This window comes from Mustelus asterias, chromosome 17 (assembly GCF_964213995.1).
Source record: "Mustelus asterias chromosome 17, sMusAst1.hap1.1, whole genome shotgun sequence".
NCBI classification, from domain to species: Eukaryota; Metazoa; Chordata; class Chondrichthyes; order Carcharhiniformes; family Triakidae; genus Mustelus; species Mustelus asterias.
The window spans coordinates 50,824,198-50,895,255 of record NC_135817.1 but is presented as its reverse complement, the minus strand read 5'-3'; the positions used below and the strand labels follow the sequence as shown (position 1 = coordinate 50,895,255).

The following is a 71,058-nucleotide window of genomic DNA, read 5'->3' as shown; positions in this document are numbered from 1 at the left end:
GGAGTGAGGAGTGGCTTGATTGAAGCATGTAAGATCCTGAATGGTCTTGACAATAGGTGGCTGGAGTTGTGATAGATTGCAACACAGCTCCAAGATACAGCACTGTGGTTAGTTCCAACAGTTGAAGGTGCCTACAGCAATGTGATTATCGTCAAAAATTAATAACTGCCATGTTATAGGCATAGTGCTTAGATTTTAATATGAGGCAAAAACTATAGCCACTTAAAAAGTCCTCTGAAAATTCAGTCTATTAGAAAATTAGACCCAAATTCTGTTTTTATACAAATTATATAAATTTTGTGTACCCTTTTTCTTAGGTGGTTTCTTGCAATCGAGAATGAGTTGCTTCCACCCTGGGTTCGGTGAGTTCTGAGATGGTCGTATGTCCAATGTGCAGTTAGAGACTGCCATATGTGGGGAAGCTGGTGCTTGAAGAATCAGACAGATGAGGTGCTTGGAAGTTTGTATGCTCTCTCCAGTGGCTTGACTTCACCTCTGCATGTTCCTGACAAAGTCTTTTGATGTGTTCAGTGCCTTTCCAAATGGACCTTCTCCATTTTGATTGGTCGCAAGCCAGGAGCTGCCATGAGTTGGCAGGAATGTCTGACTTCTTCTGGGATGCATCCCTAAAGTATGTCTGCTGTCCTGTTGGGGGTCTCCAGCCGCAACCAAGTTCCGAGTAGAAAAGTTATTCTGGGAGTCTTGTGACAGCAAAGAAATAACATACCCCACCCAGTGGAGCTGATTTTGAGTAATGAGCACCTCGATGCTGGGATGTTGGCACAGGAGAGGATGCTGCTGTTGGACCATCTTTCTTACCATTGAATTTGGAGAATCTTATGAAGGCACCACTGATGGTAGTTCTTCAGTGCCTTGAGTTCTTGCTGTAGGCCACCCAAGTCTGTGAAGCATATGGGAGTGTGGGGATCACTGCTACCCAGCAAACCATAACCCTCACCTCAAATTTGAGATCCTGGTCCTGAAATACTCTTTTCCTTAGTCAGCCAAAGCCTAAGTTGGCATATTGAAGGCAATGATGAAGTGCCATGTACAAATGTAAAGGCTGACCTGACATTCCAGTGAGTTAATATTCTGTCTGCTCGCAGGAATTACACCATACTGGTCTGGGTTTAGCCAAGTTTTGGTCCCTGATGTGTACTCTCAGTTGTCATGGTGATAGAGATCCAAAAATTGGCTTCAGTGCTTTTGGCTGGAAAGAGGAAATCAAGTAAAATTCCCACTCCTACCCATTATCAGTTAATCTGTTGGAAAATACAAAGATAAGATCAATCTTGGCTGTAATGGCCTATTGATTGATGAGGCTCGCACACTAAAATGGAGTGAAGTAGAGACAAGCTGCCAGTGCTCATGATATCAGAAACAATCACTGTTTTAATCACCAGGCCACAGAATAATTGCCATATGTTAATGTTTTACTCTGCCAAATGCAAATTATATACCAGGAAAATGCTGGAAACACTGAGCAAGTCAGGCAGCATTTAATAGAAGGGAACATACAAGGTGATATTTTCAGATATGGATTTTGTTTCTTTTTATCTTTTGAAGGCATGATAACCTGCTGGTTTTTCATTCTTTCCAATCACCCTGCAGCATGTTCCCCAACCTTTTAGCTCTTCAGCCATAAATTTTAATTTCTTTGATTTTACTCATTGTGGCCTGGTCTTTGATCTTTAAGGCAGGTAGCAGGAGTAGGAAAAGTTCCCAATTCAACCTTCCCATCTTGGAAAAATGTATCTGCAAAGGCAGGATCCTCATTGCCAGGAAGTGGGTGTGGGCTGCAATTGGGTCAGCTGATCCGGGAAAGAGGTTTGAGGCAGGCAAAGTCACTCTAACCTGGCCAGTTCCATTGCGGGGACAGTCATGCCCTGGTCCTCAGCAATATTTTTGGAGTTGCACCACGGAGTCATGGTCCCCAGCATCTCAGAGGTGTCAAGAACTATAGATTGCATGAAGAGAACTTTTAAAAGATAAGTTCAAAAGGTCCCCCTCATGCCAAGCTATGGTCCTCCAGCCACCCCACCCCAGCCCTCCTTTCCAAGCCTCATTAAGTGACCTCGCCAGAGTCCATACATCCATTTTCTGATGAAACACCTGGGTTCGGAGAAAACATTGCTTGATTGTCAGATTTGGCTCTCTGATCTCGGCTGTGAATTACAGAAGGTTTATAAAAACAAGTTTAAGAGGTTTAAAGTGCTTGAAATTTCTGTCACTGGTACTTTAAAGGATCCGAATGATTGACAATGTTGTTGCATTGATGTGAAAGGGTGTTTTTTTAAACATAGAGAAAAATAATAAATAAATGGCTTTTTTTTACACATCCTATTGCCACTGTTCATTGCTTTTGCATAGTGGGTAAATGAGCTTGGAAGCACGATAGTTTGACATAGGGGCATGAGAGGCCATGGGAGGCGGGTGGTGGGGGGGGGGGAATTAATTTGGCATGGGGGGCATGAGGAGGACTTTTTGAACTTACCTTTTAAAAGGGCTCATGCAGACTCTGAGGAGCCGAAAACCAAGTCTCCTTAAAAACCTGGTCCAACTCCATGAAAATTGTGGAGATCTATGCCTATCCCCACAATGCAACCAGCTAGGTCAGGAGTGCCATGTGCAGGTTTTTGACCCCAACCAGTCTGCATCCTTGCAATGCATTCCTGACAATTGCACAGGCTAGGAATGGAGCCAGGAATTCCAGACTGGGACATACCATTTTCAAAGGGATTCCAAATTATACCGACTTAGTGAAAATCCAGTCCTATGTCTCCTTTGTTTCATATTTACATCATTTTGCCAATTGACATAGTAACATAGAAACTAGAAGCAGGAGTAGGCCATTTGGCCCTTTGAGCCTGCTCCGCCATTCATCTTGACAATGTCTGATCATCTAATTCAATAGCCTGATTTTCCCCCTTCCTCCCATATCCCTTGATCCCTTTAGCCCCAAGAGCTATATCTAATTTCTTCTTGAAATCAGACAACGTTTTGGCATCAACTACATTCTGTGGTAGTGAATTCTACACATTCACCACCATCTGGGTGAAGAAATTTCTCCTCACCTCAGTTCTAAAATATTTACCTCTTATCCTTAAACAATGATCCCTAGACTCTCCCACCATTAGGAACATTTTTTCTGAATCTATCCTGTCTAACCCTGTTAGAATTTTATAAGTTTCTATGAAATCTCACTCTTCTAATAAACTCCAGTGAATATAGCCCTAACCGACTTAGTCTCTCCTCATATGACAGACCTGCCATCCCAGGAATCAGCCTGGTAAACCTTAGCTATACTCCCTCTATAGCAAGGACATTCTTCCTCAGATAAAGATGCCAAAACTGCACACAATACTCCTGGTGTGGCCTCACCAACGCCCTATGCAATTGCAGCAAATATCCCTATACTTAAACCCTCTCACTATGAAGGCCAACATACCATTTGCCTTCTTTACTGCCTGCTGTACCTGCATGCTTACTTTCAGCAACTGATGCACAAGGACTCCAAGGTCTCGTTGAATATTCACCTGCCTCAATTTACACCCATTCAAGTAATGATCTGTCTTCCTATTATTGCTACCAAAGTGGATAACCTCACATTTATCCACATTATACGGCATCTGTACTGCAGATGCCCACCCACTCAGCCTGTCCAAATCATGCCAAAGCATCCTTGCATCCTCCTCACAGCTCACACTCCCACCCAACTTTGAAGCATCTGTAAATTTGGAGATAATACATTCAGTTCCCTCTTCCAAATCATTAATATATAATGTGAACAGTTGGGGTCCCCTAGCACAGAATCCTTGCAGAACCCCCCTTAGCCACTGACTGCCAATCAGAAAAAGACCCATTTATGCCAACTCTTTGCTTCCTATCTGCCAACCAGCTTTCTATCCATCTCAAGGCATTACCTGAAATCCCATGTGTGTTAACTTTACATAGTAGTCTGTTATGTGAGACCTTGTTGAAAGCCTTCTGAAAGTCTAAATAAACCACAACCACTGGTTCCCCTCGGTCAACTCTACTAGTTACATCCTCAAAAAAATCCAATAAATTCATTAAGCATGATTTCCCTTTTGTAAATCCATGCTTACTTTGTCTGATTATACCATTGCCTTCTAAATGCTTATGAAGTCCTTGATAACTGACTCTAGCAACTTCCCCAGAACCAACGTTAGGTCTATAGTTCCCTGTTTTCTCTCTACCTCACTTTTTGAATAGCAGGCTTATATTAGCTACCCTCCAATCTGTAGGAGTTAATCCAGAGTTCAAAGAATTTAGGAAAATAACCACCAATGGATCTACTATTTCCAGGGCCACTTCCTTAAGTACTCTGGGATGAAGATTATCAGGACCTGGAGATTTATCCACCTTCAATCCCATCAATTTCCCAAAAACCATTTCTCCACTGATGCTGATTTCCTTCAGCTCCTCACTAAAACATGTTCCTCTCAGCACTTGTGGCACATTATTCATCTCCTCCTTTGTGAAGACAGAAGCAAAGTACAAATGTAATTCCTCAGCCATTTCTTTATTCCCCGTTATGAATTCTCCTGTTTCTGACTATAAGGGGCCTACATTCATTTTTTCAATCTGTTTCTCTTTACATATCTATAGAAACTTTTACAGTCAGTTTTTATGTTCCCCACTTGCTTACTTTCGTACTCTATTTTTCCCTTCTTAATCAATCGCTTGGTCCTCCTTTGCTGAATTTTAAACTGCTCCCAATTCTCAGGCCTATTGCTTTTTCTTGCCAAATTGTATGCTTCTTCCTTGAATCTGATACAATCTCTAATTTCTCTTGTAAGCTATGATTTGGCCACAATTTCCTTACTACTCTTGTGCCAAACAGGAATAAACAACTTCTGGAGTTTACCTATTCGTTTTTAAAATGCCTGCCATTACCTGTCCACTGTCTTTCCTTTCAGTAATGTTTCCCAGTCCATCATGGCCAATTCATGCCTCATACCATTATTGTTGCCTTTATTGAGATTCAGGATCCTGGTTTCAGAATGAACTATGTCACTATCCACCTTGACAAAGAATTCTACCATATTATGGTCACTTATCCCCAAGGGTTCTCTCACAACTAGATTGCCAACTAATCCTTTCTCATTGCACAACACACAGTGCAAAAAGGCCTGCTCCCTTGTTGGTTCCTCAACGTATTGCTCAAGAAAACCATCCCGAATGCACTCCAGAAATTCCTCCTCCGTTGTACTGTGACTAATTTGACTCTCCCAATCTATATGCAGATTAAAGTCGCCCATAATCACAGATGTTCCTTGAACACATGCATCACTGATTTCCTGTCTAATGCTTTTCCCAACGTTACCACTACAGTTTGGTGGTCTGTATACCACCCCCACCAATGTTTTTTGCCTCTTGTTGTTTCTTGATTCACCCCATACAGATTCCACATCATCTATGCTGATATCTTTCCTCAGTATCATATGAACCATGTCCTGTTTACCACTGAAGCACTTTGCAAGTCATTATATTACAAGTCACCTTGGTCCATTCTTCCGTCACCCCCAACACGGCAAATGGGGGTCTAAATTGGGTTTTGTTGCACTTGTTTTTGGCTGCTATATGGCCAGCTAAACTCAAAAATGGGGCACCTGATACTTGATAACGTATGATAGAAGTGCACAAGACACTATTTTGGTATAGATGCCTGCACGTATGCTGGCAACATGCAGAGCAGGGATATGATGGCATGAATGAGTGTGCTGATTTGAAACCATGACTGCCATTTTTCAACATCACACTTCAGCTAGTGCTCTGTTTTAACCTTGTACAGGTGAAAACATTGTTAAATGATATGAAGGATCCCCTACCAGCTCTATTTAAAGGGATCATGAAGTGCTTAAAGGTTAATTGCTGAAATACATCTTTGGCTGGCTGCTGGTTAAACGTTATGCATTTTTGGAAGTTTCCTATACTTATTAAAGTAGATACTCTACAGGGAGGAATGTGCAGTACTTCATGCCATTTAAATATTGTGCTGAAAAAATGGTTTCCAAACATAGACAGTAGGATAAAGGTTCCCCTGGGAATTGAAATGACTGGGAAAATGAAGGAAGCCTTATCCAAAGCAGGTCAAACTGCCAGAAGAGGAGGCGGAGGAGGAAAAGGAGTAAGGCATTTAGCCGGAGGCCACCTGAATGGGTCTTCAGGGGACAATTCTTAGGCCTCAAATTCAGCGACAACCAGTTCATGAGATGTCTTCAATTTGCAAAAGAGATTGTAACAAAATCAATCTACTGCAGCCACAAAGCAGGGCAAAGGCAGCATTGCCTGTGGCTGTCAAGATGATGATGATTCTTAATTTGTACGCCTCTAGTTCAGGCTGCTGTTGGAGATATAGGATGAAATTGTACGACCACGTTGCGCCCGTTTTGAGGTGGGAAAATGTCTTAAAATTGGGTGTGATGTGATAGCGGAAATGGCGCCTGTTTTGGTGCCCATTCCCATTTTACCAAGAAAATAACATTGACACGAAAAGGAGCTCACCCAAAAGAGACGAAACGTCAATTTACATGTTTGTTTGCATTCATCACAATGTCATTAGTGAGCTTCACTCCCAATCGTCCCAGCTCACCCACCTTAACCACCTCGTTCACTGCAGCCGGATCGGTCAGGAAAACACCTCCACTATAAAGGTTGGATTCAGATGCTTGATCAGTGAGAGTGAGCGAGGAGGTAAGTCTCTGCCTTCAAACAGCTCCTGCTGCTCAGAGGGGGTTGTTTCCTGGTGGCCATGTTGCATTTTGGGTTGGGGAGAGCCTGCAAGTGTATGGTGGGGGGCCGGGGGGGGCTGTTGTTGCTCATGAGGGCACGGACCCAGCTCAGAGCGCTGACCTCAAGTCTTGGCGCTGACTCTGGGTCCTAGTACATGCAGCAGCAAGCATTGTTTGCAGGTGGGGGATGGGCTGGAAACTCACTGAAGAATGCTTTGGCCTCAGGACTTGCCAAGCGGCACTGTCTGTGGCCACTACTGCATGGGTTATGGGTGTGTGTTTGTGAGGGGGGAGGGAATGGAGGGGGGTGGTATTCCCATTTTGGGAACTGTGGAGGCTTTGGGGAGTATGTGTTACTGGGGGTCTGTGGGGGGGTATGGGGAGTGTGTTTTGCTCTGGGCCTGTGGGTGGGTATGGGGAATGTGTGTTGCTAGGAGTCTATGGGGAGTATGGGGTGTGTGTGGTGCTGGGAGTCTATGGGGAGTTTGGGGAGTGTGTGTTGCTGGGAGTCTATGGGGAGTTTGGAGAGTGTGTGGTGCTGGGAGTCTATGGGGGGGTATGGGGAGTGTTTGTAGCTGGGCGTCTGTGGGGGGGCTATGGGGTATGTGTGGTGCTGGGGGTCTGTAGGGGATATGGGGAATGTGTGGTGCTGAGGGTCTGTGGGAGGGGTATGGGGAGTGTGAGTTGCTGGGAGTCAGTGGGGGGGTATGGGGTGTGTGATGCTGGAGGTCTGTGGGGGGGGTATGTGGAGTGTGTGAGGCTGTGGGTCTGTGGGAGGATGTGGGGAATGTGTGTCGCTGCGGGTTTGTGGGGGGTTGTGGGGGATGTGTGATGCTGGGGATCTGTGGGGGGTTGTGGGGGGGTGTGTGTTGCTGGGGGCCTGTGAGGAGTATGGGGAGTGTGTGATGCTGTGGGTCTGTGGGGTGGGGGGTGGGGGGGGTATGTTGTGTGTGTGCTGCTGGGGGTCTGTGGGAGGTATGGGGAGTTTATGGTTCTGGAGGTCTGTGGGGGGTATGGGGAGTTTGTGGTGCTGGGGATCTATGAGGGATTGTGGGGACTGTGTGTTGCTGGGGGTCTGTGGGGGGTATGGGGAGTGTGTGTTGCTGGGGTACCGTGGGGGGAGGGGGGGTGTATGGGGAGTATGTGTTGCTGTGGGTCTGTGGGAGGTGTGGGGAGTGTGTGTTGCTGGGGGTCTGTGGGGGGGTATGTTGAGTATGTGTTGCTGGGGGTCTGTGTGGAGGGGTATGGGGAGTGTGTGTTGCTGGGGTACTGTGGGGGGTATGGGGAGTATGTGATGCTGTGGGTCTTTGGGGGGTTTGGGGAGTGTGTGTTGCTGGGGTACTGTGTGGAGGGGTATGTTGAGTGTGTGTTGCTGGGGGTCTGTGTGGAGGGGTATGGGGAGTGTGTGTTGCTGGGGTACTGTGGGGGGTATGGGGAGTATGTGGTGCTCTGGGTCTGTGGGGGGGTGTGGGGAGTGTGTGTTGCTGGGGGTCTGTGGGGGAGTATGTTGAGTGTGTGTTGCTGGGGGTCTGTGTGGAGGGGTATGGGGAGTGTGTGTTGCTGGGGTACTGTGGGGGGTATGGGGAGTATGTGGTGCTGTGGGTCTGTGGGGGGGGGGGTGTGGGGAGTGTGAGTTGCTGGGGGTCTGTGGGGGAGTATGTTGAGTGTGTGTTGCTGGGGGTCTGTGTGGGGGGGGTGTGGGGAGTGTGTGTTGCTGGGGCACTGTGGGGGAGTATGTTGAGTGTGTGTTGCTGCGGGTCTGTGTGGAGGGGTATGGGGAGTGTGTGTTGCTGGGGTACTGTGGGGGAGTATGTTGAGTGTGTGTTGCTGGGGGTCTGTGTGGGGGGGGTGTGGGGAGTGTGTGTTGCTGGGGCACTGTGGGGGGTATGTTGAGTGTGTGTTGCTGCGGGTCTGTGTGGAGGGGTATGGGGAGTGTGTGTTGCTGGGGTACTGTGGCGGGCTATGGGGATGGCAGTTCCACACGTGAATGTCCTTTGAGCAACTATCAGATATCACGTGCCGTCAACGGCTTCAGCTCCAAAAGGCACATGTGCCATTTGTTGCAGGACCTGGCATCTCGGGGCATGGAGGGGTGAGGGGGGGAGGGGGTGCACCCACTCCCGGTGGCTGTGAAGGTGATGGCCGTCTTAAACTTTTACGCCACTGGGTCCTTCCAGACTGCTAATGGAAACCTCTGTGGCATTTCCCAACCATTCATCCAAAAGTGTGTCAAGGAGGTTACGGATGCCCTGTATGCCCGGGCTGGCCATTATATTAAGTTTGACCTGGACCAGGCCCAGCAGGATGCCCAGGCTGCAGAAATCGTGGCCATCACGTCGATGCCAAATGTGTAGGGGGCTACAGACTGCACCCACGTCACAATCAAGGGCCAGAAGAAGAATCCAGGAAGGCTCATGAACAGAAAGAGCTTCCACTCAATAAATGTGCAATTGGTGTGTGACTATCAGCTGAATATCATGCAAGCCTGTGCCAGACACCCTGGCAGCATGCATGACAACTTTATATTGAGGAGTTCTGATGTCCCAGAGGTCTTTGAGGAGGAGCCCAGGGTGCAGGGATGGCTCCTGGGGGACATGGGGTACACCCTTCGGACTTGGCTGATGATGCCTGTGCGAAGGCCTGAGACTGATTCGGAAACCCGATATAATGAGGCCCACATTGCCACCAGTTCAATAGTGGAGCAGTGCATAGGGCTCCTCAAAATGCCTGGCCCACTCTGGCCTGGATCTTGAGGGCCCTGGCCGGCTTCCAGGTTCCAGGAACGTATTCACAACACCCTCTTCATCCCACTGCCCCTGAGATGCCCCGCTGTCAGGAAGGGGGGAGTCAGAAGGTGTAGCCACAGCCACAGTCTCCTGGCTGAAAGGCCCCGGTATGGGCTCAAGACCTTCCTCCTCCCTTGGGGTTCCTGTGGGCCCCTGGGTCACTTCATGGGACGGTGCTGCTTCTGCAGTGAGCTCCAGAAGCTCCGGGTCACCTGGCCCTGCCAGTCCTGGAGGACCACCTGCATTCTTGCCATGGTGGTCGAGCGCTTTGCGATGGCCCTCTGAGCCGGGGGGCCACCTATCAATGGCAGCAGCAAGTGCTCTCTGAGACTGGGCCACGCTCTGCAGCCCCTCACTCATGACCCTCTGTGACTGGGCTACATTCTCAAAGGTTCCTGCTGTAGCCCACTGTGTCTCGACGCTGTCCCGCTGGGTCGTCGGCAAGATCCGCAGCCTCTCAGCCATGACCTTCTGTGAGTGGGCCACGTTCTCAAAGGCTGCAGCCATAGCCCGCTGTGTCTCAGCACAGTCCCGCTGAGTCTCCTACAAGCTCTCGAGCCTCTCAGCCATTCTCGCAGAATCTCGAGAAGTCTGTTGAGGCCCTCAGCTGTGGCTGACTGTGACTCGGCTATGGCCCTCTGGGACTCTGCCATGGCCTACTGTGACTCAGCCATCGTTTGGAGCCTGCCACTCATGGTGAGGATTTCCTGCCTCAGGCTTTCCATCGCAGACGCCACTCTTGCAGTGTTGGCCTGGGAATCACTCAAGACAGGCAATAGCTGGTCCACCTGAAAGCTTCGGTCTCCACCCAACAGCCTCGCAGTTGGTCCAGTGTTGTTGTCAGCCCCTCCTGCATTCCCTGGCTCTGGTGCTACATTACCAGCAGCCGAGGGAGAAGTGATCGCAGAGGCCCAGCATGTAGCCTGGGGCCAGCTGAGTCCCTGCCTCCAGCAGGCCCCCACGTCCCAGAGGCCTCGGACGTTCCCTCCTCCGCCCGATGTACATCAGCAGATGTGTTGTGTGCGCCAGAGAGTGACCCAGATGTCTCACCACTAACTTGACCCACCGATGTGGGAGTCTCTGGGATTGTGAGTTGAGAGGTGGAAGCTGATGCAAAACTGGTGCCGGTCTCGGAGATCCCTTCAACCGCTTCCTCCAAGGAGTCTTCCGAGCTGTTGGGGCATGATGGGTGGGAGCAGCAGTGGGGACCATGATGCCAGATGGCCCAAGTGTGTCAAAGTCCCTTCCTGCAACACAGGACACAAGGTTAAGTGCAAGGGAGGGAGAGGAATCTGGGCTGCATGCAACTCACTTGAGATTTCTCCAACAAATGGAGGATTGGCAGGTGCTCACTTCTATGCTCCACCCTGACCATGCTGTCACTCATGGTCCACATGTCTTCCTCTACCGCAAGCTCCAGTGCCCACTCCTCAAAGGGAGTGAGGACCCGGATCTCAGGCACACCATCCCCTGTCTTCGCCTCTCCCGGCGATTATGGATACTCTTCTCCTGTGGGGACAGAAGGAGCCATGTAAAATCTGATGGCATGAGTTCTGCAGGATTTCAGGTGTTGGCCCTCAGAGGGCAAGGGTTGTGATATTCTTGGGTGGGAGAAGGGAGATGCTTGGGGGTCACAGGCTGAAAGCATGCAGGGTGCTGGGGGTGGGGGATCTGGTGGTCATTTAGGGGAAAGATGCTGGATGAGGTAAAACACTCTCCCTTGCTGCCTGAATGAGGTCATTCAGTTTCTTGTGGCACTGCTTCCCAGTTCTTCTGGCCAGTGCCCTGGCACTAACATGTGCTGCCACCAGCTCCCAGGCTGCGTTTCCATCCCTTCCTCTGGGGTGGCGTTCTGCTGGGGGGGAAGAGGGTGTCCCGGCTTACCTTCACTGCCTCCAGTAGCCTGGCAAGATCAACATTGGAAAATCGGGGGGCGGGGGGGATGTCTTCCTCGAGGCCATCTTCCTACACTGCCTGCCTGTAGATTTTTAAGGAACTATCACTTGTTAGGGCAGATCAACTGTAGGCTGTTTGAGTGAGTCGCGCCCGTTAGAACATTCCAGTGAATTTAATGCAGTTTACCTTATTACCATGGAGGGGAAGCCAAGTCAGCACTTGTGGTGTGCTGATGCAGTGGGGTGGTTGTACCTTTGTGATAATTGGGGGCAGGCGAGAGAGATGGTCATGTCAGTCAGCCATTGGGGCCAGGGAAGAGGTGAAGGGACTATGTGACCGGGGGCACGGGAAGGGGAGGGGGGGGGGCAGTAGCGAGCAGGCGGGGATTCAGGAGATCAGTAATGGTGGGGGTCTCTGATGTCTGTGGGGAAGAGGGGGAGGCTGTATCTGGCCTGGGGCGGGAATTCTCTCAGAGGAGCTTTTTTTTCCCTGGTTTTTCTGGGCATGCGCTGTTTGTGGCTCCGATCTGAGCTGCTGGCTGTCTGGCGACGTAGGCCCCACCCACTGCTTTTCATGGCTAGAAACAGCCTAACACACATTTTCAAAGACTGAGTGCATAAAATTGGGCATGAAAACTCGCCCAAAAAACGGATTAGCAACTCTCCTGTTTTTACGCTAGCTGGACACTTAGAAAATATCTCATAAAATTCTGGCCATAATAACATCTTGCAGTTTGCAATGCTCTGCTGTCTGAGGGAAGTAGCTTTACAATAAAACATACATTCATCTGATTTTCTCTTGCCATAGATTAACAAGAGGAGGATGCTCAACATTTTTCACAGATTACGTGATCAGGGTATTCAGAAGCGATATCAAAAACCCTACACCTAACAATCCTTAGCTTTACTCAGTGAATATCACATCATCTTCTTTATGACAGCATGTATTGGTTCCTCCCTCAGTTCATCGCAGATATAAAAACTGTCAATAAATAATGCATACAAAATGAAAACTGATTGCCATTGGTGCATTCTTTAGTGCCTGTCTTCTGTGTGACGTTAGCTTTCCTTTAGCTCCTCTGAGGCTGCAGCGTCGGAGGTGGAAGCTGCTGTCTTTCAGTGCAAAGACTGCTGATGACTTTGGAAGATGACCTCAAGCAGCTCTGGGCCTAGAGGGTTTGGCTTCAGATGCATCATCTAGCTTGCAACTTTCTTAAAAGTTGTCCTAGCATTTGTTTAGTATGCTTTTGGGAAAAAGCATTATTGCTGTTTCAACATTTAGAAGAAAACTATTATAGTTTTGCTTCCAGGATCAAAGTTTAGTGAAATAAATTTGGATCTGCACTATCTATTTGCAGGAGATAGAGGCAGTTAAACAACTTGGCTGCTGTTGTTTTTGTGTTGTTTCTGTTGTCATGTCCTGTAAATTATGTTTGCTGTTAGTGTGGTTCTATCGATCCTGGAACATGGTGATTTTGGAACATTACTTAATTACTTATGCTGAAATGAGTGTGGTAGCATTTGGTGGCAACACTGCGTAATTCTATTGCTCATCATATTAACAAAAAGCAACAAAATATTTAATTTGTAGGCTGAACATATAACTCTTTCATAAACGTTTGGCGACTGGTTGTCTATTCGAACAGATGGATGTAATTACTTGACAAAAGTTTTAATTCCAAACCCACCCCAGTAATGAATGCATAGCCGGAAGATTATTGTAATAACGAGTGGGTCATGGTGATGAGACCTCACGTATCCTATATAATTTGTGTTCCTTTTCTGAGAAAAGAATGAATGTACACTGAGAAACAAATACCTTTAATTTTATTTAATTAAGTAGAATAAAGCAAACTTCAGAGAACTATAGGATACATATGAACTACAGCGATCAAAAAGTTTTAACAAAGTTGTAATTTTCTTGTTCATTTAAACATTCACTTAAATGAGAATACTACATGAGTAACTACTATATATATATTTGCTGTTGCTGGTGAGTGCATATAATTCATGTGGAACAAGCTGCTAACATCACGTTGTGAATTCTAAGAGGATAGAAGTAGAAATCTATTGGGTTTGAATTTCCCTTTGGCCTCCTCTGCAGACCGAAGTGTAACAAGACCCTCCAGAAGTGCATCCATGCCCAGCGCCCTGGATCCTATTCCAGAATACCAGCCCTAAAGGCAGACTGGGCAGAATTCTTACAGGATCTTACAGGATCTTACAGGATCTTTCCCTTTACTTAAAGGGGGCAAGTTCCATTCACAGCCCCTCCGTCAGTAAATCACATTCAATGGTGTGGAAACCCAACAAAACCAGTTTCCACTCCATTTTCTGTCCCTGTTCTGAAATTCCACTGGGATTCTGCCTTGACCACAATTGTAATTCAAGGTCACTGAGTTTCTTGAGCAAGACTTAAGCTAGCTATGCAAATCCTTCGATTAAAAATGTGTTTATGTTAAAAAAGTCACCAAAACTAAATCCAATAAACCATTGGCTATGCCAACGATGATATAATTCTTCCCATATTATAAATTGGATTTATTTTTGATTCCCATTATAATTTTGGATGATATTGTGCAACATGACATTAGTATAATAAGTCTGTAGAAATTTCTTTTGCTCATTATATTTCTGCAGAGGTTAATTCAATTTTTTAGGTTATCTATCTTTAAAATCACTGGAGAGAAATTCCACACAAATGTGTCAATGGGTTTATTACTAATGTCACAGACCTCCTTGCGAGATTCGGATTTTGTGCCTTCATATGCAGCTAACTTGTGGCATGTGGACCTGCCCTGCTCAAATGTTTGGACAGTCCAATTAAAAGGGAAAATTATTGTTTCGCTGAGGAGGTAAGCAGTCTTAGCTTACACTAAACTGCAGCTAAAAGCAACAGCAGTTTCAGTGAGGTTATTTTTATGCAATGTAAGCTATGCGGTCTTGATGCATCCTTATCAAAGCTGAGTTTTCAAGGTCAAGGCTGAGTATATAGATGTGTATTTGAGTTTGATTTATCTTTGGGACAGTGACGAGGAATGATAATGTTTCCTTATCCTTTTTTCAGGAGATATCAAAGGTGCATAACATTGTTTAAAATCTAAAAAGATGACATTATTGAACAGGTTACACTGAGTTTGTCGTTCAAGACCATTAATTGAATGGTGCATGCAGGCAGTTTATTCACAAAATAAATGTCTGGTTTCAACAAGAAACTAAGAACCATAATGACCCATTAAACAAAACTCTGACCCTTTAAATCAGTAAAATGGTAGATATCTATGTACGAGGGGAGATATTCCTATGCTTGCACCCAGCTACATTGTATTGCTTGGGCACAACAAATATCAGAAAATTGGAGGGTTGGATTACGCATTTGTAAAACAACCTGCCACATTTTCTTTCATTTAAACTAATGGAGAATTGGTTGGATTCTTTTACAGATGTGTCCTTTAACCTGCCTGATTCTCCAATATTCAGTGTGCTCTTTAACCAGTATGCTAGGAAAACCTCCCCTATATTTTCTAGTTAAAGGCTGACCATGTTCGAACAACATCACTTGCTAACAAAAACAGAAAATGCTAGAAAATCTCAGCAGGTCTGACAGCATCTGTGAAGAGAGAGCAGAGCTAATGTTTCACGTCTGGATGACTCTTCAAAGAGCTCTCTTCTCTCTCCACAGGTGCTGCCAGACCTGCTGAAAATTTCCAGCATTTTCTGTTTTTGTTTCGAATTCCAGTATCTGCAGTAATTTGCTTTTAATCACTTGCCAACTAGGCTCATGCCTGAAATTATTGTATTTTATCATGGTTCTTCTCATACATTCTGCACTTTGTATTTTAAATAAACTATGTATTGTTTATAGAGCAGAAAAGATTATTTCTAACAGGAGACATCTCAGCTAAACATATCCTTTGAGTCAGTTTCAAGCTTCAACTTGTGACTCCTACAGGTTGTCATAATCACAGTCAAAATCTGTCATCCTGCAGATAACATATTTCCACTTACGATCCCTGAAAATGTAAAAAGTAAAAAGTGAGTAGAGTTGTGATACTGTTTTATTAAAGGAAAAGAACATTTATAACAGCAAAGAAAGTAACTGGTTAAACATTATTGTGTAGGCAATTAATATTATAGGATCAATTAACTTAGTTTGCTCTCCCAACACTGTGAATGCCAGATTTATTTTCTGTTTACCTCCGAGCAAATAGAACCATAGAACTATAGAAAAGTTACAGCACGGAAGGAGGCTATTCAGCCCATCTTGTCCATGCCAACCCGAAGACATCCAGGTGCCCTCTGTAATCCCACCTTCCTCCACTTGGCCCAAAGCCCTGTAGCTTACTGCACTTAAGATGCAGATCCAGGTACCAACTCGGGCAGCGAATTCCAGACATCCTCCACCCTTTTTATAAAAGAGCTCTTCCTCATGTCCCCTCTATACCTACTGTCTACACCTACACCTAGAGGCGGCATGGTGGCACAGTGGTTAGCACTGCTGTCTCATAGCGCCAGGGACCCGGGTTCAATTCCCGGCTTGGGTCACTGTCTGTGTGGAGTTTGCATGTTCTCCCCATGTCTGTGTTGGTTTCCTCCGGGTGCTCTGGTTTCCTCCCACAGTCTGAAAGATGTGCTGGTTAGGTGCAGTGACCCAAACAGGTGCCGGAGTGTGGTGACTAGGGGAATTACATAGTAACTTCATTGCAGTGTTAATGTAAGGCTACTTTTGACTGATAAATAAACTTTACCTTTAACTTTGCCACTTATCTTGAATCTATGTCCCCTGGTCTTAGAATTCTCCACCAAGGGAAACAATTTTGTCCTGTCCACTCTATCTCTTCCCTCATAATTTTGTATACCTCTATCAAGTCATCCCTCAGCCTTCTTTGTTCCAAGGAAAATAACCCCAACCTGTCCAATCTCACCTCATGGCTACACTTTTCCAGTCCTGGCAACATAAACTTCCTTTGCACTCTTTATGTCCTTCCTGTAATATGACGACCAGAACTGCATACAATATTCCAGTCATGGCCTAACCAGTGTTTTATACAATTTAAAATTATATCTTACTGTTATATTCTATACCTCTGCCAGTGAAGGAGAGCATTCCATATGCCTTCTTTGCAACCTTGTCTACTTGAACAATACAAAATTAACTTGAATAGTACAGAATTAGCTGAAAAATAAATCTGTTCAGTGCAGAACTAAAATCTCAGCAAGTACAATTATGAGAAGAAATTGTGCATGAACCAGTGCTGGTGCTGCACATACTTGTATCAAGTCCAATACCTATATTAATACTGTACAGAGAAAGCACATATATAAGCAATTGCAAGGCAATCGCAGACCTAGCCTGGAGGTTCTAATTCAGTTCTTAAATTATCCCACAGGCTACAATGGGTCCAGCAGCCTAATTGAATGGTGTTAAGCTCCCAATGGTCTATTGGGTAAACATCAATGCAGTATAGGTGTATACAGACCACAAGCTTTAGTTCTTGGTCTATGCTGGGCAGTCAAAGAGGAAGGTGTGTTGCCTCTTGTTAGACAGGAGCAAGTGAATCAGAGTTCCTGTTCCTAATTCATATTCAGTCTGTGAATGTCAGATGACAGAGCTATTGAACTCAACTTTAATGTCCTCCAAAGTTTAATAACCTGCCAGCAGTCTCGGTTTAGAATTGTTCATGCTGCCTTTTCATTTGCATGATTATAGTATTCAGCCAAACACAACCTGCACTGCTGTACATTCAACAGGTGGTCTAACAACACGTATGGCCCTCTTATGTTCCAGATAGTCTGATTCTCTGTAAGGCAGCCTGCCCTTCATAGAGGGGAGCTGCACCCATAGAAGGAAGCCGCTGCTTAATATCTGTAATGGTTGCAGGTAAAAGCTGAATAGATGAAGCATCAGGGAAGAGAGAGGGATCTGAAGTTCATGGATGTGGAGCTGGAGGCTGACAGGAGGAATGAGGCCTTACTGCTATGGAGGACCCGAAGGCCATCAAGAAACATCCTCCAAAGGGAATGGGAGCACTGGTGGCAATAGGTCAGTTCCCAGAATCTCCCCACAAGGACCCAGTAGCAATGCTGCAAAATTTCCAATGACCTCATGTGGGCCAAGGTCAGTGAACGCACTTTCAAATAACTTTGCAAAACTACCTCACCAGCAGCCAACAACAGTCCCTCGCAGTCAGAACTCAGTCGAACTTTCAGTTACTGTACCTCATCTACACATACCATGTAGCCAGCCTCACAGCCATTTCTTGCAACTTCCATACACCTCCAGTTAATCAGTTATGGCGGATACATCAGTCAAACACACCACAATACAATCACTGACAATCTCCCCCTCACACAATGTCATGCACAGTAACAGAGAGAAGAGTGGAAGGGCAGGCACACCTTCAACCCCTGAGCATGGTGGGAGAGATGGTGCTCTGCATCATGGAGCTGGCTGCAGCAGAGCCTGTTGCATCTGTTGTTGCTGCCGAGAACATTGAGCAAGATGACCTGTTCCTACTTTATGTCCTTTACCCGTGTCCTGTGATTCAGCATGAGCAAATTGCAGATAGTGTGACCGTGGAATTTGTGCTTTCCACCTCAACCCAACTTGTCTCACGTCTACCTTCCCTCACTTCTGACTTTCTGTTTCAATCACAGCAACTTCAAAAGGAAGGTCAGATGTCTGATGCAGGAACACTGCCATTTGATCTGACGCTTGCAGCCACAAGGACAGGTACTGACACTGAGCGAAGTTTACCAGGTAGGGTAGAGTCAGGATGAGTCACCTAAGCTTTGACTCTGCAATTTGCAAACTGCAGAGCTGGATCAGACAGTTTTCATCCAGCCAGGCTTTGGACAATTAACTTCCTATCAAAACTGGGCAGGCCTGGAGCTGCTTGGCCAAGTGCTAACGCCCACATTGTTTCAGAATGAACCGTTGTTCACACCTCCAGTGAACCTGCTTTGTTAGAAGAATACTGTGCAGATTTAGTGGCACCCACAGGGGCATAACAAGGCTAGCACTTGACAACTGCAAGTTAAAAACCATGTTCTGTGACATATGGAAATATGGAAAGTAGTCACCTCATTGGATCTTCCTGCACCCACCCGATGCTAGTTTTGGACGCAGGTCACAGAATCTGAGAAGGGTGCAAAAAGGGAGATAAAAGGAGCAACCTGGAGCCTGAGCTCTCTCTGCTTTTAGCACCTTCTTCAGCAGAGTCTCTTGAGATCACCTTTGACCGGCAGCTGAGCAGCACTGCATCTCCAGCTCCTTGTACCTCGTGGTGAGCATCTTCAGACTGACCAGACCCAGAAGACCATCTTGGTGAGATCACCCAAATATGAGAACCAGCCCTAAAAGGGAGGGGAAGCCCAAATCGAAGACTACAGATCCTGAAACATCAGCCAACACTCAAAGACTAAGGAACAGCTTGTCTCAGCCTTATTAAATGGGTACTACCAGTCTTTTCAGACAAACAGTTCAAATACAAGATAAAAGCAAAATATTGCGGATGCTGGAATCTGAAACGAAAACAGAAAATGCTGGAAAACCTCAGCAGGTCTGACAGCATCTGTGGAGAGAGAACAGAGCCAATGTTTTGAGTCTGGATGACCCTGTCAGACCTGCTGAGATTTTCCAGCATTTTCTGTTTTAGTTCAAATACAGGGACCTGTGGATAGGGTGTAGCAAATCCTCGGAAGCGCATGTCAGAAGTAGATAGCTAGTGTAGATTTGAGACTGTTTATTTAGAGATTTAAGACTGTTTACTGAAGAGTCCTGTGAAATGACTGATTAAGTTCAATCAAGTTTAATTAAAGTACGATAGTAGAGTCTGATAAATATTGTTTTTCCTTGATAAAGTAATGGATGGCACAGTGGTTAGCACTGCTGCCTCACAGCACCAGGAACCCAGGTTCGATCCCCATCTTGAGTCACTGTTTGTGTGGAGTCTGCATGTTCTCTCCATGTCTGCATGGGTTTCCTCCCACAGTCCTAAAGGCATGCAGGTTAAGTGCATTGGCCATGCTAAATTCTCCCTCAGTGTATCCGAACAGGTGCCAGAGTGTGGGGATGAGGGGATTTTCACTTCAGTGTTAATGTAAGCCTATTGTGACACTAATAAAATATTTTTGTTTTAAACAATAAAGTTGTGTTGGACCTTCACCTGCCTCTTGTCCCCTTTGTCTATCTCACTGCGCAATGCACCTGAGTTAAAAAACATTACTGCAAACTGATCAAGGTTAGTCAGGGTACATGTATCCACCTTTCACTTTATAACAGCTGGGAAAAGGTATCCAGAGGAGAAGGAATGCTTTTGAAATTAATCGTGTTGCGTCCAACCGAGAGGGTTGAATAAAGAAAGGGGGCCTTCACCTGGATAACAAATTTGGGGAACCTCACCTAGGATTCAACCGTAACAGCCTGAAACATACTTCTACCCAAGGACTTATCCTGGGGTATGGCTCCACAGCGTACAGCACCAGCAATGTTATCAAAGTTATCAATTTTGTATCATGTATGAACCTAGACTATGAATGTCAGTTGCCTATTTTATCACAGGGAAATTACACCTGAGTGCAATCCTGCCTTCTCCTAACTTTCACTTGTGCTTAGTTTCTGATTCCTTGATAATAACCAAGATTATGGATCTCAAGTAATTTCCTCCTTTCAAATCCCACACAATACTGACCATTTGTAGCATTCCCAAATGAAATCAGCTGATTCAGCATTGACTAGAAAAGGAACATGTGATGTTCGGATTTCAACAGTGTTTTTCCTATCTGCCACTATAACTTTTGTAGTAGATTAGCTGGAAACAAGGCAATTCACATCATTCCTGTCAAAGTTATAATGGGAGATCAGGAGAACATTTTTAGAAATACCTAATAATACCAACCTACTCCAACTATTAAAGGTGGTACCAGCTCCTCTGATGAAGTAGCCATAATTCTGAATCACTAGATGTCCCTCTTCCTCATACTGCTCAGGATAATCAGTTGTCAACCTTCAAAGCACACAAAGAAATAGGTTAGTCTAACAGCAATGACAACAAATATTTATATAGCACCTTTAACATAATGAAATGTGCTAAGGCACGCCACAGGAGCAGTAAAAAACAAAATGTAATTCTGAGCCTTATTAGGAGATATTAGGTCTGAAGATAAAAGTTTGGTCAAAGAGGTATATTTTTAGAAGCATCTTATAAGAGGCAAGTGAGGTAGAGAATTGGAGATGTGGAGGGAGACATCCCAGAGCTTGGGGCCCATATAAATGAAGGTACAACCATCAATGGAGGATCAATAATGTTCAGGAATGTACAAGAGGCCAGAATTAGAGGAGTGCAGGTACCTTGGAGGATTGCGAGGCTTGAGGAGATAACAGAGATAGGGGGATCGAGATAATGCATTGGAGAAAATACGTACACTGGATACTGTCATGGAGACTCATTAAACAAAGCAAAAGAAAAGCCTCAGATTGATGAAAACACCTGATCCAAACTGTCAAGATCTTCAAAAGCAAACTTGTTCTCAGTGAAAAAGTTATTTGCCTTGCTCCTGTATCTCAGCGACAAGTGAAGCTTTAGTTCAGTGTTCCTAGTTTCATCTCACCACTAGGAAATAAAACAAACAATCTTGTCTTTTAAAAAGCGTTTAGACAGTTACATCAGTAAGATGGCTATTGAGGGATATGGGCCAAACGCGGGCAATTGGGACTAGCTTAGCTGTTTCAAAAAAAAAGGGTGGCATAGACAAGTTGGGCCGAAGGGCCTGTTTCCATGCTGTAAACCTCTATGACTCTATGGGCCCGATTTTACCACTTTGATTCTAAGTGCTGTATCTGAGAGTGTTTCAGATCCAACTTTTAGACCCGTTCTCAGGCACCCCCAAATGCATTCCACCTGGAAAAAAAAGCAGCGATTCTGAATCGCTCTGTAGAAGCCTGTGGATGGGGCTTATCGCGCCCAAAACACTGCACTTCCGATCGGAGCCTTCAACTGCATGTGCGCAGTACAAAAAATAGAAAAACGCTCTCCTGCCATATCACTCTCAGGCCCAATAATGCCTCCCCCCTGACCCCACAGACATTGCCCCACCCCCACAACATAACTGTTCCCCTTACCCCCCACCCCCCCACTACCCAGACCGATCGTGGCCCCCTGCCCCACTTACCCCCATCGATCACACGCAGAATGGCAGCAGATCCCCCTTCCCCCCCACCAGAGAGCAATCTGACCCGCCTCCCTCCACCCCAACAGAGAGCGATCTGACCCTCCTCCCTCCCCCCCGGTGATCCATCTGACCTGCCTTCCTCACCCCTGTAAGAAGTTTAACAACACCAGGTTAAAGTCCAACAGGTTTATTTGGTAGCAAAAGCCACACAAGCTTTCGAGGCTCTGAGCCCCTTCTTCAGGTGAGTGGGAATTCTGTTCACAAACAGAACTTATAAGACACAGACTCAATTTACATGAATAATGGTTGGAATGCGAATACTTACAACTAATCCAGTCTTTAAGAAACAAAACAATGGGAGTGGAGAGAGCATCAAGACAGGCTAAAAAGATGTGTATTGTCTCCAGACAAGACAGCCAGTGAAACTCTGCAGGTCCACGCAACTGTGGGAGTTACAAATAGTGTGACATAAATTCTGATTCTAGGATCGCATGATAAAGACTCAGGAGGAAAAAAGCAGAAATATTTATGTGAAATAGTGTGACATAAACCCAATATCCCGGTTGAGGCCGTCCTTGTGTGTGCGGAACCTGGCTATCAGTTTCTGCTCCGCGACTCTGCGCTGTCGTGTGTCGCGAAGGCCGCCTTGGAGAACGCTTACCCGAATATCAGAGGCCGAATGCCCGTGACCGCTGAAGTGCTCCCCAACAGGAAGAGAACAGTCTTGCCTGGTGATTGTCGAGCGGTGTTCATTCATCCGTTGTCGCAGCGTCTGCATAGTTTCCCCAATGTACCATGCCTCGGGACATCCTTTCTTGCAGCGTATCAGGTAGACAACGTTGGCCGAGTTGCAAGAGTATGTACCGTGTACCTGGTGGATGGTGTTCTCACGTGAGATGATGGCATCTGTGTCGATGATCCGGCACGTCTTGCAGAGGTTGCTGTGGCAGGGTTGTGTGGTGTCTTGGTCACTGTTCTCCTGAAGGCTGGGTAGTTTGCTGCGGACAATGGTCTGTTTGAGGTTGTGCGGTTGTTTGAAGGCAAGAAGTGGGGGTGTGGGGATGGCCTTGGCGAGATGTTCGTCTTCATCAATGACATGTTGAAGGCTCCGGAGGAGATGCCGTAGCTTCTCCGCTCCGGGGAAGTACTGGACAACGAAGGGTACTCTGTCCACTGTGTCCCGTGTTTGTCTTCTGAGGAGGTCGGTGCGGTTTTTCGCTGTGGCGCGTCGGAACTGTTGATCAATGAGTCTAGCGCCATATCCTGTTCTTATGAGGGCATCTTTCAGCGTCTGGAGGTGTCTGTTGCGATCCTCCTCATCCGAGCAGATCCTTTCCAGATGCAATTTTACATCTCATCCGCTTCATCCTGGACCACAATATCTTCACCTTCAACAACCAGTTCTTCATCCAGACACACGGAACAGCCATGGGGACCAAATTTGCACCTCAATATGCCAACATCTTCATGCACAGGTTCGAACAAGACTTCTTCACCGCACGGGACCTTCAACCGGTGCTATACACTAGATACATCGATGACATTTTCTTCCTTTGGACTCATGGTGAACAATCACTGAAACAACTCTATGATGACATCAACAAGTTCCATCCCACCATCAGGCTCACCATAGACTACTCTCCGGAATCGGTTGCATTCTTGGACACGCGCATCTCCATTAAGGACGGTCACCTCAGCACCTCACTGTACCGCAAGCCCACGGATAACCTCACGATGCTCCACTTCTCCAGCTTCCACCCTAAACACGTTAAAGAAGCCATCCCCTACGGACAAGCCCTCCGTATACACAGGATCTGCTCGGATGAGGAGGATCGCAACAGACACCTCCAGACGCTGAAAGATGCCCTCATAAGAACAGGATATGGCGCTAGACTCATTGATCAACAGTTCCGACGCGCCACAGCGAAAAACCACACCGACCTCCTCAGAAGACAAACACGGGACACAGTGGACAGAGTACCCTTCGTTGTCCAGTACTTCCCCGGAGCGGAGAAGCTACGGCATCTCCTCCGGAGCCTTCAACATGTCATTGATGAAGACGAACATCTCGCCAAGGCCATCCCCACACCCCCACTTCTTGCCTTCAAACAACCGCACAACCTCAAACAGACCATTGTCCGCAGCAAACTACCCAGCCTTCAGGAGAACAGTGACCAAGACACCACACAACCCTGCCACAGCAACCTCTGCAAGACGTGCCGGATCATCGACACAGATGCCATCATCTCACGTGAGAACACCATCCACCAGGTACACGGTACATACTCTTGCAACTCGGCCAACGTTGTCTACCTGATACGCTGCAAGAAAGGATGTCCCGAGGCATGGTACATTGGGGAAACTATGCAGACGCTGCGACAACGGATGAATGAACACCGCTCGACAATCACCAGGCAAGACTGTTCTCTTCCTGTTGGGGAGCACTTCAGCGGTCACGGGCATTCGGCCTCTGATATTCGGGTAAGCGTTCTCCAAGGCGGCCTTCGCGACACACGACAGCGCAGAGTCGCGGAGCAGAAACTGATAGCCAGGTTCCGCACACACAAGGACGGCCTCAACCGGGATATTGGGTTTATGTCACACTATTTCACATAAATATTTCTGCTTTTTTCCTCCTGAGTCTTTATCATGCGATCCTAGAATCAGAATTTATGTCACACTATTTGTAACTCCCACAGTTGCGTGGACCTGCAGAGTTTCACTGGCTGTCTTGTCTGGAGACAATACACATCTTTTTAGCCTGTCTTGATGCTCTCTCCACTCCCATTGTTTTGTTTCTTAAAGACTGGATTAGTTGTAAGTATTCGCATTCCAACCATTATTCATGTAAATTGAGTCTGTGTCTTATAAGTTCTGTTTGTGAACAGAATTCCCACTCACCTGAAGAAGGGGCTCAGAGCCTCGAAAGCTTGTGTGGCTTTTGCTACCAAATAAACCTGTTGGACTTTAACCTGGTGTTGTTAAACTTCTTACTGTGTTTACCCCAGTCCAACGCCGGCATCTCCACATCATTCCTCACCCCTACCAGAGATCCATCTGACTCACCTCCCTCCCCCCCACCAGAGAGTGATCTGACCCGGCTCCCTCCCCCCACCAGAGAGCCATCTGACCCGCCTCCCTCCCCCCACCAGAGAGCCATCTGACCCACCTCCCTCCCCCCACCAGAGAGCCATCTGACCCACCTCCCCCCCCCCACCAGAGAGCCAACTGACCCACCTCCCTCCCTCCCCCCCACTAGAGAGCGATCTGACCCGCCTCCCTCCCCCCCACCACCAATCTGAGTCAGAGGGCCACCAGAAGCTCTGAACTTACCTCCTCAAAAGGTGGAGCGTCTGAAATCGGACCTTTGCGGACCATGTCTGTTTCGCGTCGAATCCGGCTGGGCAAACGCGGTGGTAAAGGGGGAAATACATGCATTTAAATGCAAAATGCATTTAAATAGATGTCGCGCCCATTTCGGGTACAGTGCCGACAGCAGCCATTTTAGGTCTTTGGTTAAGGGGGAACGGGCACGGAGGTGGCTGCGGATCGCGCTACTCGTCTCACGCTGACTTTACCAAGTTTTTGTGCCCGAAAACAGGCACAACTTGCTGATAAAATTGGGTCCTATGACTCTATCTGGTCAGCATGGTATCGATCAAAACTGGGGGCAATTTCAGATAGGTTCGGGTATGTAGTTTTATTCAGCCCGCAGTTTCCTTGAGACAATATGTGTATAAATCTGATGACTTTTCGTCTGTTCATTTCTTTTGAAGGCATTTGCTAACTTGTGACATTGAAAAGGTCTTTGCGATTTCAGTGTCAGAAAATTCTACACAAGACTATAATCTTATTTGAATATTTTGAACAGAATTTTTTAAACAGAAATATATTGATCGTGCCACACCTACTGAGTTTTCACCATTTTCCCAGAATGACTTCAATGTGTTTACCAAGCCTTTGAAGGATAGTCTTTGCTCCAACAGACAGTTTTAAAAACGTGAATGTTAAAATAAAGATCGGTCTGTCTGACCTTGCAAACTAGAACACAGCTAACTGATAAAGGACTATTTATTGCCACTAATTTGTAGATTTCTGGTGTTGAAAGACAGACCAGAAAACCTTCACTGTTCAGCTCAGCTTAACCTTTCTAATGGTCACAATGTTTTCTAGCATGTATCACTTGGTGATAAACAGTGAGACTAGCACATGTGCTGAATGGCATTGTTTAGACACACTCAGAGGATGAAGACACAGTGCCGGAGATACATCTTGCTTCTCAATGTTCATGTTTTCAAACAAGCTGCTGGAGCAAAGGTAATCACTTTTTTTATAAGTCATAAAATAGGAAAGGGCTTGTTTTACCTCAATAGCCTGCTGATGAGATTATTAAACATGCTTTAAAACATTGAACTATGAGACCACGGAGGTGATTTTCAGTCCTTGTTTGCCGTTAACGAGAATGGCAACATGGGCACAAAATATGGAGAGAACTGGGAAACGCAATTCTCGCTGGCGAGGTCATGTTTTCTTATTTTCCACGACTCACATCAGGGAATAATGAGAATCCTACCCCGGATGGTCAGAAACCACATTTAAATATATTAGCATTTTATTAGTGAGCCCTCCCGCCAGAACCTCTCCCCCAGCCTATTGAATATTCATTTACAACAGCTGTATAAAAACGAGAACCTGGTGACCTCACCTCCAAAAGGAGGTGACCCTTGACCTTTGATGCGTCATTTGTGCCAATTTAGTCAGCATTGCAATGCATAAGTGTGCTACTGACCGGTACCCAATATTGGTTAACCTTTTGGAAGCCAAGAATTGGCCAAGCATTGAACTCCAAGGCTAATATTCACATTTCCATAACAGGGAGGTGACACAGATGTGGCCCCCACTGCAAGGCATTATGGTGAAGGCACTCATCAGTCATCCCGTTCAGGCGATGATATGTGGCAGCATCTCATTTCCCAATAGGTCAGAGTGCAGGTTCACTGAATGCACTCCACTGCCTTCACACCTCATGCTTGGGGGAGTCACGCAGCTCGTTGAGGCTCTCAAGAGTTGAAACACTTCATTCAGGTGGAATTGAGTGGGCAAGTGGCTATAGTGTGACAGGAGAGTGTGAGGCTTATTGAAAAGGTGCTCACATAGGGGAGTGTGCATGGGTGGGTGGCCCAGATCCAGAGAGGGCTGTGGGTTAGGGCATTGTCAGGCCTCCTCAATGCTCGTTTTGATGTTCTCTTCCTTTCAATTTTCGATTTGCAAAAATCATGGAGCCAGTCGAGCAGGCAATTCTTTTGATTGTTATTGAGCAGCAGTAGCAACATTGATGTGCCGCTGCACATGGCCAGGTATGTCTTCTCGGGGAAAAAGGGGGTGGCTAATGATGCCAGTGCAAGGCCACAAACAGCTGCTGAGACTCACTACAATGAGGCTCATGCATCAATGTGTGTGCTGGACGAGCAGGCGACAGGATTGCTGAAGATGCAGTTCTGCTGCCTGGATCAGTCGGGGGGAATCTTCCGGTATAGTCCCCAGAGGTGTCCCGCATCATTGTGGTGTGCTGCGCTCTGCACAACCTAGCACTGCAGCAGGGAGAGCAGCTGGATCAGGAGGAGATGGAGGAGAACCACATCTTCTTGGATGAGGACAATATTGAGGAGAGTGACAAGGGACAACCCAAGGAGGAGGTAGAGGAAGGACCTTGGATGATGGCCAGGGCCTACATAGGGCGCAAGGCTAGAGACGCCCTCTTAGCTTCTCGGTTTGGTGACGACCACGACTAAGGTGATAAAACTTCTCCCACCATGGGGTCTGACATCCTGCCACTACTGTGGTGCCTGCAGGAGATTATCATGATGATAGCTACATTCATGGGTAGGACGCTAAAACGATTGGCTGGACACTGCAGGAGAATGATGATAACTTGCTGTAAGGACAGAATGATGCTCCCTTACCCTCTGCGAAATGTCTGACTCCTGACAGAGAGCTGAACATGACCTGCCACTGAACAGGGTGATGTAGGGGGCGCAGAGAGGCTGAGCTGTCGCTGTATCCTCCAAGGTTCAGAGGTCCCAGTGTTTCTGTCCACCTACTGATGAGGTGGACAGACACTCACATGTAATCAGCCCTTGGTATCTGCATAACTAGAGAATTCTGGCAGACATGAGAGGACTGGGGGGTGAACGTTCCATGGATGGGGGGGGGAGTGGGGCTAGTGGGCCTGCGGTGGGAGCAGCACCTTTTTACTGCATTGTCAGTGTGGGAGTTGGGAGGGGCATTGCACTGCCATTTGCACACTGCACAGGGATGAAGTGCCAGGTTTGCGTGGGGGTTTGCGGGCATGGTGCCATGACATGACAGTGTGGAGGATCTGTATGGGTGAACAAAATGATTTTTAATACATGCATTGTTGCAATGGTGACTTATCTATATTAGTGCCTAGGTTCACTCGTGCCCACTAGTTGCCTATTGTTTCTCACTCTTCCTCAACCTCCTGCTCATAGAATAGAATCCCTACCGTGTACAACCCACGCAGACATGGGGAGAATGTGCAAACTCCACACAGACAGTGACCCAAGCCGGGAATTGAACCCGGATCCCTGGCACTGTGAGGCAGCAGCGCTAGCCACTGTGCCACCATGCTGCCCTCCTGCGATGTCTAGGTATATCCCCAGGATCCACAGCTGAGATTGAGGTGACCTGCTGTCTTCCATGCTCTGTTGCCTGAGATAGCCTTGGTGGGTGTCCCCTGGGTGGCAGTTGAATAGAGGTAAGTTTAAGAGTTATTTTATTCTGCCATGAAACTCTGTCGGATGAAACTGAGATTCTAGCTTCTGCACCCAATTTGAATTCAGTAGGATATCCTTTGACTTCAATGTTAGCACTCCAATGTTGGCATTTATTTTCCTTTATTTCTTCAAGGAAGATGATTTCTTGGTTGTAAGGGTCTTGATTTTATTGAATGGAGGTTCCTTTGAAAGATTTCTCCTTCTGTCTTGTCGACTCAAATTCCTGGAATGGCAGACCACTTTAAAGACCTAACCTGCCACACCCACAACACTGCACAATTCAGACAGGGCATTTTTTGCGCCTGTGAACCTTCTTCTCATCAAAGCAGGGACTTTGGAAAATGGTGGTTTGCATTTTTTCAGGGTGTTTCCCAGGCTGCTGCCTTGCTACACTTTCAGTTTAAAAATGCACAAGCTGAACAACTTCATCAGGCTGTTCTTGCAGGATTTTCCTTGCACCCTGTAGAAGACTATTCTGCCTTTGCTCTCCAGCCTGTCTGGCCAGTTATACAACTATGTGGAGATGCCAGCATTGGACTGGGGTCGGCACAGTAAGTAGTCTCACAACACTAAGTTAAAGTCCAACAGGTTTATTTGGTAGCACAAACTTTCGGAGCGCTGCTCCTTCATCAGATGAGTGAAGAGTTGGCTTCACAAACAGGGCATATATAGGCACAGACTCAATTTACAAGATAATGGTTGGAATGCGAGTTATACAACGCCACTTCACTTCACTTTCACTTAACCGCTTACTCCAATTCAGGGTTGCAGTATACAGTATTACTTAAAGTTAATTTTTACAAAGACTGTTGAAAGTTAGAGAAGTATTTTTTATCTTAAACGCTAATCTTTGATCAGGTCATCTTTTAATGTTCCGTACTCATAATTGTCAGTTAGATGGTACAATTTGTTGATGAATGAATCAATTCCTTCACACTGTTTTGACTGTGTCAAATAAATTTTGCCCTCTCTATCCCACTACTTCTATGGATACTGAAATATTAGTCAAAGGCCCCGATAACATCCTCATAGCATGCTATCTCTTCACACACCCCTGTTGGGCCAGGATGTCACCTGTGATGCTCCTGACAGCATATAACAATGTGTTAATATGGTGTTCAAATAAAAGCAAAATATTGCGGACCCTGGTGGGGCGGCACGATGGCACAGTGGTTAGCACTGCTGCCTCACAGCGCCAGGGACCTGGGTTCGATTTCCAGCTTGGGTCACTGCCTGTATGGAGTTTGCACATTCTCCCCATGTCTGTGTGGTTTCCTCCAGGTGCTCCGGTTTCCTCCCACAGTCCAAAAATGTGCAGGTTAGGTGCATTGGCTATGTTAAATTCTCCCTGAGTGTACCCGAACAGGTGCCAGAGTGTGGCGACTTGGGGATTTTCACAGTAACTTCACTGCAGTGTTAACTTGTGACTAATAAATAAACCTTTAATTTTAAAATGTGAAATAAAACCAGAAAATGCTAGATAAACTCATATGGACTTGAAATGTTAACTGTATTTCTCTCTCCACATGTGCTGCCAGACCTGCTGAGTTTAACCAGCATTTTCTCTTTTTATATTGGTGCTAATTTAGTTATTGTTATATTTACTTGCAAGTGTTGCAGTAGTGGGTGAAATATCTTTGCCAATTTTGCCATTTCTCAGCCTGTCTGTGGGCCATCTATTTTTTTGATTGATTCTGGGAGAGATGCAGTCAATAGCTATTTCTCATCCACGGTCAGGATTCCCTTTTCCTGCATTGCTTGTCTTGCTAGTTTCTGAGTTGACCCAGACAGACTCAAAACATTAACTCTGTTTTTCTTTCTCCACAAATGCTGCCCTACCTGCTGAGTATTTCCAGCATTTTCTATTTTTATACCTTTTACTGTAGATTTGTCTCAGGATTCCTTGATTTTACTCTCGAAGAGATCTTGCTGGAGCCAATGGTCTTTCACTCAAAACGCCTTTATTGACATCACTCAATACTTACACGGTTATCCTACATCAGGACTTAAGTGCTACTCCTCTCTAAGGTGCTTTTCGCCCTTCTTCTCTCAGTGACTGACATCACTATGACATAGCTCCTTACGTACATGCTCAGTAGCTATTATTAGAGTTAACACTTAAGACTGGAGAGTGTTTCATGATAAAACAAAGCCCAAATTTGAGGACAAACATCCCGAAGCCAAGGACTCTCAAAAAGCATCTAACCTAAAATTGAGTCAGATCATTTGGACATCACTGGGGACTGCCTAAAATAAGCAATAGATCCCTTACATATATAAATCAGGAGGCTATCAAATACTTACCTCTGACTCTCTTGCTGAAAATTACATAAGTAATTACATTCTTCTAGAAGGTTCAAGAACACTTCAAATACAGGAAATTCCAACTGATTTTTTGAAACTGCAGTGAGAATTATGGCCAGTTAAATCTGTTTTCGGTTCATTGAAAGGTTGGCCAGAATACCAGGAGAATTCCTTGCTGTACTTAAAGGCATATCATAGGATCTTTAACATCCATCTAAACATGGTAATGATAGCAGCAGGATTAACATCTCTTTTGAAGGACACACTGAAGCAATGCTTCATTGTACAAAGAGACCAGAATATCAAAATAAACATATTTGCATAAGTTTGGGAACTTTATTTAAAGTAAAGATTGTCAACTAACCAGCATCCATATGGACATCTTCTACTGTATCTGCAGCAGTAAAACTGCCAATCTCGATCCAGAACGGCCTCAAAGTACTGGCTTTGTACTCCTGCTACGATACCATTGTTTGAGCAAGTTTGATACCTGAAAATAATCAGGACAATTAAATGGTCATCATTTTCAAAGCATGCTTTAAGTAAGTGAATGCAGGTTATTTGAACATCAGTTAAAAGCACTTTTGTCACCATCATTTGCAGTTCCAACAATTTAATGACCTTAGGCTAGCAATCTCTACTGATGTGCACCCTTGATTGTAAAATTTAATTGTCCAGATTACACACAGGACAATAACATCACGTCCAAATAAAATTTCACAAGCTGTCTGAATTATCTGCATTGTAAAATCTATGAAAATGAACCAATATGCCCTTAATCTGATAGGATCACTCAGATCTAAACTGTAATTTTCTCAGTCTAATTAATGAGTACAGTTGTGTGTATGGGAATGTTTCTTGAGCCAATTAAAGCTCAAAACACTGTCCAAACACAATGAACATTGGAAAATCTGTGTGGATAATGTGCACACCTGGAAATGCCTGACCTTTTACTCATCTAAGTTCATAGAAGGAAATAGAGATTTTCTTTCACAAGCAGTTCATGCTTGACTAATTGAATTAAATTTTGAAAGGAAACCATACAGTGTATAAATAAAGGAAACACAATGGCTATTACCTTTATGAATTTTCAGAAACATTTGATAAGATGCAACGTAAGAGACTTGTTGAAAAATGCAGATACATGATAGGATTAAAGGAAGGCTATTAAAGGGATGGAAACTGTGCAGTGACCATTCATTAGAGTTACATCTAGAATGAGATGTTCATAGAAATCATAGAAACCCTACAGTGCAGAAGGAGGCCATTTGGCCCATCGTGTCTGCACCGACCACAATCCCACCCAGGCCCTACCCCCACATATTTACCCACTAATTCCTCTAACCTCCGCATCTCAGAACTCTAAAGGGCAATTTTTAACTTTGGCCAATCAACCTAACCCACACATCTTTGGACTGTGGGAGGAAACCGGAGCACCCGGAGGAAACCCACGCAGATACGAGGAGAATGTGCAAACTCCACACAGACAGTGACCCAAGCCAGGAATCGAACCCGGGACCCTGGAGCTGTGAAGCAGCAGTGCTAACCACTGTGCTACCGTGCCGTGCTGTAACAAGAAAAGCTTAAAATATTAGTAGGAACACAGGAAGTTAAAGGGGATCTCATAGACGCTGTGAAGGGTTTTAAGGTGCCGGATGATTGGAGGGTGGCTCATGTTGTTCCGTTGTTTAAAAAAGGTTCCAAAAGAAATCCGGGAAATTATTGGCCAGTAAGTTTGACGTCGGTGGTGGGCAAGTTATTGGAAGGTGTGATAAGGGATAGGATCTACAAATATTTGGATAGACAGGGACTTATTAGGGAGAGTCAACATGGCTTTGTGCGTGGTAGGTCATGTTTGACCAATCTATTGGAGTTTTTCGAGGAGGTTACCAGGAAAGTGGATGAAGGGAAGGCGGTGGATGTTGTCTACCTGGATTTCAGCAAGGCCTTTGACAAGGTCCCTCATGGGAGGTTAGTTAGGAAGGTTCAGTCGCTAGGTATACATGGGGAGGTAGTAAATTGGATAAGACACTGGCTGAATGGAAGAAGCCAGAGAGTGGTTGTGGAGGATTGCTTCTCTGAGTGGAGGCCTGTGACTAGTGGTGTGCCGCAGGGATCGGTGTTGGGTCCATCGTTGTTTGTCATCTATATCAATGATCTGGATGATAATGTGGTAAATTGGATCAGCAAGTTTGCTGATGATACAAAGATTGGAGGTGTAGTGGACAGTGAGGAAGGTTTTCAAAGCTTGCAGAGGGATTTGGACCAACTAGAAAAATGGGCTGAAAAATGGCAAATGGAATTTAACGCAGACAAGTGTGAGATATTGCACTTTGGAAGGACAAACCAAAGAAGAACGTACAGGGTAAATGGTAGGACTCTGAAGAGTGCAGTTGAACAGAGGGATCTGGGAATACAGGTACAGAATTCCCTAAAAGTGACGTCACAGGTGGATAGGGTCGTAAAGAGTGCCTTTGGTACATTGGCCTTTATAAATCGGAGTATCGAGTATAAAAGTTGGAGTGTTATGGTAAGGTTATATAAGGCATTGGTGAGGCCGAATTTGGAGTATTGTGTACAGTTTTGGTCACCTAGTTACAGGAAGGATGTAAATAAGATTGAAAGAGTGCAGAGAAGGTTCACAAGGATGTTGCCGGGACTTGAGAAGCTGAGTTACAGAGAGAGATTGAATAGGTTGGGACTTTATTCCCTGGAGCGTAGAAGATTGAGGGGAGATTTGATAGAGGTGTATAAGATTTTGATGGGTATAGATAGAGTGAATGCAAGCAGGCTTTTTCCACTGAGGCTAGTGGAGAAAAAAACCAGAGGGCATGGGTTAAGGGTGAAAGGAGAAAAGTTTAAAGGGAATATTAGGGGGGGCTTCTTCACGCAGAGAGTGGTGGGAGTGTGGAATGAGCTGCCGGATAAAGTGGTAAATGCGGGGTCACTTTTAACATTTAAGAAAAACTTGGACGGGTTCATGGATGAGAGGGGTGTGGAGGGATATGGTCCAAGTGCAGGTCAGTGGGACTAGGCATAAAATGGTTCGGCACAGACAAGAAGGGCCAAAAGGCCTGTTTCTGAGCTGTAATTTTCTATGGTTCTATGGTTCTAAGGGGGTAACCAGTGAAAAGCTGGACAGACTTTCTTGTGATTATTCCTGGCCCCTGGCATGTCGGAATCTCCTGGACACTGTGTGTGGAGGAGAATCAGGTGGGAAGGGTTGCATGCACGTAGTAAAACTTACCTGGTTTCCCATCCATTAATTTAAATGGGTAGAAAAAAATCAAGATGGTTCCATTGTTGTCAGGGTGAACACCTCATGTAATTTTCAGTTTAATATGCCTAGAAGAATCTTTCTGATTGTTTCTACTGGTTGATGAATTGGTAACAAAGCACATCCGCTAATGGTTATTATTACAATGAAGGGCACAGTTAGAAGAAATATACACAGGATGCACAATTTTTCAGATGATGGCTCAATTGACTGTTAAATCACAGTCGGGAAGCAATTGGTGGGCTCCACTTTTTTGCTGGGGGAGGGATGGGGAATGGATGGTGGCGCGGGGCGGGGGGGGGTGTGGGGTGGGGGGGGGGGGTGCAATGTCTATGGTGCCCTGTGAAATTCAACACATGAGTTCCTTTACTATCCACGAGTATTGAGACAGAAATTGGAACACGCTTAACAATGGGTATTTAATAAGCATTTGAAAAGCAAAAATAATGAAACAATGAAAGGGCAGAGAAATGGGATTTGAGGAACAAAAACTCTAGTTCACAAGCTAACACCTATCACAGACTTTATGGGTGGTACTTGTGGCCTCCCTGTGGCAAGTTTGATGGTGAAAGGGTATTTAATCAGGCTGAATGTTGGAAAGTAAATACCTCTCCACCTTCCTGCCTCAACTCCAATTAGGTCCGTGATGGGAAGGCCCATGGACAATCTTCCCATCCCTCCGCCAATTGAGGCAAAGCCCATATAAGGACCTCATCTCACCTCTGTTGGCATGGAACCAGTGGCAGCTATATTGTCACCACACAGGGAATACCACGTGGCCATATGCAACAAATCATGTAGGTCAATGCCTGGTATCCTGGCAGCAGTCAGGAGGTTTTGATTCTGTAGGACTCCACAGTACCATGTGGGCAGCATGGTGGCACAGTGGTTAGCACCGCTGCCTCACAGCACCAGGGACCTGGGTTCGATTCCTGGCTTGGGTCACTGTCTGTGTGGAGTTTGCACATTCTCCTCATGTCTGCATGGGTTTCCTTCGGGTGCTCCCACAGTCCGAAAGACGTGCTGGTTAGGTGCATTGACCCGAACAGGTGCCAGAGTGTGGCAACTATGGGAATTTCACAGTAACTTCATTGCAGTGTTAATGTTAGCCTTACTTGTGACCAATAAATAAACTTTAAAACTTTAACTTTACCTTTGAGTTACCATGACCAATTAGAGGATGGCTACTGGCCGACATGGGCGAACTGCTAATGCCCCAACTTGGATGTACCGCCCATGCACATGTGGACAGCACGTGTACAACAAAGCCATGGTGCCAAACAAGATTTGATCAAGGAGACAATTGAACATGTGTCAAAATTCATGATGGTCTGCTACATGCAACATAACTTTACCATCATGAAGACAAAGCCTTTACTATAGCAACAAGTTAAGGAGGAGGAAGAGAAAGGGAGGATGCAACCAACACTGCCCTTTTCAGGACTGTTTGTCCATGATTGACTTCTTTGAGACACCAGAGAAACCATTCCATTCCAAATGTATAGATTTCACAGAAACATCAACTAATTATCCTTGCACCTTCATTTAATCCCGTTCACTCAACAATTCCTCCTTTAACTTGTCTTACTTCTTGCAATTAAAAGGTTTGACTATGGGCCCCAGTTATGCCTGTCTTTTTGTGCAGTATGTGGAACATTCCTTTTTCCAGTCTTACTCAAGGCCCCTCCCATGACTGTGTTTCCAATACATTAATAACTGTATCATGCTCTGCTTCATGGTCTTGTCTGGTCCTGGAAAAAATTATCAATTTTTCTTCCAATTTCCACCCGTCTCACATTTACATCTCCGACACTTCCCTTCCCTTCCGTGATTTCTCGGTCTTCATTTCTGATGAAATACTATCTACCAATATTCATTACAAGCCCACCAACTCCCACAGCTTCTCACATCCCACTTTTTGTAAGGACTCCATCCCATTCTCCCAATTTCTCTGTCAGTGTTGCCTCAGTTCAGATGATGCCATCGTCCAAAACGACGCTTCTGACATGTTTTCATTTTTCCTGAACCGAGATTTCCCCCACAGTATGGTTGACAGTGCCCTCAACCTGTCTTACCCATCCCCCGCATCTCTGCCCTCACTCCTTCCCCTCTGAAGTCGGTAAAAATACCTCTGAGGCTAGTCTGAGTCAAAATACAGTAAGGCTTTATTCTCACAAGCTTGCAGGAGAACTTGACCCCTTGAAAGCGGAAGCCAAAGTTCTTCCTGAACACAGAAAAGTGGGGATATATATACATTATGGCTCCCAGCACCAGTCACGACACAAACACTGGTCTGGTCATGAATCAAACCCCAGACCAGTCCCGACTCAGAAATACAATTTACAACTGCTGGTCACGAAGCAAGCTTCCAGACCAACCACAAAAAATGCATTGATAGCTTCTTGACCAGAAACCAGTGTATCTGGCATCCTCAGCACATGAAGCGCAGGTCTTCTGTTTCCTGTTCTTCCCGCGGTTCCCCTTTGAAGTTCCGACGCTCTTCCAGTTGCCTCAGCGGGAGTTCCTCTTCAAACGGCTGTGTCGCACTTCACACCTTGTAATGCTCTCTTCCGTTTACATTTACCACGCAAGCCTCTAGAAAAGGTAAGACTTGCATGTCTGCAACCACATTCACATTTGCATTTGACTATTTATTGTTATAAGAATAAAAGTTAACTGGTATTAATGTCAGAAGCAGTACAAACAAGAATAACTTTATTCATGTCAAAAACAGTATAAACCTGAGGAGATTAGCCACAATGAAGGGTTATGCTTGTGATACATTCTAAGTACAAAGTTCAACCTTTTCGGTACAAAATACATTCACCCTTTAGGTACAAAATACATTGAGTACAAAAAACATTAACCCTTTCCCTTCTTCACCCTCCCTCCCAGAACCATAATAGGGTTCCCCTTGTTCTCACTTTTCACCCCACCAGTCTCTGCATTCAAAGAATCATTCTCTGCCATTGCCGGCAACTCCAGGAACATGCCACCAAGGTACACAGCTTCTCCCACCTCTCCTGTTAGCATTCCATTGGGACTGTTCCCTCCACCACACCTTAGTCCATTCCACCATCACCTCAACACTGCATCCCTTTCCCACAGCATCTTCCCATGCAATCACAGAAGGTGTAACACTTGTATCTTTGCCTCCACACTGTCTACGGCACAAATGCTCCTTTTAGGTGAGGCAATGATTTATTTTGCACCCCCTGCAATTTAGTGTACAGTATTCACTGCTCACACTGTGGTCTCCTCTACATTGGGGGGAACTAAACACAGACTGGTTGATTGCTTTGTGGAACAGCTCTGTCCGCAAGCATGACAGTAAGAAGTCTCTCAACACCAGGTCCAACAGGCCCTGTTGGACTTTAACCTGGTGTCGTGAGACTTCTAACTGAGCTTACCCCAGTCCAATGCTGGCATCTCCACATCATCGCCAGCATGACCCCAACCTTCCTGTCTCTTGCCGCATCAATTCACCACCTTCCTCTTGTCCACTTTTCCATCCTTGCCCTGCTGTAATGATCCAGTGAAGCCCAACACAAACTGGAGGATCAGCGCTTCACCTCCAGATTAGGCACTTTACTGACTTCTGAACTGAACATTGAGATAAAACAATTTCAGACCATGGACTCTCTCCTCCATTTCAATATTTTTTTCTTTTCCAAATCCCTTCCCCACAAGTCCATCTGTAACTTGTTTTGCTTTTCCAGGGTGCTGACCCTTGTTCGGCTATTAACACATCCTGCTACCGTAGCTTTATGTCAATATCAGCACCTGTTTTAATCCTTTACACTCCCATTAACACTCCCTTTGTCCTGTATCCATGAAATCTTTGGCAAACCTCTCATTGGCTTCCACCTATCCCTGACCTTCTATTCTGCTCTCCATGCCCCTCTCCAACTATATAACCATCACATTTCTACCCCTCTTCAGCTCTGAAGAAGAGTCATACAGACTTAACTTTGGGCCTGATTTTACCATTTTCACTCTAAGTGCTGAATCTGGGCGCAATTCAGATCCGACTTGGAAATCTGCTTTCGGGCGCCCCCATACGCACTTAGCCTGAAAAAAAAATCACGGGTCTGAATCGCGCTGTGGGCGGGGCTTAGTGCGCCGGAAACGATCGCAGCTCTGAACTGCGCATGCACAGTTAGAAAAATATTTGAAAAAGCGCGCCTGTGTCAGATCGCTCCCGGGCCGCAGAAAGCGGATAAAGCGGCCCGGGAGTGAAAAGCGGGAGCGATGGCCCCCACAGACTTCACCCCCACCCCTACAACTTCACTGTCCCCCTTATCCACCCACTCCCCCCCACTACCCAGACCGATCACGACCCCCTGCTCCCTTTACCCCTCGCCGATCGCCTGCGGAGTGGCAGTGTTCCCCCCTGCCCCCCCACCAGAGATCCCTCTTACCGGCCTCCCGCCTTCCCCCCCCCAAACCAGAGAACAATCTGGTCTCACCCCCTTCCCCCCAGAGGTACATCTGACCCGCCTCCTCCTACCTCCCCACCCCCAACCAGACAATGATCTGCCCTCCTCCCCCCCTCCCCCCAACCAGATAACGATCGGGCCTCCCTCCCCACCCCCCCTCACCAGAGAATGATCTGGCTCGCTTCCCCCCCCTCCCACCACCGATCTGTTCTGAAAGCCATTGGAAGCTCTGAACTTACCTCTTCAGCAACTGGAGCGCCCGAAACAGACTTTTATTTAGCATGTCCATTTTGGCCCGATTCCAGATTGGTGAACACGATGGTAAAGGGGGAAATGCTGATCAAGTTGGGCGGGCAGTTTATTAATTCAATTTAAATGCATGCAAGTGCATTTAAATCGCTGTTGCACCCATTTCGGGCACGAATCAGATCGTGGCCATTCCCGGGTCTCGGTAAAGTGGCCATCTGCACGGACGCAGGCGCGGATCGCGTTAATGGCCTCACGCCCAACTTTACCACGTTTCGGGCGTGACGCAATGGTAAAATCGAGCCCTTTGTTTCTCTCCACAGATGCTGTCAGACCTGCTGAGTCTTTCCAGCATTTTCAGTTTTCATTAGTGCCTTTATCTGGCCTAGTGCTCCTCTAGGGGGCAGCCCCAGTGATTGCAGCGTGGCTGGTGGATATTGCTGACTTTCAGTGGGGTAGATTGCTAATAGCTTTGAAAGATGAGTTCATGTAGCTCTGGGTCTGGAAGGTCTGGTTTTTGATTGCAGCAGCTGGGCATAGAAATCATAGAAGTCATAGAAACCCTACAGTGCAGAAGGAGGCCATTCGGCCCATCGAGTCTGCACCGACTACAATCCCACCCAGGCCCTACCCCCATATCCCTACATATTTACCCGCTAATCCCTCTAACCTACACATCTCAGGACACTAAGGGGCAATTTTAGCATGGCCAATCAACCTAACCCGCACATCTTTGGACTGGGCATGAGTGACATGAGCCTAGACTGGCTGACAAAAAGACAATCGCAAAGACACTGGTGGAGTGATAGTATTGGGAGAACAAATGCTGTCTCCCTGAGAGAGGACAGCAGGTTTATGCTCCAAGGAGCCGATGTTCCGTTTGTGCCATGCAGCAACCCAATGGTCTCCATGCAGACTGCATATAACTCAGCCCCTTTCAATCACCATGTACATGCAGGGGGGAAAAAACAATAAGGATCCACTAACTTAAAGAAATCACCCACACGCTCAAAAGAAAAATTACAGGGAATATTGCAGGGAAAGATAGTCACATCCCATTGTGCCACCTCAACAGTTATAGTAGTACATAGTAGTGCTTTGGAGGTCAGATTGCTGGACTGCTGAGACATCCTTTTGGTATCACGGCTATGATGACAGCAGCCTGACTTCAAGTGGCAGCTAGCTGAGCTTGCATCAGAGCAGCCTGAGCTTCCACTGCAACCTCTGGTGACTTCTGTTCGCACTGCAATAGAAACTGAGACATTGGCTATTGGACACTGCATCATGTTTGGGTCTGTAAGTGTCTTAACGGAGTGACCAACCGCTCCATGCTAGAAAGGATGAACTTCAAGCCCTGCACAGAGCTCTGTGCCAAGTTTGCGCTGACCTCCATCCGTGTTCCTTTACAGTGACTGCAGGTTTTCTAGTTGACCTTCCAATGAACCAAACATTTCATTGTGTACAATCTCCAGCTTTCTTGGGTAGGTCACCCAGTTAAAATCATAATCTGAGTCCTCTGCAGCAGAACAAATGTGTGACCTTACCCTCAGCAAGTTGGCACTTGTGTTACCTCTACCCCTATCCAGCTGCATCCCTCTCACAACAGGCCTGAGATGCAGTTCTCATCTCTAAGTTATCCTTTATGTGCAATGCAATGTAAGTTTAAAGTTTATTTATTAGCGTCACAAGGAGGCTTACATTAACGCTGCAATGAAGTTCCTGTGAAAATGCCCGAGTCATCACACTCCAATGCCTGTTTGGGTACGCGGAGGGAGAATTTAGAATGGCCAATGTACCTAGCCAACACATCTTTCAGACTGTGGGAGGAAACCAGAGCACCTGGAAGAAACCCACGCAGACACGGGGAGAACGTGTAGACTCCACACAAACAGTGACCCAAGCCGGGAATCGAACTCAGGTCCCTGCCACTGTGAGGCAGTGCTAACCACTGTGCCACCATGCCACCCAAATCTGAGCTGATGGTTGTCAGAGAAATGAGTAACATTGTTTTTTCTTCATTATTGTCTTCCTGCACTTCTACAATCAACTGGCCAGGCTGTTGTTCTTGATTATCTGAAAGGAGAAAGACACAATGGTTGGATTGTGATGCATGCGGGGAGGGCGGGGAGGGGGCGCAGAGATAAAGAAGTGCATGCTTACATCCAGCTTGTAAATCGTGGTGGAATAGCTGGCATTGTAGGAGTTATGGATGTGAGTGTGAGGCTTGCAGCAGTGCTGAATGTGTGAGGGTAAATTGAAGCTATGAATGTGAAGTGTGAGTTGTGGTTGACAGAGATTGTTGGGATGTGAGTGATGTGGGTGCAGTGCATTGAGCAGTTTGCGAAGCTAGTGCTACAGTTGGTGGGATATTGCATTCAGAAATACATTCACCGAGCTTTACCACTTGTGATGTTATTGAACTTTTTCTGGCAGTGTATCCAGGTCTTCTAGCTTGGCTCATGGCATTGACCACCATGCCAACTATTCTCACTATCTTCATAAAGTTTGTCTGCAGGAACTCCTGGTCCTCTGTGGGTAAATGGCATCTCTCCTCCTCTCTATCACTTAAACCAAGGCCTCCAGTGCAGCAATGGAAAATCTCAGAGCTTGCTCTTTGCCAAGTTTTTTCAGTTCACCCCACCTGCTCCTGCCAGAATGCACCTCTCCTTTAATAGTGTAGGCTAGCATGCCATCTACGTCAGAAGCAATAGGCACAGGTTAATCACACATCAAATTCCCAATGTCCATTTTCAGGGATGATTGCAGTTTGCAGTGTATATGTGAAATAATATGTATGAAGTTATGTCTTGTTCAAACACCGGTCCATTTTCCACTGCCAAATGTCTGATTTACCTCACTTTGTTCGGTAGCCAGCAGCTGTTACCTCAGTTTGAAGGACAGTAAGAAAGATGGCATGTGAGGTTTCTTGTTGTAAGTCCATAACAATGCTCCATTAACGCTGTGTTTATATTGCAGCACTGTTTCCACTGGCTGCAGGTGTATGTCAGTTTTAGAGGTCACACATTGCGACATTTTATGATGATGCTTCGATAGAGTACTTTATTTCTCAAGCCATCATATTTTCCCATTCCTAGAAATTTACTCTGAAAACCCTGGAAAAATTCTATAAACTCCTGTGGAAAGCTGGATATTTAAATTATTGGAATGTCACTGTTCTACACCCATCCCTCCTCAGCCTCACTGAAAATAAATGGTTTGATCTTATTCATCTTCCCTGCTCACATCGGTGCACACTACTGAAAATATCATGGTGTGGCAGGCAGCAGGCTGTCACATGCATACCCTACTACCCTGCTCATGCGCCTAAGCACAAAGCTTGTTTAAGTCAATTATTATTCTTCATTACAAATTTGAACAGAACTATCTGATTCAGTGATAGTCAAACTATGTTCCATTTAAAAGAACATCGATCCAGCTAAAGATACTTGTAGTGGTACATCTGTTAAATATGTCTAACATTTTCAATTTTTGCGGTGCTTTCTTTATGATACTTTCTTCCCGTTCTTGTCACTCACGTGTCTATTGCACTTTTGTTTGGAGTGCAATGTTCCAGTGAAGCCCAATGCAAACTGGAGGAACAGCATCTCATCTTCTGATGAGTCATGTTACAACCTTCTGAACTTAACACTGAGTTCAACAACTTCAGATTGTGAACTCTCTTCTCCACCTCCACCCTATTTTTTGTTCATCAATTTATTTTCATTTCTTCTAATGATTCATCTCTCAATCCCCTTTTTTATCCTGCTTTCCTTCTTTTTTTAACTTACCACACTTCCTCCCCTACCCCACTAGGGCCATCTGTTACCTGTTCCAAGTTGTCCTTTGATACACGTTTATTCTGCCATTAACACATTCTGATCTCTTAATGGGTTGCTATCAATACCCTTCTTAGCCATGATCACCACCATTTGCATTCCCTTTGTCTTTTTGTCCATGACATTTTTGCCAATTTCACCCTAGCCTCCACCTAGCACTGGCCCTCTATCCAGCCCCACACCTGGTCCACACCACCACCCACTACAAATCATCCTATTTCCAGTTCTCTTTAGCTCTGCCAAAGAGTCATCCAGACTCTGTTCTCTCTCTCTCTGTCAGACCCGCTGAGACTCCAGCATTTTTGTTTTTGTTTCAGATTCCAGCATCCACAGTAATTTGCTTTTATCTTAGTGTTCAGAGATAGTCATGTTGACAATCAACATCACAAGAGAGGCCACAGAAAATGGTGAAATAGAAGTGATGGCCATGAATGTGGGGAGGGGAGTTTATATGAGGGAACAGGCATAGGAAAAATTTGACTCTCCACTTCTTTTACCTTTTCTCTTCACTTTTAATGTAATTATATTATCATACAATTCAAAAAACTTCTTGATTTCTTTTCCATCACTGAATTTTCACTATTTTTATTATTCTAACTTAATGTAACTTTCATCCAATTAGCTATGTTCCTTCTATTCTAAGTTTAGGATATTGGTATGTAGATAGGCTGGAAAATTGGGCGGGGATCCTGGATTCAGGATTCAATCCTGGACCGGGGAGCGGCGCGGGCTTGGAGGGCCGAAGGGCCTGTTCCTGTGCTGTATTGTTCTTTGTTCTTTGTTTGTTCTTTAATTTTTTGTGTGCTTCATGCCATTTTTGCAAGCCATTTTGGAGGTGAAAATACTGTCTTTTTTTGATATTCATTCGCAAGGTGTGGGCATCACTGGCTTGGCCAGGATGTGTTGCCCATCCCTAATTGCCCTTGAGAAGGTGCTGGTGAGCTGCTTTCTTGGACTGATGCTGTAGGAACACGAGTAGTGCTGTTAAGAAGGCAGTTTCAGGATTTTGACCCATTAGCCATATAGTTCCAAGTCAGGATGGGTGTGACATGGAGGGTAACCTGAAGGTGCTGGTCTTCCTATGTATCTGCTGCCTTTGTCCTAGGTGGTAAATGGAATGCTGGATGCTGGAATCCTAGGTGAAGAAGGAGCTTAAGGCTCCGAAAGCTTGTGTGGCTTTTGCTACCAAATAAACCTGTTGGACTTTAACCTGGTGTTGTTAAACTTCTTACTAGGTGGTAAAGGTCAGGGGTTTGGAATGTACTGTTGAAGGAGCCTTGGGAGTTGCTGCTATGCATCTTGAAGGCATCACATATTGATTCCACTGTATGTTGGTGATGGAGGGAGTGTATATCAAAAGTGGTGAATGGGGTGTCAATCAAGCGGGCTGCTTTGTTCTTCTGTTGAGCTTCTTGAGTGTTGTTGGAGCTGCAGCCACCCATCCATCACACTCCTGACTTGTGTCTTGTAACACAAGTCTTCAGTACTATTACCAGAATGTTGTCTGGGCTCTTTGCCTTCGCAGAATCCAGTGCCTTCAGCCATTTCATTGAAAACACATGGCGTGAATTGAATTGGTTGAATACTGGCATCAGTGATGATGGTGACCTCAGTAGGAAGCTGAAATGGATCATCCACTCAGCATTACTGCCTGAAGATGGCTGCAAATACTTCAGTCTTGTTTGTTGGGCTCCTCCATCATTGGAGGATGGAAATATTTATGGAACCTCCTCCTTCAGTGAGTTGTTGAATTATCCACCACCATTCACAACTGAATGTGGCAGGACTGCAGAGTTTAGATCTGATTCATTGGTTATGAGATCACTTAGCTCTGTCTATTACGTGCCACTTTGGTTGTTTGGCATGCAAGTAACCTTCTGTTGTAGCTTCACCGGGCTGACATCTCATTTTGAGGTATGCCTGGAGCTGGTCCTGGTGTGTCCTCCGTGCAGAGTTGATCCCCTGAATAATGGATTTGATTGAATAGATTTCTAATGGATAACTAATGGATTCAACTCCTATTGGCTAAAATCCATCTCCATATGGGTATTTTATGAAGCAAATAAAATGACACAAATATAAAGTTTTGTCTGGACATAAACATTACCAAGGCAACGGTTGCCATGTCAAACCAGGAAAGATGCAGTGGAAAAGTCTATCTCATCTGTGACCAGGAACCCAATAGTTAAAAAAAAGAACATAATGCAAAACAGATTCTTAACTTTACTGCCAATTTCTCATTTTTTACCAGTTTGAATTCCACAGCTTATGCAATCCAATTTGAAATGTTTTGCAGGAAATACATGAAACAAGGATCACAAAAACTTGTCTCTTTCTAACTGATTTGTTAACTGATTGCCGCACAAGGCATTGACATTTCCAGGAGCAGTTTTGTACAGAATTTAATTACAGGAATGTTTACAATAATGTTCTTGTGAGAAATGGCATTTAAAGTGAAAATAACATATGCGTGGTGTTTCACATTGCTATCATTAGCAATGACATTAGATGCCCACTGGCATTCATCAACTATCGAACCTTATTGTTTTTGAGGTAGGTTCTAAGTGCCTGATTGTATCCTATGAGCACTTTCCATATCTGCAGCAACTGGTAAAGTGATTCACTTCTGCTGTGGAATAGATTCCCCAAAGTGATAAGTAATTGTTCTGTCAAGCAAGTGAAACGATTGTACTTTGAGAAAGCACTATACGGTATGGATTTTAATACTGATTCCATGGGAGCAGTACTGCTCACAGTACCAATTGTGATGGCTAAGCTCTATATTTATTTGTAAGCAAGGATGAAAACTTTGAGTTGTGACACATGGAACCAGAGGAACTAGGAAAGGGGATGCTGATATGAGTGTGACATTTATTGCAGATGAAAACACAGGTTTTAGCGTTTTGACAAAGTGGAAGCCTGAGGGGTTTTGTGTGTGGAAATTGCATGTTGGAGAATCCAAGCCTTTAAATGATAAAGGCACAAAGTGGAGTTTCAGTGCAGAATGGAAGATATAGGATAAGGCAATAAGGGAAACATAGCAATAAATTAGATTGTGGAGCAAAGTGGATGTAGACTTAGTATCAAACAGAATACAGAGCTCACTTTGCACTTCTTAATTCAGTTTGAGTTAGCAATTGAAGGCTGATGGAAATCATAGAAATCTTAGAAACCCTACAGTGCAGAAGGAGGCCATTCAGCCCATCGAGTCTGCACCGACCACAATCCCACCCAGGCCCTACGCCCATATCCCTACATATTTACCCGCTAATCCCTCTAACCTACACATCTCAGGACACTAAGGGGCAATTTTAGCATGGCCAATCAACCTAACCCGCACATCTTTGGACTGTGGGAGGAAACCAGAGCACCCGGAGGAAACCCACGCAGACACGAGGAGAATGTGCAAACTCCACACAGACAGTGACCCAAGCCGGGAATCGAACCCAGGTCCCTGGAGCTGTGAAGCAGCAGTGCTAACCACTGTGCTACCGTGCCGCCCATACTGTGCTACCGTGCCGCCTGTGGAGTTAAGACCAAAAACATGGAGATGGATGGCCCCAGTTGGGTAGTGTAGACCTCAACTGGAATTCATCTTCACTCATTCAGGTTGTGGCCTTGATATCACATAGGGAAATTGAGACTGTGGCAACCATCTTTGTCTGGATGAAAGAGGTAGAGATGTGTACCTGGGCATATTGATCACAAATCACAAGATGACCAGACTTCCAGATGTTACTAATTACTTTAACATTTACAATATTACATTTGTATAGGAGGTTGTTGCAAACATTGGTGTATCAATGCATGGCATAATGAACAGCATTATCCACTCTGTGAGTTTGTCTAGTCAGGCTGCCAAGGTAAACAAACATGCTTCACTACAGGGAAGCTGGGGTGCTCTCATCTATCTTCTTGTCATAAGAAGTCTGAAGAAAAGTCACCTGCCCTCACTCAGTGACTGAATGATGCCAAATTTGGGGAGAACATTGTGGGTGGGGTGGGGTTTGGTGGAGGAAAAGAAGATAATTTATCATTGTAACATGGATAGTCTGGATTTTGACTATATTAAAAGTTATTATATCCTACATAGGCTGAGAACTAATGGGCCGAGATTTTACATTTGCAAATTGGGACTGCTCCTGTCCTGCACACATGTGAAACCCAGTGTGATGACGTTGGGTCCTGAACCTGACATTAACATACTGGTTGCCCAAAATCGGCATGTTAAAACAAAATCATTAATGAGTAATTGAGCTTGTTAACAAGTTAATTGATCCAGATATTACACTGCCCACATCACAATGTAGTTGCCGTGGGCAGGTGGGTGAGAGTGGGAAGTTTGCCTTTGCGTCATCTGAGGTGAAAAAGTCGGAAGGGGGAGGTGGTTTGTGTATGGTGTGTGGGGAGCGTTGTTGGTGTGGGGGGGAGATTGCATGCTCTGGCCAGGTGTCCTGCATGCATCAGGGGAATGAGCCCCAAAATTATACCCCTACTTTGTGCCTCCCAGCCAGTTCTCCAGAGCCCACTTATCTCCCCACCCCCCTTGCCATCCCCACCCACCCTAGAGTGCCTCATCCCTTACTGCCCAAATATCCGGGGCTTACTTGAGCCTGGGATCCATTGCTGTGTCCACGTTGACGAGCAACTCGCAAGGGCAAGATTTCCTCCCATTGAGGAACAGAAACCTCACTCTCTGCTTGTTTAGGCCATCCCTACCCCTCCCCCTCTTCCTTCCCCCCTCCCCCCTTCCCTCCCTCTCCTCCTCTCCCCTCTCTCCTCCCCTCCCCCCAGTGTATTATCGTTGCAGGGTGGCCTTTTTAAAGTTGGTCAGTTTACGATATGCCCCAATCACCTCCTCCAGAAAATCCAGCCCATGAAAAATATAACCCTGTGTTTTCAGACCACTTAATCCAGGCACTGATTAAACCACAGTTTCAGTTCATTGCCTCTTGTCAATTATCATCTTAAAATATGGGTAAATTAATAAAACCAACAATACTTTGAAATATTAAAATACACAAAATTAATTGTATTTATTCTCTAATTGACTACATTTGTGCTATTAATTCAGTGGTCTCATGCATCAGTGTTAAACCTATATTATCATGCAGAATGTCAATAGCACTAATTAAAGGGAAGAAGTTCACTGGCCCGCATGAGGATAAGATCACGGTGGGGGATAGAGTAAAATTGGTGGGAGCTGTGCTGGATTGTACTGGATTGTGTCACTTTACTGATGGCAGGAGCAGTTTTGGATATGCTTATCTCCATAAGGAGCTGGAAGCAAATTCAAATATTCTATTAAGGGTCATTTTACCAGACCATCAGCATTTTGCTCACAATGGTGAGGTCTCCAACTGAACGCAGGCAGTCTCCCAGCAGCATCATGGTGGAGGTAATATTTTATTCAAAGGCGGCGGTGTGTGTGTGTGTGGGGGGGGGGGCAGAGAAGGCAGCCCTGGGGCCCCAACGGTTACATCAGAGAGACTTCCCCTCTAGTAGTATTTTTATGCTTTTAAACATTTTCTTTGGCCAAACTGGTGTCAGCTACAGGACCCATGCCTGCTTCAGCCCATAGCCATGATGTGGAGATGCCATTGTTGGACTGGGGTAAGCACAGTAAGAAGTGTCACAATGCCAGGTTAAAGTCCAACAGGTTTATTTGGTAGTACAAGCCACAAGTTTTCAGAGCGTTGCTCCTTCATTAGGTGAGTGGGAGTTGTGTTCATAAACAGGGCATATAAAGACATAAACTCAATTTACAAGATAATGGTTGGAATGCGAGTCTTTACAGGTAATCAAGTCTTAAAGGTACAGACAATGTGAGTGGAGGCCATCCCCACACCCCCACTACTTGCCTTCAAACAACTGCACAAGCTCAAACAGACCATTGTTCGCAGCAAACTACCCAGCCTTCAGGAGAACAGTGCCCACGACACTACACAACCCTGCCACAGCAACCTCTGCAAGAGGTGCCGGATCATCGACACGGATGCCATCATCTCATGTGAGAACACCATCCGCCAGGTATACGGTACATATTCTTGCAACTTGGCTAACGTTGTTTACCTGATACGCTGCAGGAAAGGATGTCCCGAGGCATGGTACACTGGGGAGACCATGCAGACGCTACTACAACAGATGAATGAACACCGCTCGACAATCACCAGGCAAGAGTGTTCTCTCCCTGCTGGGGAACACTTCAGCAGTCACGGGCATTCAGCCTCTGATCTTCGGGTAAGCATTCTCCAACATGGCCTTCATGACACACGACAACGCAGAGTCGCTGAGCAGAAACTGATAGCCAAGTTCCGCACACATGAGGACGGCCTCAACCGGGATCTGGGTTCATGTCACACTATCTGTAACCCCCACGACTTGCCTGGGCTTGCAAAATCTCACTAACTGTCCTGGCTGAAGACAATACACATCTCTTTAACCTGTACTTAACCCTCTCTCCACTCACATTGTCTGTATCTTTCAGACTTGATTACCTGTAAAGACTCGCATTCCAACCATTATCTTGCAAATTGAGTTTGTGTCTTTATATGCCCTGTTTGTGAACACAACTCCCACTCACATGATAAAGGAGCAGTGCTCCGAAAGCTAGTGGCTTGTGCTACCAAATAAACCTGTTGGACTTTAACCTGGTGTTGTGAGACTTCTTACTGTGCTCACCCCATAGCTCGATTCCTGGTGAGGCTGCTGAGCTGCCGACCTGTTCAGACAGCTAGGTCTAGGGGTCCTGCACAGGACAGCTATCATGGCAGCAGTTTATTCATGAGCTCCTGTGAATTATTTTCTTTCCCTGTAATTCTGCTCTGTCTCTCTTTCTGAATCTCCTTCCATGTTTCTGAGGATCTTTCTCACTCTTTCTGCTACCCGTCCTTAAATGTTTCTGAGCACAAAATTTTTTTTTTTCTCTCCCTTCTTGGCTTTCCACCTTATTCAGCCAGAAAAACTCACATAAAGAATGATGGCCCAATACACAATAAGAAACTCTCATGGTGCTGAATCTCAATATCCATCTGTGTCCCTTCAGTGTACAAGTCACTTAGGCTGAAAGTGTTAAACAAATCTATTTGGTTTCGCGCATGACCAACAGCCACTTGGGGTTGGTACCAGAGGGTTCCTAGCACATGTGAAACTCCACTGCAGAGTAAGTCGCAATCCGAAAAAAGGAACAGCAGAGAAGCAAACTGGAGGAGAAAGAAAAGGAAAAGTACACCAGTACTTTTGTATACGCAGACTGCATTTTACTCTAGTTAACATTTAAGCCATTAAAAGCATCCATAAAAGTTGGAACTGCTCATTAAAAATGAAAATTTCTTAAGTGTTGAGGTCAGAAAGGACAAATGTACTTCAAACTTTCCAGTATTGGCAGAATTCCATGTGTTATGTAAGCCACACTCATTTCAGTTGCATAACCCTGGATCTCAGAACAGGAAGAAACATGCCAGTACCTGTGAGACCCTTGCATAAAAATCTGATTCGCATGGCTATCCGATCTTTTCAAGAGTATTTAATCCCAGGAAGTTAAGTGCTGACATGCTACCTGCTTCTAATTTGAAGTTCATCAGTTCCATTCAGCAGAATAACTGACCTGGGTTCCACAACAGTCTGAGAACTTTTTGGTTATTTTAATGAATTAAGAAATTAATAAACATAACTGCAAAAACCAGACAAAGGTCATGTAGTTGAAAGCAAAACACTAACAAGCGTGCCCCTGTGACCTACCATTCAAGTCCTGCTTGGTTAATTTCTTCCCACCAACATTCTGTCGCTTGTCCCATCCCCTCGGACGTTGGCATGCATTCGAAACTCCAAAGTCTGTCAGAGCCTTCCGATTTCTCATAGTAACTTTGTATCCCTACCAAAGCTTGCCCTGGTGGACACTGGAAGTTGAAGCCTTGCCTATAAAGATTGACCCAATATACCTCAGGTGGATAATTCTGACCATATACTACAATGATCAGGGCTATAAGCAAGTAAGCACATTTGAGGTGCATTTCTGCAGTCTGGGTGAGCTGTGTTGTGTTCACTATTTTATATGGGATGTAACATTTGGCAAACAGATGTTTCCAAGCCTGATTCCAAAAGTGCTTATGATCTGACGTGAAAGAATGCAATATGCTTTAAATCTAATACCCAGATTGTGAAACTGATAATATTTTTCTTAAGGTGGACTTTTAAGGAAATTTTCATTTTCTGTAACAAATACAAAATATATTCTAGAAAAAGATTTGCAAATTGAGCTGCAATAAAACATATTGGCTGTAAACATTTAACCTCACCACTCATATTAGGTCAGTATCAATGAGTGGTATAGCAAATATGGGATCCAATTCGATTTTCAAGTTTGCTGATGACACCACCGTAGTGGGTCAGATCTCAAACAATGACGAGACAGAGTACAGGAATGAGATAGAGAATCTGGTGAACTGGTGCGGCAACAATAATCTCTCCCTCAATGTCAACAAAAGAAGGAGATTGTCATCGGCTTCAGGAAGCGTGAAGTAGAACATGCCCCTGTCTACACCAGCGGGGACGAAGTAGAAAGAGTTGAGAGCTTCAGGTTTTTAGGTGTCCAGATCACCAACAACCTGTCCTGGTCCCCCCATGCCGCCACTATAGTTAAGAAAGCCCACCAACGCCTCTACTTTCTTAGAAGACTAAGGAAATTTGGCATGCCAGCTACGACTCTCACCAACTTTTACAGATGCACCATAGAAAGCATTCTTTCTGGTTGTATCACAGCTTGGTATGGCTCCTGCTCTGCCCAAGAGCGCAAGGAACTCCAAAGGTCATGAATGTAGCCCAATCCATCTTGCAAACCAGCCTCCGATCCATTGACTCTGTCTACACTTCCCGCTGCCTCGGCAAAACAACCAGCATAATTAAGGACCCCACGCACCCCAGAAATTCTCTCTTCCACCTTCTTCCGTCGGGAAAAAGATATAAAAGTCTGAGGTCACGTACCAACCGACACAAGTACAGTTTCTTCTCTGCTGCCATCAGACTTTTGAATGGACTTACCTTGCATTAAGTTGACCTTTCTCTACACCCTAGCTATGACTGTAACACTATTTTCTGCACACTCTCGTTTCCTCCTCTGTGAACGATATGCTTTGTCATATAACGCGCAAGAAACAATACTTTTCTATGTATGTTAATACATGTGACAACAATAAATCAAATCAAATCAAATCAAAAAATATTGCCATTACAGGGGAATTGCCATGTTATCCTCCAACCATGAATAATGGCTTGAAAGTTTGGGAAAACAGGGTTAGAGCTACAATGCAATGTGAAAAATTAGATAATCTGAAACAGACTGGCTGGAATTTTCCGATCTCACCCGTGGCTGGAATTCTTCAGTCCCTCTGCTGTGAACAGAGATTTGGCTTAGTGCCAAATTCTCCATTCTTGCTGGCAGCAGTAGTGGGGTGTTTGAGACCAGAGAATTTCAGCTAGCAGCTCTCAACTGCGTTGAGTGATATTGGAGTGTGAAAGTTTAAAATTCATTTGTCGAAATGAGTAAGTTCACTCCATCTGAATTTTGTGGTTCCAGATGTTGAAACATTGTACACTGGAGCCATTTGGAACTAAAACAGTTCAATCTGAGGTGTAGTATTAACAGGCCCAGGATGTGCTGAGTGATGGTCTGCCTCAGTGTCAGATTTCTGTTTCTGAACTGAATCCAGTCTGCAGTATTGTCATTATTAACCTTTGCTAAATGCAGTCTTAAAAGTTCCAAAGTTTCCAATTCCCCATAGCGGTGGTTTACGTGTGTGGCAGAGTGCACTTAGCCCAGCCAAATCCTAGGAGGGTAATCACAGTATGCACTATGTAGTGTGAAGACATGAATGAATTGCCCTCCTGCCACTGAATTGCTCAGTGAAACACAGTGAGAGAAGGGCAGCATTGACTGCAACTGAGATGTATCCCATTGGATGGGGAGTCTAGAACGAGGGGGACACTGTCTCAGGTAGCTTTATCAAACAAAATTTGATACTGGGCCATATATTGAGATATTCATGGCCAAGAATTTGTAGTCAATGGCACAGAAATGGTGTCCATGTAAAAGATTTGGCAGGCACGAGAAACTGGATTTCCTCTTTTCTGACCTTAGTTTCAATTTAGTATCTTATACAAGTGATTGGTAATGTTCAGCAACACGAAAGGCAGCAGGAACATTGAATAATTCTTACATGTAAAAACATAGGGAGGAGGCTGTGAATTATATTTAAATCTGAAAAAATGAGACTCCACACTAATAAAATTTAGTTTTCTTGGACTTGAACAGTTGTTGGGTAATGATTATGACTTCACTCAGTAAATAGTAGGAGGGAGAGGAGAGGTAAAGGTTGGGAGAAGTACAAAAAGTCATTGCAGGAAATGAAGGAAGTCTTCTGTTCCTCTAAACACGCAAGGATTTGACACAAAAATGAAAAATATTAAACCTACTTTGGCCTTTCTGCCAAAGTAGTGTTTTGCAGGCCTCCACTAGTTCCTTGTTAACATGGAGCCACAGTGTCCATGTTATCGGGAGCTTTGGCCTATTCATATATTACTTTGGTCCCTATCTACCTAAATTCTCCTGTTCTGAAAGCAGTTAAGGTGACAGGGCACGGGGAAGGGGTTGATGGGACTGCATTGGGATGTGACCTCCCATCAACCATTTTTAACGTCTACTAGGAAAGCAGGATAACACTTCAGCTTTAATATTAAATGGAAGAAGCCTACCAACCAGGGAAAATAGTCTTTAATCATTCACTTTCTTCAAGCACTTCACAATTTTTAATCCTTAACAAATCTGGGATAAGGTTTTTCTCCAGTGTAAATTGCCTCAGTATTGCCAGTCTCTCCTTTTTTACTAGTTTCTATCTTTGGGGCCATCCCGATAAATCTAAGCTGTGTGCTTTCTATGGCTGTGTGGTGAGGTGGCCCATAACCTCCAGAATTGTAGAAACATTGATATTTTTATGAGCAGGGATAAAATCTTGAAACGTGGAAGCCAAATTTAAACCTATCCAGACTCTGCAATTTGCAAACTTCAGGGCTGGATCAGACAACTTTCGTGCAGCAGGCCTGAGACAATCAACTGCTCATCGAAACCAGACAGGCCTGGAACTGCCTGGCCAGGTGCTGACGGCCACATTGTTTAGAACGGACCATTGTTTACACCTCCAGTGAAGTTGCTTTGTTAGAAGAATGCTAAGCAGACTTGGTGGCACCCAACTCAGTAGGAGGACAGAGGCATAACATAACAGGATTGGACACAGGACACAGAATCTTGGAGAAGGGCATGAAGAGATCAGCCTCTCTCTCACTATCTTTTTGCACTTTCTACAATGGTGTCTCCAGGAAGCATCTTTGACTTGCTGCCTGCTCCTTATACCTCGTGGTATCATCAGACTGACCAGACCCAGAAACCATACCGGTGAGATGACTCGAAGACAAGATCAGAACAAGCCCTAGACAAGATGGAAAGCCCAAATCGACGACTGCAGATCCTGAAACATCAGCCAACACTCAAAGGAACAGCCTGTCCCAGCCTTAATGAATGGGTATTACCAGCCTTTTCAGACAAACTGTTCAAATATAATGATAGGGTATAGCCAATCCATGGACGCATGTGTCAGAAGTAGATAGCTAGTGTAGATTTGAGACTGTTTATTTAGAGATTTAAGACTGTTTACTAAAGAGTCCTGTGAAGGGATTGAATATTATTTTTCCTTGATAAAGTGTTCAATTAAGTTCTGTTGGACATTCACCTGACTCTTGTTCCTTTTCTCTATTCACCGTGTAACACACCTGTGTTAAAAAAGGGTTACTGCAAACTGGGCAAGGTTGATCAGGGTACATTCATCCACCTTTCACTTTATAACAGCTGCAATATATATTTGAAATGATGTGCTCAAAGCTGCATATAGTGCTCCAACTGTGAGGTAACCAGTTGCATTTGTAATTACCTTTGCCCTTGTAACCAAGGCCTTTTTTATAAAACCCAATATGCCATTGGTACTTCATTGAATATCTCCAAAAAATCTTTGTGCCTATCTATTGCATCCCCTTTATCCATAACATCAGTCAAAAATGTTCAAAAACTTATTAAATTTATCAAGGTTATTTGTTTTAACAAATCCAGTCTGGCTGTTTCTAAATGCAATACTCACAAATTGGATCTAGTTTTTCCAGTTGTCATTAACTTTGCATGCAAACAAATGTTTATGTAGCTTTTACAGTTCAGGTATGACCTTGTTAGCTCTATAGGTGAGTTCACTGATAGTAAAGTGGCTGGAAATGTTTTCTTCCACAGTGCAAGTTTGCACAAAAAAATCACAATTAAAAGATTCAAGAAAGAAAAATTTGTCTCGTAACGTTTGAACTACAGTCTAACATGTGAGTGTGTATGCGTATATGTGATTCTGTATGTGACAAAAGAGCACAAGGTCACAAAATCATACAAGGAAAATAGATTCAAAAGCCTTTTGATCTTATCCTTCCATAATGCTAATCAGATAATAAACCAAAGGACTTTGTGTGCATGTGAACAAGCATTTTTGGTTGGTGGAGGGGCAGAGTTGCTCTATATTTTTATTTGTTACCCTTTTTGCTCATTCACTTCTGAAAGAGTTGCTAACTGTGGCGATACAGTGAGGACACCATTGCCCTTCGATTGTTGATCCAAACAGCAATAGTTTATATGTGAAGTCAAATATAAATGGAAAATTCTGCTACTTGAGACTAACTACAGTGGTGTGTGGTTCTGATGGCAGTCACCCTGCTGGCTGGAATGCTGGGAACTTGCACCCGATTCTACGTTTGAAAGCTCATTCATTATACAGAGGCAAGTATCGGGCTGAATCATCTGATGGATTGGAAGCTGATTTGTCCACCTGCTGTCAGCTGGTGCGGTGAAAGGTCCGTGTGCCATATTTAAATGCCAGTCCAACACATACATCTCACTCTGTCCAGCCCAGCTGTCTTCAGGACACTTGCGAAGATGTATTCCAGCCACCAGAAGAAAGCTGAAAGCTTTAAGAGGGAGGCAGCACCCCACTTCATCCACTAGAAGAGAGCTGGTGCACAGGTATGTCCTGTATCTCAGGGGTGTCTCCAGGAAGACCTGGGAGGCCGTCACACAGGAGGTCAGTGTGGCTGGGAACTGCGGCTGAAGCGTCACCAAGTGCAGGAAGAGAATGAATGTTCTCAGCGGCTCTTTCAAGGTGTCATACCTCAATTCCTTACAGTACCAAGCTTTCATCATGGCATCATGTACTAAATTGCTCTTCACAGAGGGCACATATCAACACTCATTCTCACATGGACACTTTCACACAACCAACATCCCATCAGTCATGTTGCTCACACGTCATCCTCTAAACCTTCTGGAGAGGGCTCACCACACATAAAGGACATGCATTTGACCCAACCTCCATTCCGCAAAATCACTTGCCTTTCTTACATCTTCATACAATCAAAGCTGGCAGACAACAAGCCCTTAAGAGTCCTGACCAGGGAAGGATGGCCGACATCCCCCTTGTTTGTCAATGTTTCATGTACCCTTGTCAGGCTCCAGCTTCCCACCTCAGTCTTCCCGCTGCCCTTCCATTGTTCCTCATCTTTCTCCACCTCCTTGCCCCTCTGTCTTCCATTGTGCTCCTTTGCCTCCACCCTCACTGCCCTTGCACAGCCTTCCTTCCTTATTGTCCCCCTTGTGTTTGCTATTCTCGCCCACGGTCACTATGCTCGTTTGTAAAAGTGGAGTCCTGCTTGAGTAGCACAGCAGAATTGTAGACAACGTCCTCAAAGAGCTGAAGCAGATCAAACTACAGCCACAGTGACATAGCAATAAGAGCGGCACAGTGTTGTGGCAGATAGGCTACGTATGTTGCACTCAGCTCAAAGTCACATGCGAACTAAGGTCCAACTTGTGCATGCCACTCATTTTCAGATGGCTTTGAGGGTGACGCAATTTTCTGCTGGCGTGATGCAACATTGGAAGGTGTGAGGAGATTCCGGTGAGCAATTGTTTTGATGAGCATTCATGAGACTTAAATGAATGCAATGCAGGTCACACCACCAGGCAGCAGGATAAGCGACCCACCACTGAGAGAATTGCAAATCGATTTATGCCAGCAGATTTCTGACTTTTTGCCTGCCACTAGATTCCCCATTCATGCCCGTGGGCGGGATTGGAAAATTTCACCCACTGAATGCTGCAGATTGAAGGAGATAATCGCAGCTTAGCCCAATCTGAGTCTTGAGTTTCGTTCGCCTTGCCAACCCTGCCAGCGAGAATAGACAATTTTGTGCTCAGCCATATCTTCATTCACTGCAGCAGGATCAGAGAATCCCAGCCACAGGCGAGGTCAGAGAATCCCAGCCAATGTGTGTATATTTTCCAGCAAGGTCACTGAATAAATAATTACTTAAATTTGCATCCCAGCATCAGCTGATAAACTAAAAGTTTAATTGAACAAGTCAGAATAATACTTTTTCAATTCATGTATAACAATGGTACGAATGAGTCTAGATGTAGTTTTTTTGTCTGTTTATCAAGCTTCTTCTCAAAAAGTAACTTTAAAAAATTAAAAATTTATGTTACATTATTTTGCATTCAACTGTAGAACAATCCAGTGTCACTTAAAATCATAACTGCTGGAATCACAATTCAACATTGCAGTGTTTAGAAAGATCATGGATCTCCAACATTCCCTTTTTAAATTCCCTCATTCTGGTTTTAGAGCCTAAAGCACTGAGGCTGTTCGAATCAAAGTTGCTTACAACATCTTGACTCTAACAGTGAGTCATTGTTACTCATTATCCTCTCTATGCCCTTAATAATGTTTGACATTGACCAATCCATTCTCCAGCATTCTTTCTCCTCGATGATTCACCTTCTGGGCACAGCTCTTATTTGTTCCGTCTCATTTGATCCCCCTTGGGATCAATACATTTGCAGCAATTCCCACCTCAGCACAATCATCTCCAAGATTCCATCTTTGGACCGCTCTTGTTTACTTGCTGCACCTAAGAGACATTGGGCATGATTGTCCTTGTTGCATTAGAACTGCTCTTAATCCCTATCAGTGTTATCATACAAAGAACCTATCCAGTTACCCTCACTGAGCCTTCATTACATATTCTTGGTGAGCTTTAGAAAGAATGTAGCAAAACGCCACTGCCGGGGATGTGGCGGAAAAAGGAGGAAACCTAATCATGATGCAGCAACTGAAAAGGTCAAGACAACCATTCTGTGCCTTCAACCATTTAGCTCAATGCAATATCTGACAGTGGTGCTTCTTCAGGACACATACAGAGGCTATTATAAGGATGTATTAGTCGGGGTGTCAATGTATTATGCAGCAACAGAGCCCCACAAGGACTGATCCAGGCCATGGAAAGAGGTAGGCTTGGGTGCCACATCACCTGACTTCAGAAGTGTCTTTCGAAAATTGGGTTGTATTCCCTGTGGTGTGATAACGTGCACATTCACTGTCTCTAATTTCATCTGAAAGGGGAAACTTCCCATTAAGGATATATGCAGTAACACTGCAACCAATTTTCCTGGTCCATTCATGAACTTCCTCAGAATCTTCTACCAAGTCACTGCCTACAGCTACACAAGAGTAGGAACCAAGGGGCGCAATAGGGCCTTAAATAGCAGGAAAGGGATAAGATTTATTTGAAATGAAATGTTTCTGTTACTCAGGGACATATGTGTAGAATGATTTAAAAGGAAGGTGGCGAGCTGGTGGGTGGAGGTTGATGGGTTACTTGTGTGAAGTAGTAGCTCCAAATGACAGTCATGACAAGTGTGAAGAAGAGCTCAATGGCAGGGATTGGTTGACTTGTTTCCTTGTTAGTTGGTGGCACTTCCTTGCCTTTACTCATGGGCCATTTCCAAGAAAAAACATAAAATATTGCCAAATATTTGGCAATATTTGGCAATATGGGTTCAGAATTTAGTCAACTGAAGTTTCCCTCTTTGTGCCTGAGGCCTGGGTGCTGGCATAATTCAGTCATTGTTTTGTGAGAAGATAAGGGGGGATCTCATTGAAACTTACAGAATACTGAAAGGCCTGGATTGAATGGACGTGGGGAAGATGTTTCCATTCGTAGGCGAGACTAGGACCTGAGGGCATAGCCTCAGAATAAAGGGACGACCCTTGAGAACTGAGATGCGGAGGAATTTCTTCAGCCAGAGGATGGTGAATCTATTGAATTCATTGCCACAGAAGGCTGTGGGGGCCAGCTCATTGAGTGCATTTAAGACAGAGATAGATAGGTTCTTGATTGGTCAAGGGATAAAGGGTTACGGGCAGAAAGCAGGAGAATGGAGTTGAGAAATGGAGTTGAGAAACTTATCAGCCATGATTGAATGGCAGAGCTGAACTCAACAGACCAAATGGCCTAATTCTGCTCCTATATCTTATGGTCTTATAGTTTTATGAGAAAGGTAAAGCCTTCTCAGGCATTATCAAGGGACCATAGCGAAGTCTCGACCCTATGCTACAGACCGGAACCTTGGGTACCAGTGAGCAGGGATTAAAGGCCATTTTTAGGGGTTGGCAAACTTGATTCTCCTCTTCAAAGAGAGGCAGGAGGTTGTCTGATGGACCTCATGGGCTCTCACACATCCTTAATACAATGTAAAAACAACCTTGCATCAATGCTTAAATCTACTTTCAAAATACTTGAAATATGTTTAAATATACCCAAAAAAGTCGAAGGAAGCTTTAATTAATTAAGAAAAATATGGAAGCTAAAACTAAAATAAGGTGAAGTCATATGGGATCCAAGGTGAGCTAGTAAGATGGATACAAAACTGGCTTGGGCATAGAAAGCAGAGAGTAGCAATGGGAGGATACTTTTCTAACTGGAGGTCTGTGACAAGCAATCCACAAGGATTAGTGCTGGGGCCTTTGTTGTTTGTAATATATATAAATGATTTGGAGGAAAATGTAGGTGGGCTGATTAGTAAATTTGCAGATGATACAAAAATTGGGGGAGTAGCGAATAGTGAGGAGGATTGTCAGAGGATACAGCAGGATATAAATCGGCTGGAGACCTGGGCCGAAAGATGGCAGATGGAATTTAACCTGGACAAATGTGAAGTGATGTGATTTGGAAGGTCTACTGCAGAAGGAAAGTATACAGTAAATGGTAGAGCCCTTAGAAATATTAGCATGTAGAGGGATCTAGGCGTGCAGATCCAGAGTTCCCTGAAGGTGGCAACTCAGGTGGACAAGTTGGTCAAGAAGGCATGTGGCATGTTGGCCTTCAACAGTCAGGGCATTGAGTATAGGAATTGGAAAATCATGTTGCAGCTGTATAAGTTTTTATTAGGCCACATTTGGAGTATTGTGTACAATTCTGGTCACCACACTACTGGAAGGATGTTGATATATTGGAAAGGGTGCAGAAGAGATTTACCAGGATGTTGCCTGATTTGGAGGATATGGACTATGAAGAAAGGTTGAACAAACTTAGATCGTTTTCATTGGAGTGTCAGAGGATGAGGGGAGACCTGATAGAGGTTTACAAGATTATGACACGCTTGGATAGAATCTTTTGGACAGAGTCTTTTTCCCAGGGTTAAAGGATCAATTACTTGGGGCATAGGTTGAAAGTGAGAGGGGGAAAGTTTAAAAGAATTGTAAGGGGCAAGTTTTTCACACAGAGGGTGGTGAATGCCTGCAACGTGCTGCTGGAGGAGGTGGTGGAAGCAGATTCTATAACAACGTTCAAGAAGCATCTGGATAGATACATGAATAGGCAGGGATTAGGGGGATATGGACCACATAGAGGCAAGAAAATATTAGATTAGGGAGGCATCTGTGTCGGCACAGACTTGGTGGGCCGAAGGGCCTGGTCCTGTGCTGTACTGTTCTTTGTTCTAAAATACTTGTAAGAAGTCTCACAACCCCAGGTTAAAGTCCAACAGGTTTATTTGGTAGCACAAGCCACTAGCTTTCGGAGCGCTGCTCCTCATCAGGTGAGTGAGATTTCAGTTCACAAACATGGCATATAAAGACACAAACTCAATTTACAAAATAATGGTTGGAATGCAAGACTTTACAGGTAATCAAGTCTTAAAGGTACAGACAATGTGAGTGGAGAGAGGGTTAAGCACAGGTTGAAGAGATGTGTATTGTCTCCAGACAGGACAGATAGTAAGATTTTGCAACCCAGGCAAGTCATGGGAGTTACAGATAGTGTGACATGAACCCAAGATCCCAGTTGAGGCCGTCCTCATGTGTGCGGAACTTGGCTATCAGTCTCTGCTCAGCGACTCTGCGGCCAATGTAGTCTTCTCCAAGGCGGCCTTCACGACACATGACAACGCAGAGTCGCTGAGCAGAGACTGATAGCCAAGTTACGCACACATGAGGACGGCCTCAACCGGGATCTTGGGTTCATGTCACACTATCTGTAGCCCCCATGACTTGCCTGGGTTGCAAAATCTCACTAACTATCCTGTCTGGAGACAATACACATCTCTTTAATCTGTGCTTAACCCTCTCTCCACTCACATTGTCTGTACCTTTAAGACTTGATTACCTGTAAAGACTCGCATTCCAATCATTATTTTGTAAATTGAGTTTGTGTCTTTATATGCCCTATTTGTGAACTGAAATCCCACTCACCTGATGAAGGAGCAGTGCTCCGAAAGCTAGTGGCTTATGCTACCAAATAAACCTGTTGGACTTTAACCTGGTGTTGTGAGACTTCTTACTGTGTTTACCCCAGTCCAACGCCGGCATCTCCACATCATGGCTAAAATACTTGAACATCACTTACAAATAAAAATACTTGAATAATTTAGCTCCTGTTCCTTTGTTATGGAGGTCCAACCCATGACAAGTAGGCCTAAATGTCTCCTCCCCTGAACATCCTCTTTTGCTGGTAGCTACAGGACAGCAACTTGGGGAAATGGGGCCTTGCAGTGAACTCCACCATCAGCAGGGAGAAATTTCCCCAGTCTCTGATAGAATCAATCATAAATAGTCTGTGACATGAACGAGATGATTGTGAGAAAATGCAGCCGTTTCTTCTTCCATGTAGTCGTAAATGTTATCTCTGCTAAAATATGTGAATTGGAATGCAATGCAATATCCCCTAGTTATCAGGCTCTGTAAACAAGCACAGTCAATTAATTTATCTGTGCTATGGTATATTTTTGTTCTCAATCAGACCAGCCCAAAGCTCATTTCACAACCAGCAGACAAAGGACAACTAAAACTTTCCCCAAGGTGAAAGGAAACTTTCTAAACAACCACACATTCACTTCCCTTGTAACAGTGATTCAATTTCACCTGATCTCCAGCCTTGTTTGAAGTGGTTAATGAATACTCTGCCCTTCAATCCCATGTTCACAGTCCAGTGAAATAAACTGCTGTAACTGTGTTATAATTTCTCTCAGTATTTTCAAAGCTGGACTATGGGAATGGAAGGTTCCTTTGAAAAAAACATTCGGGAGTAGGCTGCTCTGGACTTTGATTAAGATCACTGCAAGCCCTAGGAAAACAATGTAAATGGCCATTTACACCATTTCACCAGGCTTTCCTGTCAACCTCCTCCAAAGTTACAGCAAGAGATCAGGAACAGCTCCATGAAAATTCTATCCACAGGGATTGCAAATACTTCCATGGTCTCACCCCTCTATTACTGTAACTCCCTCCAGCTCTACAACAAATCTGACAACTCTGCATTCCTCCAACTTTGTCCTCTTCTGTCTCTCAGCTCTCTTCTCACCTCTTTCAGCTGTCTCAGCAATAAGCATGGAAATAATCCTGATTACTAACCAAATAAAAAGCTCAGTGTAAAAATACAGCTGCCTCATTCTCCACTGAAAAGTGTTATGAATCATCTTACAGTTATTTGAAATACTGCCGTTAAATAAACTTATGCTTACAATTTGTAACAGCAAATTCCACTGGTGGCTTCCAACAATATTGTGCCAATAACATAGGGATGGAATATAACTCCAAAAAATCTGCACTTCAACCCTAGTTTCTGAAATATTACGATGTTAGCACAAAATGCAAAACAAAAGAGTGTTTTCACTCCCTAGCTTATTTCTTCCCATCTGAAGTTATTAGTTAAAGCCAATGCATGTTTATCATGGACCGACATGGATATTAGTAGTTTGCATCTCATTTGGCCTACAGCATAACAGGGAGAGTGAACAGAAGCGACACAGAGCAGGACAAGATGCTGAAAGAGGGAGGAGCAGGAGGGGGCAAAGGGCTTTCAGGAGGCAATACCCATGTAGGCTGTTTCAGGAGCTAATCTCCTACCTGAACCATAGTGAGGAACAGAGTGCCAGCCATTTCCGCTCCACCAAATATGTCCTCACAGAAATGTGTCAACTGCTGAGGCAATGGCTCATCCTCAGAGCAGGCTGAGGATGACATTGACAATGTCTGTGAAAATTACCATAGCTATTAACTTTTATGCATCTGACTGCTTCCAGGATGGAGCAGATGATAGTTGCAATATCTCCCTGATTGCTTTTCATTGTTACACAAAGGTGGTTACTGAGACTGCAGGCTGCTATTGACTGTGGCTTAATGGGTGGCGCATGTCAACTCTGAGATGAATCACAACTACCCGGTATCCAGGTCACAATGCTTTCATTCTGCAGCAGTCTGCCATGTCATCGGCATTGAAGATACCAGGACAAATGAGAGGGTGGCCACTGGATGACAAGGGCTATCCTTTAATGATATTGCTCATGATTCATGTGCGCAATTGTAGCATATGTATGCAGCATGCATAAAATGAAAATCGTGTTGCACATGAGATATGATTGAGAAGAACATTTGGATGCTTAAGCAATGCTCCTGCTGCCTGTACCACTCTGGAGCAACTCTGCAGCACTTAGCAGAGTCTGTGTCAGCACTGTGCTTGCTGCACAACTTTATCATCTTGTTAACACGGCTCTTGCTCCCAGCTATACAATGGCACAGTGGTCAGCACTGCTGCCTCACAGCGCCAGGGATCTGGGTTCGATTCTGTGCAGAGTTTGCATGTTCTCCTCGTATCTGTGTGGGTTTCCTCTGGGTGCTCCAGTTTCCTCCCACATTCTGAAAGACATGCTGGTTAGGAATATTGGTCATGATAAATTCTCCCTCAGTGTACCCAAACAAGTGCCGGAGTGTGGCGACGAGAGGACTTTCACAGTAACTTCATTGCAGTGTTAATGTAAGCCTACTTGTGACACTAATAAACAAACTTTTTAAAAAACTTTAAACTATACAACGAGCAGCTAAGGAAGAGGTAGAAAAAGAGAGGGAAGGGAGAATACGACTGCCCATGATTGACTCATCCTACTGTGATACCAGTTAACACGCATTCCTTATTCATCAACAGTCCCACACCTTACCTTCCCTCTGTAAGTGATCATCACTGTATCCACTTTGCCATTATGTTATCAGTATCTTCCTGCTTTCCCAGTTCTTGCACCTCCATCACTATCTGACCAGGTTGCAGTTTGTGAATATCTTAAAGGAAAATGCACAAGGATTGGGTTGCAGTGATGGGAAGAGGGAGAAAGCAGGAGGTGCATATAGCATTTAAATCAGAAGAGACTGTTGGATGCAGGGAAGTGGGATGTCAGAATGAGGATTTGGGATGAGGATACCATTATCTTTGATGGTTTCAACCCCGTTGTCGATCATGGCCTTGCTGTGGCCACTCTAATGATGCTGATCCTGCATCAGGATGAGAATATGTAGCCATGCCAGTTTCCCACTGGTTAAGTTTCTGCTGCTTCTGATTATGGACCACCTTGTTCAGCAAGAGGGAGGGAAATGTGTCAGTGAATGTGGTGCAATCGATTTCTGGGTCTTTTGGCTTTCATGGTTGAACAGCTGACAAGTGTATGCAAGCTGTGAGATGTGGATGTAGAGCTTGCAGCAGGGAGGGTCTGGTGGAGCTATAAATGTTAGGTATGAGTTGTGACTAGTAGAGATTGTTGGTTGGATAGTGAGGGGATGTGGTGCATTGGGCACTGGGCAAGGCTAGTGGTGCATGTGATGAAATACAGCATTTGAAATTGTATTCATTGACGTTAACTATTCATGTGAAGTCACTGAACGTTTTGCAGCACTGAATTCAGCTCCTCAAGACAAGACTCCTGGCATTGTTATATGGCCGACACACAATTTGTCTGGATGGTCTCACCCCCTTTGTGTAGGTAATCTCTTCCTGTACAGTTCCTCCACCAAGACATCCAAGGCGGCATGGTGGCACAGTGGTTAGCATTGCAGCCTCACAGTGCCAGGGACCCGGGTTCGATTCCTGGCTTGGGTTACTGCCTGTGTGAAGTTTGCATGTTCTCCCTGTGTCTGCGTGGGTTTCCTCCGTGTACACCGGTTTCCTCCCACAGTCTGAAAGATGTACAGGTTAGGTGCATTGGCCATGCTAAATTCTCCCTCAGTGTATCCGAACAGGCGCCGGAGTGTGGCGACTAGGGGATTTTCACAGTAACTTCATTGCAGTGTCAACGTAAGCCTACTTATGAATAATAATGAATTAATAAAACAGCAGCATTAGGACATCTTTGGAGAATACTCTCTGCTCCTCTGCAACAGAATTCAGTGTTCTTCTTACTTGCATTGTCTCTGCAACCAATTCCTGCACCTGGTCTAATAACGCACTTTCTCTCTCGGAAAGGTGCAGGCTAGCATTAAGTGGTGCAAGCATTAGATGAACCTGGGCCCCCTGCTGAGGCATTCAGCCACAAAGTAGTGTGTTTAGTTCTAGCTGCAGGCAACTACCATGCAAATTAACAGGCAGGGCAAAGTTTGTGCCTTGCCTGCATAAATGGGTACAGTGTAATTATACATTGCCTTTGCTCATTTCTTGAGCGTGCCCAATTGTGCAGCCTTTGTATTTGGAAAGAACCAAGATTTCAGATGCTGATCAGGAGCAAAGATACTGCTACATATGCTATATATCTGTCAAAAGGCTTATGGAAATAATTTCCTGTTGATATGTCGCCAAAAGCAAACTCTTCTGTGTGTTGTACAAATGAAGGTCTGGGTTTATTTGATGGAATGCGGAGATCATATCAATTCTTTTCAGCAATATGGGGGCAGGGATATACAATATGTTACAAATATGATGCAGTTAGCGATTTTGTGTATTGTATTTAGTACCAAATAAAATTTTCATAGAAACTTGGGCAGAAGAAATCCACCTTGCCAGCACTCAGAATGCTGTCATTTCTCAAAGGCAGTCTTGTAGAAGCTGACTTGTTTCAATGCAAGTGTTCATGTCAACTATTCACACATGAGCTGCAACCCTTTTAAATCAGTTAAAAGTAGAAGTGTCACTGCAGTCGGGTAATCTGTATCACTCAGGAAATTAAGCACACTTTGAGGACCCCATGAAAATATTTATGGAAGGAAAAGGCTTGATTATTCCATTCTCTTAGATTTTTCTGAAAACACTTTTGTGCAATAGCAGGCTGGGTTTATCCAATTATGGTCTAGCTCAGTGAAAGAGGGCAAATGGCATCAGGTACCAGACTCCATTTAAAAGTGTGGAAAAACGTTGAAGCTGAAAGGAACTGCAACTATTTGACCTCAACAAGGACTGAGGTCCACACACATACCTCCGCATAATGGGAGCATATCTGGATGGAAAAAAGAATAAAAACTTGCATTTATGTGGTCCCTTTCATCGCATCAGATGTCCCAAAACATTTATGGACAATGAAATACTTTTTTGAAGGGTAGGCATTGTTGTATTAGCGAAACAAAACAGTCCATTTGCACAGAGTGCCCTCTACTGAAGGATCTAATGGGGTGAGGGATGAGGTGTGGGAAATTGTGGGTAGTGGTGGGGAGCATTGTGAAGCCTTGATGAAGGGCTGGAAAGTTAGAGGGTTGTACTCAACTTGGCTACCCATGAGATAATTGAACATCTCTTTCATTGAACCCGTGAACTGGAGAGATGCTCCTCGCACTGACCCTGTCAGCCTAGGCCTGCTGGATAATGGCCAGGAGACGCTCTTTCAGCAACATTGCCTTGCCCTCGACTCCTCCACCAGAGTGTCCAGACAGGCATCTGAAAGTCTGGCACAGCCCTTTGATTCATTTCAGAGTTGTATGTTTTTGCTGCAGTGTAACAGTGAAGTGTGAAGCCAACAAACGCAAACTCATTTTACAAGGTGCTTGCAGGCTTTGGCAACCTAACTGTTTTTTCAGTTACTGCCGGCATTTATTATCCATCCTTAATTGCGTTTGAGCTGAGGAGCTTGCCAGGCCCAGCCCAGCTGCCAGAAAGTTTGCTACAAAATGGAACATGTTGGTCATTTCTCAATGTAATCAGGTAGGCCGTCGATCAATCATATTTAGATGAGGCACAGGAGCATAAACCTGGGGGGGTGGGGTGGTGGCTTGCCATTCGCTCTGTCTCCCACCAGCCCAATTCCCACCCTGAGTTAAAATCAGGGCTTTATTGAGTCAAAACCTCAGCAACCCTGAAGGAAACAAAACAGTTTGGACCAGTATTATTTCTCTGTTTTTACTAGTGTTTCATTTTAAAGTATACAAGACAAGTTCAGACCAATATCTTTACTTCCCTGTTTTACTGTCCTTTCCTTCTGGGAATTAGAACATTTATGTTTCTTGTCAACATGAATTAAGTGACAATTAGGCTTTTCTAACTGTCAACACAACACTAATAATAAGCAAATGAGAGTATAAGAAGTTATTCACTTCAAATATTACTTTTTGAAAAAATAAACTTAATTTTATGAGGAAAGGCATTGGCTAATAGGATTCACCTCTGACTTTCTAACTCTTGCAGGACTGATTGGGCGATCACACAGGATCAAAAACTTTTTTTAAGGGTTACCACCTCAAATTGTCCACAAATAAAAATGGTACCTGCATTCTTCCAAAACCCTTCCAAGTACAAGAAGACACCCCATGAGCTCACTCTGTCTCATTTAAGTATCAAGAAGGTGGCTTCTCCCTTCACCTTAGATAAAGGCAAAATTCTCTATTCTCTCTCAGTAAGAAGTCTCACTACACCAGGTTAACGTCCAACAAGTTTATTTGGAATCACGAGCTTTCGGAGCGCTGCTCCTTCCTCAGGTGAATGGAGAGTTGGATTCACAAGTATGCATATATAGATAGAGACGCAATTGCAAGATAATGGTTGGAATGCGAGTGCGATGCTTGTGAACCCAACTCTCCACTCACCTGATGAAGGAGCAGTGCTCCGAAAGCTCATGCTTCCAAATAAACTTGTTGGACTTTAACCTGGTGTAGTGAGACTTCTTACTGTGCCCACCTCAGTCCAACGCCGGCATCTCCACATCATGTCTATTCTCTCTCCACAGATGCTGTCAGACCTGCTAAGATTTTTCCAGCATTTTCTGCTTTTGTCTCCCTTCACTGTATTTCCCTTCATTGTTAACCCAAACCTGCACCAAATAATTATTGCCATTATGAGGCAGCGCCAACATTGAGGAAGCCATTTTGCTGCTGAAGGTTGGTGTTTGTTTTCTTACACAAAGATCCTTTCAGTGCTTTAGGGTGTGAGTTAGGAGTTTTGCTGATACTTTTACTCAGCAATTATCTAAGTTCTGCTTTTCACTCAAATGTGTTTTTCAATGCAAATCCTGTAATTTTGAAGTTGTGAAGAGGATGAGGACAATGAACACATGATGGAGATTAGGTTGGAGGATATAGAATCAAGCATTACCAAACACGTTCCTTCCTCACAGACACTCACACATCAGGAACCACAGACTAAGAAGATCTTACTTTCACAGTAACTTATTTTCACAGTAACTTCATTGCAGTGTCAATGTAAGCTTACTTATGAATAATAATGAATTAATAAAACAGCAGCATTAGGACATCTTTGGATAATACTCTCTGCTCCTCTGCAACAGAATTCAGTGTTCTTCTTACTTGCATTGCCTTCTGCAACCAATTCCTGCACCTGGTCTAATAATGCACTTTCTCTCTTGGAAAGGTGCAGGCAAGCATTAAGTGGTGCAAGCGTAAGATGAACCTGGGCCCCCTGCTGAGGCATTCAGCCACAAAGTAGTGTGTTTAGTTCTAGCTGCAGGCAACTACCATGCAAATTAACAGGCAGGGCAAAGTTTGTGCCTTGCCTGCATAAATGGGTACAGTGTAATTATACATTGCCTTTGCTCATTTCTTGAGCGTGCCCAATTGTGCAGCCTTTGTATTTGGAAAGAACCAAGATTTCAGATGCTGATCAGGAGCAAGGATACTGCTACATATGCTATATATCAGTCAAAAGGCTTATGGAAATAATTTCCTGTTGATATGTCGCCAAAAGCAAACTCTTCTGTGTGTTGTACAAATGAAGGCCTGGGTTTAATTGATGGAATACGGAGATCATATCAATTCAATTCTTTTCAGCAATATGGGGGCTGGGATATACAATATGTTACAAATATGATGCAGTTAGCGATTTTGTGTATTGTATTTAGTACCAGATAAAATTTTCATAGAAACTTGGGCAGAAGAAATCCACCCTGCCAGCACTAAGAATGCTGTCATTTCTCAAAGGCAGTCTTGTAGAAGCTGACTTGTTTCAATGCAAGTGTTCATGTCAACTATTCACACATGAGCTGCAACCCTTTTAAATCAGTTAAAAGTAGAAGTGTCACTGCAGTCGGGTAATCTGTATCACTCAGGAAATTAAGCACACTTTGAGGACCCCATGAAAATATTTATGGAAGGAAAAGGCTTGATTATTCCATTCTCTTAGATTTTTCTGAAAACACTTTTGTGCAATAGCAGGTTGGGTTTATCCAATTATGGTCTAGCTCAGTGAAAGAGGGCAAATGGCATCAGGTACCAGACTCCATTTAAAAGTGTGGAAAAACATTGAAGCTGAAAGGAACTGCAACTATTTGACCTCAACAAGGACTGAGGTCCACACGCATACCTCCGCATAATGGGCGCATATCTGGATGGAAAAAAGAATAAAAACTTGCATTTATGTGGTCCCTTTCATCACATCAGATGTCCCAAAACATTTATGGACAATGAAATACTTTTTTGAAGCATAGGCATTGTTGTATTAGCGAAACTGTGGCAGATGGAGTTTAACCCTGATAAATGTGAGGTGATTCATTTTGGTAGGACTAATTTAAATGTGGATTACAGGGTCAAAGGTAGGGTTCTGAAGACTGTGGAGAAACAGAGAGATCTTGGGGTCCATATCCACAGATCTCTGAAGGTTGCCACTCAAGTGGATAGAGCTGTGAAGAAGGCCTATAGTGTGTTAGCGTTTATTAACAGGGGGTTGGAGTTTAAGAGCCGTGGGGTTATGCTGCAACTGTACAGGACCTTGGTGAGACCACATTTGGGATAATGTGTGCAGTTCTGATCACCTCACTATAAGAAGGATGTGGAAGCGCTGGAAAGAGTGCAAAGGAGATTTACCAGGATGCTGCCTGGTTTGGAGGGTAGGTCTTATGAGGAAAGGTTGAGGGAGTTAGGGCTGTTCTCTCTGGAGCGGAGGAAGTTGAGGGAAGACTTAATAAAGGTTTATAAAATGATGAAGGGGATAGATAGAGTGAACGTTCAAAGACTATTTCCTCGGGTGGATGGAGCTATTACAAGGGGGCATAACTATAGGGTTCATGGTGGGAGATATAGGAAGGATGTCCAAGGTAGGTTCTTTACTCAGAGAGTGGTTGGGGTGTGGAATGGACTGCCTGCAGTGATCGTGGAGTCAGACACTTTAGGAACATTTAAGCGGTTATTGGATAGGCACATGGAGCACACCAGGATGATAGGGAGTGGGATAGCTTGATCTTGGTTTCAGATAAAGCTCGGCACAACATCATGGGCCGAAGGGCCTGTTCTGTGCTGTACTGTTCTATGTTCTATGTACTTTGGCATCCCCACAGCAAGTGGACAGTGGACAAAAAAGGAGAGGACAGGATAGTTAATGACCAACTGCCAGAGCTAAGAAAGAAGAACTGACAGTCCAAAATGTTCAATAAATAAAGTTTAACATACCAAATGCACTTTACATATTCCTCCACTATCTTGAATTCATCCAACGCTCACAAAAGTCCTTAATTTTCTAAGAATTTTGGCCCTTCGTAAGACAGAAGTTTGCATTTCCCACACCATCATAACTTCCAAAAGATAAGGGCACAGACAGCATGTGCCAACAAAATCCATTCTGTCTTTCTGCAACTATTTCCTAATACCTGACTATCCTTTGTCCAGGTTTGACTCCTGCACTTCTTTCTAATCAACTACTCATACCAACTGCTCCTCGAGTGAAGAGAGATTCATTTGTGGGTGGCTTAGAAAATTCCTCCAGCCTTAGATACCTGTGGCAGAATTTAATTGAGCCCACCGGAGTGGGCATGTTGAGGGGGAGAATCGGGTGTGAGAACTGCATTGGATTCCTGGCATTGGACAACTATCCTCAATTAAGTTGGGGCGCAAAGCATCCAATACGGGAATCTCATCCATTGGTGGTGGGATGTTGATTAGGCTCATTAACAAGCC

General features: G+C 44.7%; 1 protein-coding gene across 2 annotated transcripts; it reads right to left on the bottom strand.

The window, feature by feature from the left end:
* Positions 1-13,238: 13,238 nt before the first annotated feature.
* Positions 13,239-50,527, bottom strand: dpt (dermatopontin). Of its 2 annotated transcripts, none has more exons than XM_078232639.1 (4): positions 50,249-50,527; positions 31,075-31,200; positions 20,337-20,444; positions 13,239-15,449 (listed from the first exon to the last, which is right to left on the bottom strand). In XM_078232639.1, the coding sequence occupies exons 1-4, from the start codon at positions 50,518-50,520 to the stop codon at positions 15,383-15,385; spliced, it is 573 nt and encodes a 190-aa protein (XP_078088765.1). In that variant the 5' UTR covers positions 50,521-50,527; the 3' UTR covers positions 13,239-15,382. The 2 variants fall into 2 exon arrangements, with proteins under 2 accessions (XP_078088765.1, XP_078088766.1); XM_078232640.1 differs by having other exon boundaries at positions 20,341-20,444.
* Positions 50,528-71,058: the final 20,531 nt, after the last annotated feature.

Excerpts from the sequence above, each read along its gene's own strand:
- dpt (XM_078232639.1), bottom strand. The coding sequence starts at position 50,520 with ATGCACCTCAAATGTGCTTACTTGCTTATAGCCCTGATCATTGTAGTA. Across the intron at positions 20,445-31,074 it reads AGATGTCCATATGGATGCTG|GTTGACAACTGATTATCCTG; the intron begins GTTAGTTGACAA and ends TGTGCTTTGAAG. Across the intron at positions 15,450-20,336 it reads ACCTTTAATAGTTGGAGTAG|GGATCGTAAGTGGAAATATG; the intron begins GTTGGTATTATT and ends TTACATTTTCAG.